General features: G+C 46.8%; 2 protein-coding genes and 2 long non-coding RNA genes across 4 annotated transcripts; 2 read left to right on the top strand and 2 right to left on the bottom strand.

Moving 5' to 3' along the window:
• Positions 1-19993: 19993 nt before the first annotated feature.
• Positions 19994-21656, top strand: LOC103655759 (E3 ubiquitin-protein ligase ATL4). Its single transcript, XM_008682459.2, has 5 exons — positions 19994-20058; positions 20226-20384; positions 20813-21042; positions 21139-21248; positions 21366-21656. Exons 1-5 carry the CDS (start codon positions 19994-19996, stop codon positions 21390-21392), a joined length of 591 nt encoding a protein of 196 aa, XP_008680681.1. The 3' UTR covers positions 21393-21656.
• Positions 21657-26477: 4821 nt separating this feature from the next.
• LOC100382462 (uncharacterized) lies at positions 26478-28310 on the top strand. Its single transcript, NM_001175203.2, has one exon. The coding sequence runs from the start codon at positions 26753-26755 to the stop codon at positions 27851-27853; it is 1101 nt and encodes a 366-aa protein (NP_001168674.1). The 5' UTR covers positions 26478-26752; the 3' UTR covers positions 27854-28310.
• A 6751-nt stretch (positions 28311-35061) lies between these two features.
• Positions 35062-35616, bottom strand: LOC118476988 (uncharacterized). Its single transcript, XR_004857889.1, has 2 exons — positions 35494-35616; positions 35062-35398 (listed from the first exon to the last, which is right to left on the bottom strand). It is a non-coding gene; the product is annotated as an uncharacterized lncRNA (long non-coding RNA).
• Positions 35617-43209: 7593 nt separating this feature from the next.
• LOC109945599 (uncharacterized) lies at positions 43210-44443 on the bottom strand. The gene is made up of 2 exons (XR_002268846.2): positions 44266-44443; positions 43210-43402 (listed from the first exon to the last, which is right to left on the bottom strand). It is a non-coding gene; the product is annotated as an uncharacterized lncRNA (long non-coding RNA).
• Between the last annotated feature and the right edge of the window lie 27646 nt (positions 44444-72089).

A 72089-nucleotide genomic window follows, 5' to 3' on the forward strand; every position in this document is an offset into this window, starting at 1 on the left:
ACTAATACATGTGCTAGTCATCGACTCTGACTAGGGACATCATTTAGAATAACCATATAAGTAAAGAATCTCACAAACAATTCACATAATTGCTAATCAATACAAGGTGCCTTCCATGGATATTCAATTAAGCAATATATATATCATGGATACAAAGAAATATGCTCATCTCTATGATTATCTCTAGGGCATATTTCTAACAGTCTCCCACTTGCACTAGAGTTAATCTAGAAGATATCTAATACCCATAGATCTCACGTGTGCCTCATGCTTAGGTTGTGGAAGAGGTTTTGTCAAAGGATCAGCAACATTCAAATCCGTATGTATTTTGCATATCTTTATCTCACCCCGCCTAATGAATTCCCGTATGAGGTGAAACTTCCGTAGTACGTGTTTGTTTTTCTGGTGGTTCCTTGGCTCCTTAGCTTGCGCAATAGCCCCATTGTTGTCACAGTAGAGGTTCAATGGGCTAGATGCATTAGGAAACACACCAAGCTCGATGAGGAACTTCCTTATCCAAACACCTTCCTTCGCAGATTCAGAAGCTGCAATGTACTCGGCTTCTGTTGTAGAATCAGTCACAGTCTCCTGTTTGGAACTCTTCCAACTAACAGCACCACCATTTATTGTGAACACAAAACCTGATTGCGATTTTAACTCGTCTGGGTCAGTTTGGAAGCTAGCATCGGTGTAACCAGTTACAACGAGCTCCTCCTTACCCCCATATACCAGGAACATATCTTTAGTCCTTCTTAAGTACTTAAGAATGCCTTTTACCGCTGTCCAGTGATCCTCACCTGGATCAGCCTGGTATCTACTCGTAGCACTTATAGCGTATGAAACATCTGGGCGTGTACTTATCATGGCATACATGATTGAACCAATTGCTGAGGCGTATGGTACCTTACTCATGCGCTCCCGCTCATTAGCCGTTGCAGGACATTGCATCTGGCTAAGGTGTTTACCATGTGACATAGGTATGAACCCTTTCTTGGACTGTTCCATGTTGAACCGTTTCAAAACCTTGTCAATGTACGTATCTTGACTTAATCCTATAAGCCTCTTCGACCTATCTCTATAGATCCTTATGCCCAAAATATATGCTGCTTCCCCTAAGTCCTTCATAGAAAAACTCTTTTTCAGTGAAGCCTTGACGGACTCCAGCATAGGAATGTCATTCCCAATCAATAATATGTCATCCACATACAAGATCAGAAATACAACAGCGCTCCCACTTTCCTTCTTGTAAACACAAGCTTCTTCATTCTGATGAAAACCAAGCCCTTTGATCACTTCATCAAAACGAATGTTCCAACTCTGAGATGCTTGCTTCAACCCATAAATGGATTTCTAAAGTTTGCATATCTTTCCAGCATTGATCGGATCGACAAAACCCTCAGGCTGTATCATATACACGTCCTCATCTAGGTTTCCATTAAGGAAAGCTGTTTTGACATCCATCTGCCAAATCTCATAATCGAAATATGCGGCAATAGCTAGAATGATCCGAATAGATTTAAGCATCGCTACTGGCGAGAATGTCTCGTCATAGTCAACTCCTTGAACTTGTCGAAAACCCTTTGCAACAAGTCGAGCCTTATAGATGTGAACATTTCCATCCATGTCTTTCTTCTTCTTATAGATCCATTTGCATTCTATAGGTCTAACACCATCAGGCGGGTCAACCAAGTTCCAAACTTGATTTTCTCCCATGGAATCTATCTCGGATCTCATGGCGACATGCCATTTCTCGGAATCTGGGTCCATCATCGCTTCTGAATATGTTGCAGGTTCGTCGTTGTCTAACAACAACACTTCCCCATTGCCCAACAATAGCACTTCTCCTCGTGCCTCGCGAAGCCTTGCTGACCTTCGTGGTTGTGGTGGTGATTCTCTTGCCATAGACGTCTCAACTTGTTCTGCTACATTAGCATCACTTGTTGAATCTTGTCCCACTGGCTCATCCTGAACTTCTTCAAGATACACCTTTTGTTTACTTTTCTCTCTTTTGAGAAACTCTTTCTCTAAGAACACACCGTTCCGGGCGACAAACACTTTGCCCTCTGACCGGTGGTAAAAGTAATATCCTAAAGTTTCCTTTGGATATCCCACGAACATGCACTTGTCCGATTTTGGAGTGAGTTTATCCGACTGTAGTCGCTTGACGTAAACCTCACAACCCCAAATCTTCAGAAAAGACAAGCTGGGAGTCTTCCCAGTCCACATCTCATATGGTGTCTTAACTACGGACTTAGACGGTACCCTATTTAGTGTGAAAGCTGCTGTTTCTAGAGCGTATCCCCAAAACGACAAAGGTAGGTCCGACTGGCTCATCATTGATCGAACCATATCCAATAAAGTCCGATTACGTCGCTCAGACACGCCATTCCTCTGAGGCGTTCCAGGCGGCGTAAGCTGTGGAACAATTCCACAACTCTTTAGATGATTGCTAAACTCATGACTCAAATATTCACCACCACGATCTGATCGCAGTGCTTTAATTTTCTTGCCACGCTGATTTTCTACTTCATTCTGAAACTCTTTGAACTTTTCTAAGGATTCAGACTTGTGTTTCATTAAGTAGACATACCCATATCTACTAAAATCATCAGTGAAGGTTATGAAGTATTGGAATCCTCCCCTAGCTGTCGTACTCATTGGTCCGCACACATCAGTATGTATGAGTTCCAATAAATCTAACGTCCTCTCCGGTAAACCCGTGAAGGGCGCCTTGGTCATCTTACCAAGTAAGCAAGCTTCACATGTCTCGTATGATTCAAAATCAAACGAAGTTAAAAGCCCATCAGAATGAAGCTTCTTCATGCGATTCTCACTTATATGACCCAAACGACAGTGCCACATGTAGGTAGGACTTAAATCATTAGGCCGAGGCCTTTTAGCACTAATATTACAGATAGGTGCATCATCAAGATTTAAAATGAATAACCCATTCATAATGGATGCAAAAGCCACAAACATGCCATTCTTAGAGATCACACAACCATTGTTTTCACTCGCAAATGAATAACCATCCTTCATCAAACATGAAGGAGACATAATGTTTCGACTCATACTAGGAACTAGATAACAATTATTTAACTCCAAAATAAATCCTGATGGGAGGTGGAGTTGCATCGTCCCGACGGTCAACGCAGCAACTCTTGCATTATTGCCTACCCGGAAATCAACTTCTCCTCTTTTCACGCTTCTACTTCTTATCATTCCCTGCATCGAATTGCAAATATGGGCAACCGATCCGGTATCAAATACCCAAGAATTAATATAAGAATCAGCAAGAAAAATTTCTGTAATGTGAATAGCAAGTGTACCTGCTGCGGCTGTACCCTTACCGCCGCGATCCTTAATAGAGGCCAAGTACTGCTTGCAATTCCTTTTCCAGTGACCAAGTTCTTTGCAATAAAAGCACTCTGCATCTGCAGCTGGTCCAGCCTTGGGCTTTTGATTGGGCTTGGATACTGTATCCTTTCCCTTGCCCTTCTTCTTTTGAGACTTACCCTTCTTCTTAAAGTTGGGTTTGTTTTGGACCGCCATCACATGGCCGCTGCTGCCAGCACTTTTCTTTATGTCCCCCTCTGCAGTTTTCAGCATGCCACATAGTTCATTGAGGCCCCTCTCCGCCCCATGCATATGGTAGTTCGTGATGAAGTTTCCATAGCTGGGCGGAAGAGATGCCAAAATGAAGTCAGTGGCCAACTCTTGGCTTATTGGGAAGCCTAGCTTCTCCAACCTCTGACTGTAACCAACCATTTTGATTACGTGTGGCCCAACTGCTGCGCCTTCTGCTAGCTTGCATTCCAGAAAGGCTTTGGACACATTGAACCTTTCAGTCCTAGCCTGAGTCTGGAACATATCCTTGAGCGCCACGATCATATCGTACACCTCATGGTTTGTCTCAAACTGCATCTGGAGCTCAGGCTCCATGCAAGCAAGCATTAGGCAACTTACTTCAAGATTAGCATCCATTGCTTTCTTGTAAGCGGTTTTAGCTGCGGCAGTTGCATTTTCACCAGGATCCTCTGGCAGTGGGGAGTCTAGAACGTCTTCCTTTTTTTCAGCCCTGAGAACAATTCTCAGGTTACGGATCCAATCCGTATAGTTTGTTCCATTTAACTTATCCTTTTCAAGAATCGATCGCAAAGTAAATGTTGGTGTGCTAGGTGCCATTTATCTACAACAAAATAATGCAAAATACTAAGACAAAAATATCCATGACAGAGTAAATCATATTAAACATTTAATAGTCTACTCCCACTAAAATCAATATCCCTCTATTGATACTTAGTGATTCAGAATCCACAACTAACAAGTCTACTAGTGAGCTTTAGCATCACCGCTAGAAGACAAGGTAGATCGGTAAGCAACTCCTTGCTAATCATATCATATATATGACTCCTGTTGTTGGGTGACATCTCTATGTCTCGGCTCCCAACCTTATGCCTCAAAGTCCTTAACCATTAAGCTGACTTTGTTTAAGTTAACCAACCCTTTCTGCAGTTCGTATCCGATACAAACCTATCTAGTCAAGGAAAACTGGTGGCACCCTAATTTCATAGACCCACCACCAATTGTACAAGACTTATGATAGTGCAAGGTTTGGAGAGGCATTAAAGCTTAAACATTTATGAGGGATCGTCCTACTTATAACATCGCACGCAAGGACATATATGCAATATAAACAAGTAGAACAATAAGAATGGCATTCACACAACAATTGTGATTCGGTATGGCTTGTTTTCACATGGTGATCTCCATCTCCAATAATCTGTCCATCACGATGATCTCCATCTCCATGATATAGGTATGCCATCCTCCAGGTGATGAGTCCTTCAAGACCTATCTAACGTATGCTGGTAAACAAATTACATATACGCTTTGGATCATCACATGTTGACACGCAGGTCATTACATTAAATTTGGACAATACATGTGGCTCCAGCCGTATTGCCCTGGTCACGACACGCAGGTCATGAATAATTTGTTAACATGCATCACATACACATAATAGCCATACCGATCACATGTCCTGCAAAAACAGGTTAGACAAACACGTTTCTATACGTTCGCCACTACAGCAGATAGCCACGGCGGTTGATCAAATCAACCCAAATCCGAGACTTTCGACCCGAAGAAGATTACACTCATGACGTCGATCTGTTGCGTCAATCTGCTGGTTGTGTACGCAGTTAGCCCCGATGGTGATTCCAGCCGGTAGGGGGAAGTCGCGCATACAACAGAGAAGGACGAACTGATCTCACTAGTCATATCCGATGTAATCTACTTCAACCCTTTATTACCAATTGATCTAATCAAACCGTGCATCAAGTAGATCCATCACATGAACCTAGATCCAGACCTAAAACTTACGCAGAACTTGCTTTGATACCACTGTAGGATTACGGGGAGGCTACGCTAGCGCAAAACAAAATTTTCATCCCCATAATACCAAGAACTACTGCGGTTATAGGTCATGGAATTACCACTAGACGCGCAGAGCAGCGGAAGACGTCTCGATGTAGACAAACGCGTCGAGCAGTGCCGTGCAGTCGCCGGCGTCCTTCACGTCCTCGCACGGTTCGTCCAAGTGCTCCAGATGTAGCACCTCCGAGGTATCCACACGTACAGGGAGGAAGCGCCGCGTACCGAACTGCTAGGTTCGCGACGGCGGCTTGGCGAGGGCGAGAGGTGGGCGACGGCTGTTAGTTCGCTGGTGGCGAATTAGGTTATTTCTTAACCGCGCCCCCGCCCCTCATTATATAGGCGTTATGGTGGGCTTCTGACGCCGAGGCCCATCATTAACCCTAAAGCCCAGTCTAATTTCGGATCTAATCCGAATTAGGCTTCCTTCCCCTTAAGTGTGTGACCCTATAGGTTCACGTACAAATAGACATAGGCCGAGTACTCTTACTTGGCCCAATAATTGACAGCGGCCTCTAGCAAGACATGTCAACTCCTATGTGTACGTAAAGATCATATCAGACGAACCATTGCGACATTACGTACATGCTGTTCCCTTTGTCTCACGATATTTGGTCTGGCTCTAAGCTGACCTCTCTTTCTCGATACTGTGAATTGGAATCCTTTCAATGGTTAACTCTTAACCCTAGCACGGCCATGCATTTCTTGATCCAATCACTCGAGGGGCCCAGAGATATCTCTCTCACAAAGAGAGGGACAAATTCCATCTTGACTGACCATGCCTCATAGCATGCTTCCTGACAAACCCAAAACTACCTTTATAACTACCCAGTTACGGGATAGCGTTTGATAGTCCCTAAGTAAGTCAATTCACATCTTGAGAACATGCGACAATCTCAGGTCTAAGGATACAGTATTCATGTTGCAAGAAGAGAACTATATTACAATATCTCACGTTGGGTCGGTCCAGCCTCATGTCATACATGCGCCCACATTATTAGTTTAACATCTCCATGTTCATGACTTGTGAAATGTAGTCATCAACTAATACATGTGCTAGTCATCGACTCTGACTAGGGACATCATTTAGAATAACCATATAAGTAAAGAATCTCACAAACAATTCACATAATTGCTAATCAATACAAGGTGCCTTCCATGGATACAAAGAAATATGCTCATCTCTATGATTATCTCTAGGGCATATTTCTAACACTATGGAGGGCATGCGGCGAATGCTTCGGCTCGGCATCGCAAGCAAGAGCGCCGGGAGGTCTGCTCGGTGAAGGTGGCGGCGCTAGTCTACCTAGACTGGTCCGACAAGCCCATCACCTTCGACCAGGCCGACCACCCCGACCATGTGCCGAGCCCGGGGAAATACCCGCTCGTCGTCGACCCCGTTGTCGGCAATGTCAGGCTCACCAAGGTCCTGATGGATGGGGGCAGCTGCCTCAACATCATCTACGCCGAGACCCTCAAGCTCCTGCGCATCGATCTGTCCTCCGTCCGAGCAGGCGCTGCGCCCTTCCACGGGATCATCCCTGGGAAGCGCGTCCAGCCCCTCGGGCGACTCGACCTCCCCGTCTGCTTCGGGACGCCCTCCAACTTCCGAAGGGAGACCCTGACGTTCGAGGTGGTCGGGTTCCGAGGAACTTACCACGCCGTACTAGGGAGGCCATGTTACGCGAAGTTCATGGTCGTCCCCAACTACACCTACCTGAAGCTCAAGATGTCGGGCCCCAACGGGGTCATCACCGTCGGCCCCACGTACAAACACGCGTTCGAATGCAACGTGGAGTGCGTGGAGTACGCCGAGGCCCTCGCCGAGTCCGAGGCCCTCATCGCCGACCTGGAGAACCTCTCCAAGGAGGTGCCAGACGTGAAGCGCCATGCCGGCAACTTCGAGCCAGCAGAGACGGTTAAGGCCGTCCCTCTTGACCCCAGTGGCGACACCACCAAGCAGATCCGGATCGGTTCCGGGCTCGACCCCAAATAGGCAGCAGTGCTCGTCGACTTTCTCCGCGCAAACGCCGACGTCCTTGCGCGGAGTCCCTCGGACATGCCCGCCATACCGAGGGATGTCGCCAAACACTCGCTGGATATCTGGGCCGGAGCCCGATCCGTCAGACAGCCTCTGCGCCTCGGTCATCAAGGAAGGGTCGGCCTCGCCTTGGCAGAGCCCGACCCTCCCTCGGGGGCTAAAAAGGGGGAACCCCTCTGCGTCAAGATCGGGCATACTTCTCCGTGTCAAAAATTTTCAATCAAAAAAGGGGCCTCTTGCGTCCTCCCGGCTACGTTCTCCTGGCTATGTCAGAAGCAGGGTCTCGAGGAGCGAACGCGGGTACATGTAAATGGCAAGGCCGACTGAGCCGAGGAGCTCCTGTGCCTCCGGGTTAGGGATACCTCACTCATCACCTGCCACGAAGAATGGCCCGACTCGAGAAGCCACCCTATTATTGACAAGCCAGGACGAACATGCAGATGGAAAGAAAGGAGAGTACGACTCCATGCAAGAAAGACAAAGTGTTCAGGCCTCAACAGCCGCGGTGAGACGCACATCCAACAAGAAACTGTTCAAACAAGAATTAGGCGCCGCCTTGGGAAGGAGCCGCGCCCTCAGCTCCATCCCCGTTGTCGGTGGGGTCCATCTCGGCCTCCGGTAACGTCGCAGGGGGAAGGATCTCCGCCTCAAAGGTGGTCGCCAGCACCGCGCTCGGACCCGCGGCGACCGCGTCGAGCTGTTGGACCTCCGCTAGGGCAACATCGTCTTCGTCAGGAAGACAGTACCCCTCACTAACCCGCTCCAGGTCCACAACGTAGTGGGAAGCAAGCACGGCGAAGGCCCGCCTGACGCCGTGGTGTAACGCTTCGCGGACTCTGCCGCGCGCGTGATCACCCAAGGCTCGAAGGCGGCTCTGAGGGGAGCTTCCTGAAGGGACGTCGCCGGAGCCGAGGACACGATAAAAGTCCGAGACGGCCTCGGACATAGCCGCAAGGTCCGCACCCCTCTGCTCGGCAGCTCCGGCAAGCGCCTCAGCAAGCGCCTTGGCGGACTCGTCAAGGGCGGACTCAAGCTCTGCAAGCAACCAGGAGAAATACCTCAAGCACAAGCAAAGGAAACGGACAAGAAAGAGAACCAGGGAGGACCAAGACGTACCTCCGGCTCGGGCACGATGCTCCGAGGCCGCGACCTGGGCCGCGGCTAAGTCAGCCGCAAGGGTCTCGGCACGGCTTTCGGCCTCGGCAGCTCGGCCCTGAGATCGGTCCCGTTCCTCGACGACCTGGGCGAGCTCCGATCGCTGCCGTTGCGCCTCCGCACGCGCTGCAGCCGCCTCGGCTCTCAGGTCGGCGCAGAGCAGCTGGAGGTCCGCCACCTTGGCATCCTGCTGGGAAAGGCGCGCGGTAGCCCCGGCGAGCGAGGACCTCAGGGATCGCAGCGAGCCCCAGACATCAACCTCGCGGCGGATGAACGACGACTTGGCGGCGCTCCGGTCCGACAGATCCTGGGGAAAGGAAACAGGGCGTCACGACGGGTGTCTCGCCCACAGAAGGAAAAAAGGTATGCCCGAAACCGCTACCTGGAGGATTTTGGGGACGTCTCTGCAGAAAACCTCCAGCGACGACCGGAGCGACCCCACCGAAGCCTCTGCGCACTCGCAGAGCTCACCCCAGGACTGGTCCTCCTGCTCATCATCGAGAACGAAGACGGGGTCCGAGGCCCCGCGGGTCTGGAATCGGAGCAACGGGCGCCGGGCCTCGGGGCTCCGCCGCACAGCGATGAGGCTGCCGCCCGGCTGGACGGACTGCGCGTCCACGCCCACCTCTTCTGAAGTCTTGGGCGCCGACGCATCAGCCATCCCGACGCTGGCGGCAACTGGACGCCCTTCGACAGGGACGGCGGCAACCTCGGCGGTGGCAGGCGCCGGCATGACCGGCACGACAGGCGAACTCAGGGCCGCGTGGGCGTCAGCCGCCTCCTCAACCACGATAGCCGCCTCGGCTGAAGAGCCGGCCTCGGGAGCCCGCTCCTCAGAGATTGGCGACGCCCGAGCCCCCAGTGGTGAAGTACCCCGCGAAAGGGTCGGTGGAATGGCGCTGGCCACACAGTTCGGCGCCGTCTTGAGGGCCTTCCGGGGTGCCAGGTCGGTCTGGCCATGACTTCGCTTGCTGGATATAAAAAAAAGGAGAGGAGGAAAGAAAGATCACGACCGAGACATATGAATGGGAAGCCAAGACGAAGACATTCTGAGATACTCACCCACTTCGGGCCATGATCCATCGCGCCTGGGGGAGCCTTCTTGGATCCCGGCTCCCGAAACAGCCGCCGAGGTCCGCTCCGCCGGCACCTTCGGCACCACCCTTGCTTGGGGCGCCCGGGAAGCGGATTCCCCGGGCACGGCCGCGACGACTTGAGGGTCACCCCCATGCGCCACCGCCACGAGCGGCGGCCCCTGGGGAACAGACGCCTTGGCCTGGACCACCGGAGCTGCCTCAGCTCCTCCGGTTGAGGGGTCAGGTGACCTCTCGGTTCGCCCCCGTGCCTCGGGTCGGGAGCCCGACGCGCCGACTTCGGGGGCTGACGGAGTCGGCCCGCTCGGGGGCTGGCTCGACGGCTCCTGGCCACACCCCAAGCTGGGGCTGAGGCCGAGACGGGCGGCCATGTCATCCTCTTCATCATCATCATCGTCATCATCGTCGTCGGGCGTCTCTGGCGACGGCTCCCTCGGGAGTCCGTCCCTCTCCTGCTGGCGACGGCGCTTCTCCAAGGCGTCCCGAGCCCGCCTCCGCTCGCGGGCCCGGGCCTTCTCCGCGTCCTTCTTTTTCTTCTTCTCCTCCGCGGCGACCCGCCGCGCTGCACGGTCCACCGCGTCCTCCGGGACCCGTGGCTGGGAGGGTTTGTGCCACCCCACATCCTAAAAGGAGGGAAGAAAGGAACCCGGTCATAAGGACCCGGGGCGACCCGATATACGAAGAAGGAAGGAGCGAACACTCACCAAAGTCACACACCCCTGGTCGGGGCGCATCCGAAGCTGGGAGTATGCGTGGGGGTCCGGCTTCCCCATCGCAGCCGACACCCGCCATTGGAGGGCGTTGAAGGGGAGAGGATCAGGGGACATTCGTGAGCCCTCCCAGTCAGCCTCCGGGGTCATCTCCCAGAGCGGCAGCCGCCGCTCCGCCAATGGAAGCACCCTCCGATGGTGGATAGCGGCGATCACTCCCGCAGCGGTAAGTCCCCCCTCCCGCAACTCCTTCAGGGCTTGGAGAAGGGGTTCGGGATTCTTCTGCCTCTCGTGCGGGGTCCCGTGACGCCAGGCGTCGGTGGCAGCCGTAACCACTCGCTGGGAAAACGGTGGGAGCAACTCACCGTCATTCCGGAGGTAGAACCACCGGCGCTGCCACCCCTTGTTCGAAGACGCAAGAGTGGCCGGAATGTACTGCAGCGCCCGCGACTGCCTCAACAAGAGAATGCAGCCGCCGGCCCGCACCGCGGCACGGATCCTCCTCTCCCCCGTCGACAAGGCGGAAGGCTCAGCGAGGAAGAGATGAGTCCACAAATCCCAATGAGGAGCGATCCCCAAGTATCCTTCGCATACCGCTACGAAGATAGCGGCCTGCGAGATGGAGTTGGGGGAGAGGTTGTGCAACTCCACCCCATAGTGGAATAGGATGGCCCGCATAAAGCGGCCCGTCGGCACACCAAATCCCCGCTCATGGAAGGAGACGAAGCTCACGACATACCCCGGCGGTGGGGACGGAGCGGCTCCGCCCACGGGAGGAATCCACTCTGGCCGCTGCTTGTCGGTGAGGGGGCGGAGCAAACCTTCGCCGACCAGCTCCTCCAGATCACTCGCCGTCACCATGGAGAAGGGCCACGGATCGCGCGGGGGGATTATGGTCACTCGATCCGCCATCACCAAAATGGAGAAGATGGCGGCGCGGGGGACAGGGAGAGCGGTTTCTCTCTTCTCCGACTAAAGTTTCCCGGGTTGCGAAAACCTAAAGGGAAAAGAAGGGAGCAGAGCGAAGAACCGTCACCGGACCCCCTCTCAAGTATATGAAGGCCAGGGCGAAGCCGTTTCCAGCACACCGCCTGGACCGGACGTGGGATTCGAAAAGCGCGAAGCGGTACAGCCGTTCCTCAAACGGCTCGCGCACGCGTAACGGCCGCCTCGCCAACCACTCGCCCCGTCGCATGAACTCCGCGGCGGGACACGCGGCGCCTCTGGCGGGAGAAGCGCGCGACGCTTCACCTTCGCCGTAATAACCGCGTCAAAAAGAGGTACGCCACGTCATTCGATTTCGTTTCCTTTTCCTTTTTCCTCTTTCTCTATCTCTTGCAACAGGGACCGGGAAAGGGAGATACCCCGAAAAGGATCCTTTTCCGCGAAGGAACCGGGCTCCGAGCCCCCCCTACTGATCAGGGGTTCGAAGACTGGCCCTCCGAAGGGTTCAACAGTCGCCTTAGATCGCGTGGGCCCGACACCCACTACTGGTCAGGGGTTCGAAGGCCAGCCCCCCGAAGGGCTCCATGGCCGCCTCAGGCTACTCGGGCTCCGCGCCCATTACTGATCAGGGGTTCGAAGGCTGGCCCCCGAAGGGTTCACAGTCGCCTCAGACACCGAGCGAGGGATGACCAGGGGTACGTTCGATACATAACCGAGGCTCGGGCTGCGCTCCCGAGGTACCCTAGGACATTTCCGAGACCAGCGGGAACGATCTTGTAACGGAATCCCATCGGAGGGAGGCATCGAGCCCTCGGACCCCGTCGCCAGGGGACCGGGTCCGGCAAATCACCCACAGGTACTTTTGGGCGTGCCTCTGGGCCCCTAGCCGACCCCCAACGAACGGGGCACGGACGCCCACTCGGATTACCCGCTTGCAGCTCACCGGAGACACCATGTTCGGTGCCCATCGAGGGTAACATGGCGCACTCCCCCCTCCTCCTTGCGGAAAGGCGACGTAGGGGCGTATGTAAAAAGTCGAGTCTGTCCCTGATCGTCCTCTCGCCCTGTGCAGAGGCTCGGGGGCTGCTCTCGCAAAAACCGGCTCCGGCCAAACCGTTGACAGCGTCAACATACCAGCCCGAGAGCTTGGGCCCCGACCGTGCACCCGGGCTACGGCCAGTTCGCATGAGGGAACGACCAGACCAGCCGAAGCATTACGCAAGGTATTAAGACCTCGAAGGAGTGTAACCACTCCTCCGAGGCCTCGGGGGCTACACCCGGCGGGTGCGCTCGCGCGCACCCACCGGAACAAAATGCAACCGAGAAAGGCTGGTCCCCTTGCAAAAAAGTGCGACGAAAGCCTCCAAGCGAGTGCTAACACTCCCTTCGAGGCTCGGGGGCTACTGTCGGGGACCATAATTAGGGGTACCCTCAAGACGCCTAATTCTCAGCTGGTAACCCCCATCAGCATAAAGCTGCAAAGGCCTGATGGGTACGATTAAGTCAGGGATCAGTCCACACGAGTGACTCGATCACGCTTCACCCGAGCCTAGCCTCGGCCAAGGGCAGCCGACCTCGAGAGACTTCCGTCTCGCCCGAGGCCCCCCTTTTTACGGCGGACACATCACCGGCTCGCCCGAGGCCTTGGCTTCGCTCAGAAGCGACCCTGACTAAATCGCCACACCGACTGACCGAGTTGCAGGAGCATTTAACGCAAAGGGTGAGTCAGACAGACAGTCAGGCCTTGCCAAAGGCGCCACGGCGAACTCCGCTCCGCCCGACCCCAGGGCTCGGACTCGGGCTAAGACCCGGAAGACGGCGAACTCCGCTCCGCCCGACCCCAGGGCTCGGACTCGGGCTAAGACCCGGAAGACGGCGAACTCCGCTCCGCCCGACCCCAGGGCTCGGACTCGGGCTAAGACCCGGAAGACGGCGGCTCCGCCCGACCCCAGGGCTCGGACTCGGGCTAAGACCCGGAAGACGGCGAACTCCGCTCCGCCCGACCCCAGGGCTCGGACTCGGGCTAAGACCCGGAAGACGACGAAACTCCGCCTCGCCCGACCCCAGGGCTCGGACTCCGCCCTGGCCTCGGCCAAACGACCTCCGCCTCGCCCGACCCCATGGCTCGGACTCGGCCTCGGCAACAGAAGACAGACTCAACCTCGGCTTCGGAGGAGCCCCCACATCACCCCGCCTAGGGCACAGACCCGCCACGTCAACAGGAAGCGTCATCATCGTCCTACCCCGAATCGACTCGGGTCACGGAGAACAAGACCGGCGTCCCATCCGACCAGCTCCGCCGGATGGGCAATGATGGCGCTCCACAAGCTCTGTGACGACGGCGGCCCCCAGCTCTCTTACGGAAGAAGGGCGACGTCAGCAAGGACTCGACCGCTCCAACAGCTGTCCCTCCGCCAGGCTCCGTCGCACCTCCGACAGCCACGACATCACGCCAGCAAGGTGCCAAGACCTCTCCGGCTGCCACATTGGCATGTACCTAGGGCGCTAGCTTTCTCTCCGCTAGACACGTAGCACTCTGCTACACCCCCCATTGTACACCTGGATCCTCTCCTTACGACTATAAAAGGGAGGACCAGGGCCTTCTTAGAGGAGGTTGGCCGCGCGGGACCGAGGACGGGACAGGCGCTCTCTTGGGGCCGCTCGCTTCCCTCACCCGCGTGGACGCTTGTAACCCCCCTACTGCAAGCGCACCCGACCTGGGCGCGGGACGAACACGAAGGCCGCGGGACTTCCACCTCTCTCACGCTCGACTCCGGCCACCTCGCCTCTCCCCCCTTCGCGCTCGCCCACGCGCTCGACCCATCTGGGCTGGGGCACGCAGCACACTCACTCGTCGGCTTTGGGACCCCCCTGTCTCGAAACGCCGACAGGTATGAATCTATTTTATTTGAGCAAAGAAATAATCATGATGTATTATCTGATGTTGCTCAACTTAAAACTGAGAATTCTATGCTTAAGAGTCAAGTAGAAATGATAAATTTAGAAAAACTTGCTCTAAGTGAAAAATATGATATGCTATCTTATTCTCATAATGAATTAGTTGATGACCATATCATGCTTAATGTTGCTCATGAGGTTGTAATTTCAAACTTAAATTCATGTGAACCTCATTCTTGCACATGTGCACATTTAGATAATATATCACCATGTGCTAACCCCTGCTGCTCAAAAGAAAGCAAATTTTTGAATGAGCATCAAGCTGCAGGATCAAAAGAAAGGAACAAGAAAGCAAAGCAACTAAGGAGAAGACGCATTGCTCAACCTCCTCAAGATATCCACGGACGCGTGGTGAAGAAGCTTGAGACGGGAGAAACCGCAGCAAGTGTTAAACTCCATAAGAAGGATGTTCCTAAAGCAATAAATGAAGAAATCAACATGAACAAGGAAAAAGGTAAAAATTCAATTAGTCATGTTGTTTGCACTGATCATCTCTCTATGTCATCCAAGAGCAAAAAGGGAAGAGGAAAAAGGAGGTGCTTCAAGTGCAAGGAATTAGGTCACTTCATTGCGTCTTGTCCACACAAAGACAAGGATGAAGGAATGAGGAGATGCTTTGGATGCAACGATAAGGACCATATGATCACTTCATGTCCGCTCATGAAGAATCAAAGACGTGCACCCTCCAAGATGACCCTCACTAAGCAAAAAGACAAACAACAAGTGTCAAGTCAGGTTGAGCGACGCTTCTGCTACATGTGTGGTGAGCATGGTCATCTACCTAAGGTATGTAAGAAGGGTAAGGTCCCTAAACAAGTAAATTTATCTCAATCGTATTCGCTTAGGAGACCCAAATCATACACTTGTGCTAGATCAGTAATGAGATCACCTAGAACTAGCACAACTGCTATTTGGGTACCAAAGGCCCTTTTAGATGAACGTTATGGACCCATCTCGAGATGGGTACCAAACTGTGCCAACTAGACCATGCAGGTGCCTCGAGATGGACTGGAGACCCTGGGAGAGCTTAAGATGGTTAATTCAAACTCTATGCTTAAGCTATCAATTTTAATGTCTATTTATTGACCCAAGGTTGAATTATTGTGCAATACTAATCCCATGTTCATCTCGAGTTAAATAAGTTGTAGATGTCCTTGATCATTATTGGTGAATCAAGCGAAGGACTTTGATGAGAATCTGCAACTTGCTCTCCAAAGGACGGTACCCGTGTATCTTAAGTGCATTATTTCTAATCAGCATTGCTTTTAAGTTGGATTGTCGTGCTATACCTATCCTTGGAGTAGTTATGCTTTTGAGATTGCTTGTGTTGAATATCTTTCAATTAATGATCCATGATTTTCAAGATCATAATCATGCTTGCTTAATCGTAACTGTGTGCTTTCTAGGGAATATCTCTTGAATCATTCAATGGGTAGCTTTTCATTTGATATATCCACCATGATTAACTCTCTTAGTGTATGTGGATAAACATGTATCTTTTTGTAAGTCATGCTATGTGTTTTTTTTAATGATTAACCTATGTGCAAGCATGATAGTTTTGTTTAGTCCATGATTACTTTGTCTTGGTACTCTGTGTATACCAAAACAAGAAATCCATGTTGTGTCTCTAATGCACCCTCTCGAGCTATGAGGTGCATGAGCAAAAGGAGCCCTAAATTGGTGACAACAGGTGCTCTCACTACACACTACCTAAAAGAATGAATCTCATGGCATTCAGGTAAAAGGCAAAGGTATGGAGAATGGAACTATGCAATTTCATTGAATATCTTGAAGTTCCGTTGATTGTGATCATAGCTATGTTCTTGCCTTTCAATTGGTAGTATCTTGGCTTAGGTGCTTTATGCTTTAAAATGTTGTTTCCTTTGGTGTACCTAAGAAAATACTTCTTAATCATGGTGTGCTTAGACATTGTGCTTTATATGTATGATCTTGTCGTTTTTCAATTGGTATATGTGTTGCAATGATCATCATGTGTGAAGCGTGTCTTGGTGTTTTTAAATGTTATATATCATGAGGCATGCATTGTTTCCACTAGTCATAAGTTGTATTATCTCATCTATTCAATTGGTATCTTTTTGTGATGTAATTGATATATTATGCCTAGACCAAGGTATGTTTTCCCTTTACTTCTGAGGATGCTAGAATGTGCAAGGTGCAAGTCATTCAAATACTTGATGCACAACTTTAGGGGGAGCACACATAACTTGTGTCTTTTGAGACTAACTGTTTTTTGAGTGATCCTATATAGTCTCAAGGTGGAAAAGGGAAGATGAACAAGAAATGGAGCGATCAGGACTTGGGTACCTCCACAAGTCGAGTAATTGGTATCTAAAGTTGTGAGTAATTACGTATTTAAAGGTTGCTCGTGCTCTATAATAGTTGGTGATCCTAGATGCTTATCTTTAAATATCATGGAGCTATGACAGTGATGATTTTTCAATTGGTAGCCTTGGTAGTGTGCTTCAATTGGTATCTTTTGGTAATCACTAGAATAGAAGCTTCATCTTGTGCCACAATACTATAACTTGCTCTAAGTTTTGTATCTTAGCAACAAGAAAAGGTCAGGATAAAGGATCAGACATAAGTGTAAAGGAGCTCCCTAGAGATAAAACTTTCAAGATGGAAATCTTGAATTGATGACAAAAGGAACTCCGCCTACTTAGATGGAAAGTACACCATAACATGGTAAAGGTACAAAAGGAGGTATTGACCTTTTTGCGTATTTGTACCTTAATTTTTCTCCAATGCTTGTGTTGCATATGTTTAATGTGTAAGGGGGAGTAATGTTAGAGTGTTGCATTTTCCCTGCTTAATACCCTGCTGTCCCTTGACATCATCCTATGTTCTTGCTTGAATATGGTTTTGGTGTTTGATGTCAAAGGGGGAGAATTTGTGCATTAAAGCTTACCTCGACCTGAGAGGAAAGCTTATCTTAAGGGTGAAGATTAATTTTTTGTGTGCTAAAGGACTCAAAGGGGTTTCCTTGAGTTCCTTTGATCTTAAAGAAAAATGTGTTAGTTTGTTGATAATACTTATCATATGCTTCTTGTTGTATTATATGGTGATAATGCAAAATTAGTGCTTCCATTGATATGAATCAATTGGTATCTACTGTGTTTATCCTGTGATAGATATTCATGTGGTTCTGGCGCTTTAAATCGGTATCTTAATGGTGAATAGTGGTAGGTTGATATTCCTATGGTATATTTATTTAATTGGTGTTTAACTCTGATTCTGTGCATTTGTGTGTTATATGCATCACGGTTTGATTCTTCACACAATGCATCCCACAGGTGCTAAGGTGTAGCAATGCTTCGAATTAGCCTAAGTATGTGCATTTTGGCATTTAAGGCCAAAGTTAAGATTTTAATGTAAGCACATATTTAGGGGGAGCATTCTATAAACTTAGAATTCAAAATTTGTGCTTTAAATCTTATTGTTGTGTAAGCTTTAATTGTGTTGCCATCAATCACCAAAAAGGGGGAGATTGAAAGCTCTCTTGTGGGTTTTGGTGGTTTGGATGACAACCCAATTAAAGGACTAACAAATGTGCTAAGTGTTGAACAGGTGCTTAATGCAAAGCTAACAGGGTTCAACACAAGTGAACAAGTGTGATGGTCCAAAGACTGGATTATCTATAGATAATGGACATCACAAGTAAGATGGACATTGCTTAAGTGAGACTTGGTGTGCGTAACTCAGAGACAACCGATCAAGCCAAGGATGGAGGCAAGAAGAGCTTCGAGGTATCGAGTGCACGGGAGAAGGTCAAGGAGACCAGGAACCCAAAGCCAGGGGTGAAGAAGAAGACTTGCAAAGTCAAGGTTGATCGAGTTAAGAAGACTTATGGTGCATCAAGGATCACTACATAAGGCTCAAGATCAAGCTCGAGAAGTGAACGGGGGTTGGGGCTCAGATATGTCAATCTAGATCAAGTCAAGTTGACTTGATGGTTTAGAGTCCAACATCGACCTCAAACAAGCCAAATTGGGTAAAACGATGAAAAAGGTTAAGTATGTAAGGTTTGAGTGTTCAACCATTTTGCATACACCTCTTACTACAAGTTTGGTGCTTTGGTTTGCTCTCTAACTCTTTCTGTAGAGAAAGTACCATTCTGAGCTCTGCTGGAGGAGAAACAGAAAAGCTAGGAGAAGAACAAGAAAGATGTAAGTTTCTAGGAATAAATCAATTGGATTATACTCTAAATGTGTTTGTTTAAGTCTCAGGAAAATCCTCCCAAAAGTTGAAGTCAAACGGAGAAAGAACGGAGGAAAAAGCACTTAGTGTGCTGTTGGCTGGTGCACATGACAGTGAATAGTAGCTGTCCGGTGCACAGGACAGTGAATAGTAACTCTGTCCGGTGCACAGGACAGTGAATAGTAACTGTGTCCGGTGCACAGGACAGTGAATAGTCGCAGCGTCCGGTGCACAGGACAGTGAATAGTCGCAGCGTCCGGTGCACAGTATAGTGAATAGTAGCCGTGTTCGGTGCACAGGACAGTGAATAGTGACCTGTTCGGTGCACAGGACAGTGAATAGTAACCTGTCCGGTGCACCAACGGCTAGCTGTTCCAGAGAAGGAAACTGTCAATCAGATCCGTTACTGTTCACTGTCCGGTGCGCCACCGGACAGTCCGGTGCACCCGCAACCAGGGAAGGCTGGGTGCTTCCAAATGAAGCTCTAACGGCTCCTAGGCCATTTGGGGCTATAAAAGGGACCCCTAGGCGCCTCAAACAACAACACAAGTGCAGCCAACAATTGTATACATCACTCGGATCGATTCTCTCTCTCCCTCTTGTGTAAATCTCTCTATTTTGTGTGAAGGCAAAGTTATAAGCCTTTAGAGAGTGGAGAGGTGCTGCAAAGAGCTAGAGCAAAGTCTTGAGCGCATTGTTACTCTACCGGAGTGCTGTCAAAAAGATTGTAAGCAGCCGCGGCTTTGTTGTAACCCAACTCAACATAGTGGAAGGCTCTATCTGTCATACTGACAGATCTGAGCAAACGGAGGAAGGAGTTGAAATAGACTCCAAGCCCAGGTGTGGCTAACTCCAACGAGGACTAGGCAAGCATTTCAGGCTTGGCCGAACCTCGGGATAAATCCCTGTGTCTGTGTGCTCTGCTCTCTGCTGTGTGTTGTTTCTCTGTCTTATTTGTTGTTTATACTTGCACTTCAATATTTATATGTGGTATAAGTTGTCTTTGAAGTGCAGGGTATTTTAAGACAGGAACTTCAATTCTGTTGCAACCTACTCGAAGGGTCTTTCATTCCACTGCGATCCAGTCTTCGAGTAGAGTAAGAATTTCCAGTTATAAAGTGATTAATTATTATTCGCCTATTCACCCCCCCTCTAGGCGACATCCAGATCCTGTTCCCGGGCATAGGGAACTTTCAGCTGCCATCAGCTTACTCCTCTATGTCACCTGTAGATAGCGTGTGGGTTTGATTCCTGACATTTTCTTGCAAATTCGGGGGCGATTTGGGGCCCCTGGATGGCGAGGATTTGAGTGGATTTGAGAGTAACAAGTGGAGGTGGAATTCTAATCTAGGGGCCCCGTAGTGCTATGTGCAATAAGGAAGCTTTTCTTCTGAGTCATCCTGCAAGGAGACCACGCTCCACTCCACGCCCCCGTCATGGCTACCCCTCGTGGGAGGGAAGCTCTCAAGTTCTCCGGACATGCTGTTGGCGGCTCCTCCATGTAAGGTCTCAGCCCTTCGCTTGTTTCCGGCATGATATGTCAACATATGCTCGTTCGTTTGCACTTGAATTGTGTCGCGCAAGACTCAGTCTTTTAGGCACTGGTGTTGATTTGGCTATGCAAAGTTGTCTGATCCAGATGTTCATCCTATTTTGTTTGTGTTGCAGAGACTCCCAACGGGCTGGACGGCGGTGCGGCCATCACGAGCCTCCTGGTCCTGGACCCCTACTTCCGAGGAAAGAAGTCGATGGCCGGAGAGACTATAGGACGACGAGCACAGAAGACGGGCTAGACGGCAGCGCTGCCATCACGGGCCTCCTGCTCCTGTACCCCTACTTCTAGGGGAAGAGGCCAGTGGCTGGGAGACAACAAACCAGCGCGAGGCGGCACCAGTATGAGGCACGAGGCAATGGGCCAATGGACATGAGGTTGGCTTCCTCTGTGTTAGTTTATTTTTTTTTGCTATACCACGGTCAGGGAACTCCTGAGATTAAGATGCATTTTCCAGTGATTACTCCACAATATTCTTTGTTTAGCTAGCAAATGATTTTTCCTATCCGATAGTAATATACATCTCTGTAAATAATGCCAAGTCTATAATTACAATGCACTTGCCTCTTCACGGTACCAGAAAATCATATATATTTGTTTCCATTAGCAATTCTTTTTCTGAAAACTTAATTGCTCACAATAATGGAGGTCATTCATCTTAGAAATGGAATAATGGTATAATAATTTATTCATGGTTGTGAAGATGCCAGAGCCTACCATGCCTCGGCACTTCACTGACCCTTAGACGAAATGCCAACAGCTCTGGTATTGAACATTTAGCTGCTCAGAAGAAACGCAACAACACTGAAAATGAGGGTGAATATAAGGTCCATCGATCTGAATCAACTAAGAGTTTGTCTGCAAAAGCTTATAGTAGCAGCTATGCTGTTGTCGCTTCAGAAGATGAGGATGTCTGCCCTACTTGCCTGGAAGGTTTGTGTCCGTATAGATCTGCATCAACACATGGCAGTTTTATCTTGGTGCCTTAACATTTCTTCACTGATTCATTATTATAAATTCCTTATGCAGAATACACGCCAGACAATCCAAAAATAATAACCAAGTGCTGTCACCATTTTCATCTTGGTTGTATTTATGAATGGATGGAGAGAAGTGATACATGCCCAATTTGTGGTAAGGTACGATATTGATGGTTATGCACTCTTCAAGTTTTTGCTTCTCGTAATCACTAATACCTTATCATCGGTTCCTAAGACATAGCTGACAATTTCTACTCCAACCTGATTACATTGCAGGAAATGGAGTTTTGCGAGAGCCCATGATAGCCTTTCGGTTTACATGATCTCACATGAAGTCTGAGCTGTAGGAAATGGAGTTCTGTGAGAACTAATGATAGCCTTTCGATTTACATGATCTCAGATGGGAGCAAGGGAAACATTCTACAGAGTACAATAGAATGCTGGAGAATTGTAAATAATAGTTCCTTATGCATGCGATGTCCAAATAGATCCCTTTCTCGAGATCAGTTTCTTACATGTACTGAGATGGTTATCTGTCTTACTAAATTCATGCTAGAATTTGCTTGGTCAGTCTTTGTTATATTTGCAAATGGTAGCTCATAGATGGAAGCACAACTCATGGATGAAAGAATATATTAACCTGATCATAGCGATTGTCTGGTGGTGGATGTACCCTATCTCATGATGAATCTTTGACCTATGTGCCTAGAGGTGCTATGAACATCCTGTTGCAAGCCATCAAGAACAGAGACATACATTATGTTGCGAGTAAAATGAAAATAATTTAATCGGGTATCCGCATCATAGGGCTGTAAAACAGACGAAATCGGTTTGGATCAAGGATTACCAAATAGTTTTAGAAAGAAAAAAACCGTCCCTTGGCCATAACAATACAAGCAAGATATGCAGAGCTGAAAAAATGTTTTCTACACGGATTTTGCATATTATAGTGATGTTTGTCATTCCGTATTAATATTACATACAAATCTTTTACTTCCGTCGCAACGCACGGGCACATATCTATAACATACAACAGAGACATGTAATTTATCGTGTTATAATTCGGTTCCGTTGCAACGCACGGGCATCATACTAGTACATGTGATTAAATGGTCAAGCGGGTGTCGCTTCGGCCGAACAGACGCAATGTGTCTGTTCAGTATATATAAATACTTTTCACAGTTGATGCGTACGATTCACTTTTCAACTACACAGTCATTCATATTCAAACACGTTATCAACATTCAACACATCTCCAACCGCCGAGGAAGGCCACCGTCGACATCAAGAAAACAAAGAAGGATTCGCCGGCCAACCTCCACCGTCGACATCATCGAAGCAGAAAAGACAGTCAGAAATCCGGCGAGGAAGAAAGAACAAGGTAACAAAAATGCCGATGCTTACTCTTCGCCGACTTGTGAAGAAACTCCGGCGAGCCGTCATCCGTGCATGCCACGAGGGAGTCCTCGACGACGACCGTGTTGGCTTTGCCATCCACAACGACATCATGCAGATGAGGGCCGACGGTTCCACCGGTGTGTGGCTTCCCTGTCACACCCGGATTTAAGAGATAAAGCCGGGTGTGTCTCATATGTGCACCAAATAAGAATATCACATATAATGACAAAGTGTATAGAGATAAATGTCATTAGTATCATTATTACATAGCGGAAGTCTTACAAAAATAAATGTGTTGGTCCTTGTTCTCAAATGTTATAGATCAAGAACAAGGCAACACAATTGTTAATGATTAAAGACCTTCGTTCTTCGAAGCATTATTTTCTTCCGGATATAATGATCTTCAGACGAAGGCCATGAAGGACGTACCTTCATCATTTCAATATTTAAATATGATTATGAACACAAGTATGAATGGGAGTATGAAAGAATACTTCAGAATGAAAGTCAATGATCAGATCTTCATAATTTATTTATATTCATATCCACATATAATTGTACCTTGGGTTCGCCAAAAGGTGAGTGTGTAAGAGAGACGCGAGAGCAATTACAATCCAGCGTGAACAGTACGGTGTTACTGTTCATCTATTTATAGGCGCGAGACGCAGCCCGGACAAAATTACATTCATGTCCCTGATATTTACTGTTAACCATAAGGCAAGCTATCAAGGACTAAGTAGTCTTTTCTCCTTTAAGTCAGTTCCATCTTTCACCATCGTCATTATATTAATCCGAAGCTCTTTCAGCCACAGCTTCGACGTCCTTTCATCCTGCTTTCAAGTCGTATCTTCATATCACACATACCTTCATCTCAAAGCCGAAACCTCCTGTAACAGTCTATGTTATACTGAAAAACATATTAGTCACATTTTTTAGGACCTTCGGAAGAGGAAGGCCCCCAAAAAATGATAATAATAAAACGAACTAAATATTATTCCTTGACGCCATCAAGCTGACTGGGAGACACCACCTAGATGAGCTTGTACTCTTCGTTGTAGGGCTCCCCCTGGACCACCTGTTCTTCTCCTGGGGGGGTAGATATAGCAAGAGTGAGCTCACAAAAGATCATAACTCAACAAGTTGTGGGGAATAATGTGCATGAACTCACCAAATGTGGGAGTTCATGTGAAGTGCAAGACTGATCAACAATAGAGGTTAAAGTAAGCATTGCTTTTAATAAGTTGGTCAAATTTTATTAGCAGTTACTAAATATAAGTAAATACCAAACCAGAGTAATAATAGTTCAAAGAATCGAATGCGCGAGAATGTAGTCTTAGTGCTTAGGAATGATCAAGGAATGCTTGGGTAACTCCTCCATGCGCTTAGGGGTCCCTTTTATAGCCCCAAGGCAGCTAGGAGCCGTTGGAGGCATTCTTGGAGACAAATCTTGCCTTCTGTCGGGTGGCGCACCAGACAGTCCGGTGCACCACCGGACAGGCGCTGTAGCATGTCCGGGGCGGATCTCCTTCCTAATCTGGCGCAGGCGACCGTTGCAACTCTGGCGTCGGTTGGCGCCGGACACTTTCCGGTGCACACCGGACAGTCCGGTGCCCCTTTCGACCGTTGGAGCGGGGCAACACGTCGCCCGCGGATTTGGCGACCGACCGTTGTGCTGGCGGCCGTTGGCTCACCGGACAGTCCGGTGCACTACCGGACAGTCCGATGAATTATAGCCGTACGCCGCCGAAGTTTTCCTGAGAGTGGCCAGTTCGTCGGAGCTGGCCTGGCGCACCGGACACTGTCCGTTGCACCACCGGACACTGTCCGGTGTGCCAAGCCGAGCTGAGTCTTGGCGGCACACAGACCCTCTTTTCCAATCCTTTCTTTTCCTGTTTCCAGCACTTAGATAACTTCATTAGTACACAAAAACAAATGTACTAAGTCTAGAAACATACCTTCTTGTTGATTTGCACTTCATTCTCTATTTGGCATGTACTCACTCAATATGTGTTGGACACTTAATCACCAAAATATACTAGAAATGGCCCAATGGCACATTTCCCTTTCAAATAGAACGTACAATTCACTTTTCAACTACACAGTCATTCATATTCAAACAACTATTTGATCTTTTGGGGACTTCCTTTCGTGATGTCTGGTCGAGCCCTTAGGCATCTCGGTCAAGCTTACGGACCCACTTTGCATGACCTTGTTCATTTGTCTATTTTAACAGTAGTCTTTGAATCTTATTTAGCTGAAGCTTTGACGCACAGAAGACCCATCACAGTCTTTGTATGAATAGCTTGAGTTTTCCATGGTAATACGAATCAACAAGATGGTGGGCTAGACTGTGTGGGTCAGTGGGTGGTAAATCGTGGTGGACATGCATGGTGTTTGTCTATTTTGGTTATATTTACCTTGTAAAATTTTTGTATTCTACACTTTATATAAGAAGGTAGGTATAAGTTCTAAAAATTAAAGGTGAGGGCATAGCCCACTTTGTCCATATTGTGAAACCGGTAATGATTACATGTGAAACCACCATAATAATAAGTGAAACCACATATCATAATAACACGTGAAACCATATATCATAGTTATCAATATTTTATAGATTTAATTACATTTTAATGTTTTTCTACATAAAAAAATTAATAATACTCAAATTAGACTTAGAAATTCATGGATTTTTATAGAGGTGTAGCATGTGTGCACATATAATCCTCAAGAATGTTTGGACTAAAAGAGGGGCTAAATGATTACAACTATGATATGTGTGGAATGATGTCTTACACGATATTCGACAAAAATATTCGTTATCGACGCTATCCGTGTCCGATTAGCTCCGCATTCGATCCACGACTATCCGTATTTGTATTCGAAAACATTCGTATCTGTATTCGTATTCGAAGCTATCCGTATTCGAATCCGAATCCGACTAAAAATATGAAAATAAATATGATTTCATTGATATCCGTCCGTATCCGATCCGATTACACCCCTACAGACTATATAGATGAAGGGCCCTCTTTTGTCCTTAAAAAATGCGAAACGAATTGCCAGCTGAGAGTAGTTGCCCGATGCTTTTTTCCCCCACCATCTCGCACAGGCCTGTCGGCGTCGCAACTCGCAAACTTGCAACGCGTGTGCAGCAGCGAGAAGCTAGCTAGGCCCTCGCTTCTGCTCGCCATCTCGGGGTCGCTGGCAGCAGGCGGCGTTGGCAAATAATATATAAAAAGACAAATAATATATAAAAACTGTAGGGCAAAACCCTACACTAATTTACTTCAAAAAAGAAGAAGCAAATTGGCCGTTCTTACACGGGAAACAACCCCTTTTCTTCCAGACTAAGATCCTACGTTCACGGAAGCTGTATTTGGAACGATCATATCTGCACGAGACAGCCTTAAACGCCATCCACTTGGCGATTTGCCACAGAAAGGGATAGTTTAGGAACCCCAATTTTCTAAGGAATTATTATTTTCTTAAGTGAAATTAATTTATTTTTCCAAGGGATTTCTTAGGGCTAGTTTAAGAACCACAATTTTCCAAAGGATTTCTATTTTTTATAAAAAAAAATTAACTAATTTTTCTTAGAAAAATAAAAACCATTTAAAAAATGAGGTTTCCAAACTAGCCCTAATAGTAATCCCCGCTTTCCAGCTCGCTTGCTCATGTGTGCGTGGCCGTTACCGGCAGATATACTATAACATATTGTACTAACACAGCACATAATAAAGCATCAGACGTCGACGACAACAACAGAACACGGGAAGGACGTCGAACAGGAGCTGGCGTCCTGCTGCTAATTCCGCCCGAATTAGCCCTAATTAAACACCCCAGCTCGTTAACCACGCCGTAATTAACCCCTGTCCCGCGGCCTTGCATTGCAATTGCAATTGCAATTGCAGTCCTGCAGACGATGAAATGCTGAAGCCCGGTAAGCAAAGAAATGACAGAAGCCAACGAAGCGCGCGTTGGAACCTTTCACGCGTGCTTTATTGGTAACGCTTCTTCTCCACATCTAAATGTCCCCGACAAAACGACCTGGCCGGCCGATCGAGCTGCCATCGAGGTCGAGGAGGCGTCCAGCGAACGGAGCGGACGCCACCGGGCGCGCACACCTACGCGTAGGCGCATAGACCAACGCGCCGACCACTTCCAGGGAGGGAACCACACAACCGGACCCGACGCCCCCGAGGCGAGCGCGAGCGGTGGGCCGGCCGGGGCGGGGACCAAGGGGGGTCCCCTCGGCGGCGGTGGCCATGGGCGCGGCCTCCCCGGCGATGTGGGCCGGGCTGGTGCTGGTGGCGTTATTGGCCGTATCGGGGCCGGCGGTGGCGGCGGGGCTGCCGAGGTTCGCCGAGGCGCCCGAGTACAGGAACGGGGAGGGGTGCCCTGCCCCTGTGGCGGGCGCGGGGGTCTGCGACCCGGGCCTGGTGCACATCGCCATGACGCTCGACGCCCACTACCTCAGGGGCTCCATGGCAGCCATCTACTCGTTGCTCAAGCACGCCTCCTGCCCGGAGTCGCTCTTCTTCCACTTCCTCGCTGCGGCGGAGGGCGGCGGCGCGCCGGCGGCCTCCGGGCTCCGGGCCGTCGTGGCGGCCTCCTTCCCGTCCCTGAGCTTCGAGATCTACCCGTTCCGCGCCGACGCGGTCGCCGGGCTCATCTCCGCGTCCGTGCGCGCCGCGCTCGAGGCGCCGCTCAACTACGCGCGGAACCACCTCGCCGGCCTGCTCCCGCGCTGCGTGCCGCGCGCGATATACCTCGACTCCGACGTGCTCGCCGTCGACGACGTGCGGTGGCTCTGGGAGACGCGGCTGCCCGCCGCCGCGGTCGTCGCCGCGCCCGAGTACTGCCACGCCAACTTCTCGCGCTACTTCACCGACGCCTTCTGGGACGACCCCGTCCTCGGCGCCAGGGTCTTCGCCGGCCGCCGCCGCGCGCCCTGCTACTTCAACACGGGTGTCATGGTCATCGACCTCCGGAGGTGGCGCGTCGGCAACTACCGCCAGCGCATCGAGCGCTGGATGGAGATGCAGAAGGAGAAGAGGATCTACGAGCTTGGCTCCTTGCCCCCCTTCCTGCTCGTCTTCGCCGGCGAGATAGAGGCCGTCGACCACCGGTGGAACCAGCACGGCTTGGGCGGCGACAACGTGTTCGGTAGCTGCCGCCCTCTCCATAACGGGCCTGTCAGCCTCATGCACTGGTCCGGGAAGGGCAAGCCATGGGACCGTCTCGACGCCGGCAAGCCTTGCCCACTGGACCACACCTGGAAGGCGTACGACCTCTACATTGGCGAGAATGATTCATCATCTTCAGGGCCGTCACGGTCAGCATTGTCATCTTTGGCGGCATGGTAGAAGTTCAGATACGCAACACGATAGTTCTTTGATTTGGGGATGCCGTGGTTCTTGGCCGGTAATGGAATTGCCTTGCGATGCACCAGTGCCGCCACAGCGGCTGCTGCAAGCCAGCTGCCGCCCTCGGCTGTACAGGACAGTGAGGTGAGGGGCGGTATACAGATTGCAGCGGCAGCGAGGGGACGAAGACAGTAAAATAGGGGTATGGGGAGCCAAATTCTTGTTCATTTTGCACTATGATACATATTGATTCATTAGGCCCTGGGTTGTTGGAGGTTGTGACTATCATGAGTTGGGAAGAAATTACTTGATTGGTGGTGTACAATTCTTGGACAGGATACAGGTTCCAGTTTTTGGTCCATTAGTTCAGGAATTGTTTCATTTACATGTCTATTCAGTACACTCGTATAATATGGATTAAGTTGATTTGAAACGAATCGATGAGTGCATCCTGACCGATGACCGTGTTCCTGTGCTGAAACCCTGCTCTGTTTGTGAGTTTAGTCATCCAGAATGGCCTGATATGTTGTGCTTCTGCCATTGTTAGTACTGTCTGTCTGCCGCTATTAGTTCTACACCCTTCGGTTCGTCGACCCCTCACAAACTTTAGCTAATGTTCGGTTCCTTTGTTCACCTGCTGTTGAGCTTGAAATGCAGATAAACCTCTCCTTTACATTACCATTCACGGGTGATGGAAGCTCTGGAAGCAGACCACAGGAATGCAGTAGGAAAGGAACCTATCATTTGAAACTGAAACCTGAGAAAAACATAAAAGCTGTTTTCTGAAACTGCGTCTTCTCAGTTATATTCGTTGGTGATTCGTGACGCTGAAATGCAGCCACCGAACCTGAGCACCTCCACGCGCAGTGACATCTCTGGCGATGACCCGCATTTGCAGCTGGCCACTACAGAGTACAGACCACAGAGCAATAGCTGTGATTGACACATCTAAGATTCTGAAAATAAAAAACATATCACTCTCCTAAATATCACTGGTCCCATGCACCGACGATATCTGCTCCCCTCATCGCTTGGCAGGGGTGTAAAGGCTACACTCACATACACAGGCTCAGGGTCAGGCTGGAGGCTGGCAGTGACCCGCTGGAGAGCTGGAAACGCAAGGCAAGCGCAAGCGCAACTGATGGCTGCCTTCATTCCTCCTTCTTGCGACATCCGCCCACACCCACTGATGATGGAGTGATGGTAGTGGATCATCGGTGGTCGTCTCATCAACCACCCTAGCTACGGCACCGTATTCAATTCCTCTCACATGTTTCATACCCGTATTCGTAGTCCTGGCCGGGCCGGGCGGACAAGAGCACGCACGAGTTCTTTTTTTTAGGCCGGCTGGACAGTGCCACTGCCCAACTACATCGTCCTGTGATCTTGAGAAGATCGCTGTCAGCTGCTCGACCGCCTTGTGGTTGTTGCGCGTCAGGCAGGGCGACCGGGCCACACCTCTCCCCAGTCCTGGAAGCGCTACCGGCCAGCCACTATTGATGTGACTTTTGATGTGGTGGTGCCGCCGCAGGGTTTCGTTACGAGATGACACGGCTCGCGTGCACTGCAGAGAAACGGATGGCAAATGGCGCCAAAGTGTGGTACATCACTTGAGACTTGATACTTATTGAGAGCAAGTGATCGTCATAATAATCGCGCTAGCATAGCACACTCGCGGGGTCGGTCGGGGCACCTAAAACCCAACCACCGCGAGCCATTGAGCTGCCGTGGCATAGCCAATCATTGTGTAAATTAGAGGATACAACGCTGTATACATTTATAAAGTAAAGTTTAAAATATAAGATAAGATAGGAGATGGAATATAAGATCTGCTGGAGGTAGCATAATTCTGGAATTCAGCACGGACCGGCCGGGCAAATTCCTAGCTAAACAAATTCCAGACGCACCTGAGTTCCATTCTCGTGGCGTACGTGGCATACAGATTGTTATAAATCTTCACTATTTGCAATGCATGCACCGGGTTCGTGTCGTTTCGAAAGAAAGAAGAAGAAGAAGAAACAAACGGTGGTCAATTATTCTTTAAATTTCTCGACGTCTCAACGACTTCTTCTCGACGTCAATTATTCTTTTTTAAAAATAAACCTTGCCGCCATCATAACTAAAGATAGCATGTGAACAAAACGGCGGAGCTATATATTATGCCCAAGCCCAACCATCCAAGTGTAAAACCTTCGCAATGATTCCTACGCGTCACAGGGCCCGCCCGTGCTCGAGCGGATATTGGTTAAGCAACGAACGGGAATGCGACAGCACAAAAATCATTAAGGATTGTATTGAAATCAATAGTGTCGAAGATATCTTTCTCTATAGAGCACATAACCAAGCCATTAAACCTTTCTTGCGACATAGTTGATCTTAGACAGTTCTTCAACAACTTCAATTTTGAGAAACTTCTTTTAGCTGAAGCTACAGTCACAGGCACATTTAAGAGAATTCTATAGGCAACTGTAACATTTGGATCGCAATCTGCATCCATAACAAACTTCAGAATCTCAGGCGCTGACATAGAAGAATCTGGCAAACTCACTTGCAACACCTTTAATTCTGAATAAAAATCATTGATCTCAACATCAGATGAGTTCTCATGAGTAAATTTTTCTGCAAAGATCTTGCAATGTGACCAAAGATCTACTTCATCCAAGGATTTTAAATTTCCAGAGTTGAACAAGAACCCAAAAACATTATCAAATGCTTTCATCTGCTCAAATCTACTAGTCAATGAAGCAAATGCAGCATCAATCATAATAAGGAAGTACTCTCTTTTAAACAAGTCTATAGCAGACTGTTGCATTTCCTCATCTTCATCATCTTGTTCATCAAAATGTTTATTTCTCTTTCCTTTCCTTTTTGTAGGAAATATTGGCTCGACATCCAGTTCAGATGAAATGATTTTTGCTGTATCCATACTATAAGTGAAACCTTCATCTCTATATTTCTTAAAATATGTTATGACACCTTCAATGTGTTTGAGAGTAGCATCTATACTCACAATTTTAGTTTGCAACTTCTTGCTCACCTTATTTATAAAGAATAAAATATCGTGCCAAATAACCAATCCAACTAAAAATTCAAAATTCTCAAGTGCACTCACCAAAGATTGACAATCACTAACTGTCGATGGGTCATTGTCAAGTGCACTCATCTCCTCTAATGCTTTTAGAGCGGACCTTATTTGAGGAGTTTGGTATTTGATAGCCTGAACACTTTTTATTATGCTTTCCCACCGTGTATTAGACCACGACTTAACTGTCAATCCTGGGACATTGTCAACAAAAAATTTCCACCTTTTCGTAGATTTTGCAAACAATGTGTATATACGTTGGATAATACCAAAAAAAGTAATAGCTTGCCTACAAGATTCAAAATATGTCAAATAGTAAGATGTATCTTTTCCAAAATAATGGTATAATGTAAAATAAATTAATAATAGCTTACTTGCAAGATTTTCCCATATCACAAAGAGTAAGATTCAGACTATGACATGCACATGGCATGTATAATGCTCTTGGATTAATTTGAAGCATGCGAGTCTGAACGCCTTGGTGTTTCTCCTTCATATTTGAACCATTATCATATCTGTGTCCCCTCACATCAACAATATTCAAATCGAGAGAGGCCAATACACTCTTTAATTCATCAAAAAGACCCAATCCTAATGTGTCATCTACCTTCAAGAACTCTAGGAAGAACTCCTCAACCCTTACAACATTCCCTGACATATTCACACACCGAATAATCATTATCATTTTTCTTCATGGATCACATCTGGAGTACAATCACAAATCACAGAAAATATTTGGCAGCATTGATGACCTTTAATATAGTTTGTTTCACACAATCTGCAAGAAGGGAAATAATCTCATTCTGAATTCTATGCCCAAGATAGTGATGATGAATCTCACTGTTTTCAATCCGCCTAATATGGTCTTGAATCACAGGATCTAATTCACCCTTTATTTCAATTGTGCCCAAAAAGTTACCATTGTTAGCTTGGTATAGTTTCTCATTTCTCACTCGAAAAGCCAAATTATGTTTAGCAAGAAACTTGATAGCATAAACAATTCTTAATAAAACTTGTCTCCAACGCTCTCTCTCCTTTGAAATTTCCCGCTGCAAATCATCGTCAATTGTTTTTATTTTTTCTCAACCTCAACCTAAGTTCATTCCAATTATTCATGTTTGTCAGATGCTCAACACAACTATCCTATTCTTTGAGTCTCCTACAGAGACGCTGCCAGTCCCTCACTCCATCAAATGCTAACAAAGACTTGCTTTTGTTTGACTTGAACAACTTGCAACAAAAACAATAAACTTTGTTCACATGTTTAGAGTAAACCAACCACTTTCTATCAACGGACTCACCATTACTTAAATTTCTAGAGTAGTAAGCATATGAAAAATGTCTACCGATGGATTCCTTAGGAAAAACCAGATTCAACTCTCTTATCGGGCCCTTTTCAATTAAGATATCTCTTTTGTTGTTGTTAAGATTATCCCATGTTCTAGGATAAAAGATAGATAAACCAGAAGCATCTTGTTCATCATCATTTGAATTTTCATGATCAGATGAGGGTTGTAAATTTTCTCGCACCATACTATCCTCAATCGCATCAATTGCTGCAATTAAATTTTCTTCCATTGAACCATCTTCATTGACCTCATCTTCTGTATTTAAATTATGATCATGTTCCTCATCATGGTCCTGTTGCCCATCATCATGAGTCGGATCAGATTCCCGCCCTTCAACTTTGTTGACATCTACATTATTTGAAACGACAAAGAACTTATCTAAAGCACCCTTTTGAGATTCAACCAATTGATCTTCATGTTTTCTCTTTTTTTCTTTTCTGATAACCTGACAATGATTTCTTGGGCAACATCTAAGACCTAATCAGAAAAACATGTAGTTAAAATTTTTAAGAATATATATCATACTATCATGTATGATCATGTGTACTGAAATTAATTTTTTTAAATATCTAAGACACTAAATAACATGAAGCGGTATAGGTTAACACTTAGTAAGTAATGCACCAAATCAACTATTCAGTATTCACCTGGGCGATGCCGCGGTGGAAGACTCGAACTCAATGGCTGCAGCCTGCAAGACGCCTGACGGCCTGAGAGTCAAACTCGATGGCTGCAGCCGGCACCGGAAGTCGAACTTGAACGCCCAGGCCTGGCGGTCGGCGGCTGCATTCTGACTTCTGCGTTCGCCGTTCCTGTTCGCCAATCGGCGATCGCCCCTGAATCTAAATGCCCTGCAAGCTGCAGCCCTGGTCGCCGCGTGTCAGCGACTCGACGTGTGCGGCGCAACGACGTCTTCGCGTCTGGCCATCTGCAACTCTGCGTCTGGGTCTGGCGGCTGGCGCTTGGGCTTTCATGGTGGAAGTGGAACGTGGGCAACCGGCAAGCCGCAAGCAGAGACTATCCATTATCCATGAAATATTGGGCCTTTATTTTTTTGGCCTCCAGGTGAGCGCCTCTCGTGCATGGGCATAGGGTCGGCTCTGCATATATACTATGTCTGCCCGGTAAGCCCGTAACTCGGTATGACATTAGCTCAGTCCAAACACATAATCTAACACGGTGGTTACTCGATCCGTGCCGGCCCAGCCTAATCATTGAGCCATGCTTGGGCCCAAGGCGCGTCACGGCTGGTTCGACCCGATTTTATGTTTTGCCATTTCAAAATTGAAATATCGATATTACACATGGGTTCAAAACACAAAAAAACATGTGTCTTGTTGGTTAAATGGGTGTAGATAGGCTTTTGTACATTTTAGACTTTTTAGCTATTTAAACGTGATGGGCCCATTAGACCTGTCGGGTCATGGGTTGGCCCAACACGATATATAGCCCATGGGGTCGTGTTTGATCCTCGTCCGTAGCCCACGGGCTGACACGACACGACCCGAGGCTTACCCGAAATCGTGCCGTGCCTCAGCGGGCTCGGGCCAGACCGAACAGGACGGCTCGGTTGGACATCTGTACCAGCAGGCCTATCTATCTATCTATCTCCAAAGGAATCTGACAACTGAAGCGGACTGCAAGAAACTAGACGTCAGTGGGCTGTAGATGAGTGCCTCAAATAGGGTTGGATATCGAGCCAGCTCAGTTCGGCTCGTCCGAGTTTGAGCTGGTTCGGTTCGTCTCGTTAAGCTAACGAGCCACAACTCGACTCAGCTTGTTTAGCTCGCGACGCAGAGCACAAAAAATTATATAATAATCAATTTCTAGCTAATTCCAAACTAATTTAACAATAGAAAATATTAATTATACTCATAGTCTCACATACCGCATCAATGTAACACCAAATTGACACAACTCATCACTCTTGAATTCATAATTCACACACATGTTCATCAGTTTAACCCACAATTATATTTGCATATAACAATCTAACATATAGACATAGTTCATCAATCATTATTTTAACTAATAGATCACATGCACTACACATACATATAACATGTTCATCAATTCTTACGTAAATGATATGCATATAGTCTCGTCTTGCTGAAATGTGATAGCTCGTTTAGCTCGCGAGCTGGCTCGTTAATAAACCAAATTAGAACGTTAGCTTAGCTGGTGAAAAATCAAACGAGACAATCCGAGTCGAGTCGAGCTGACCATAAATCGAGCGAGCCAACAAGCCATGAATATTTTGTCCAGCCCTAGCCTCGACCTTGAAGCTCCGGCAGCAGCTGTCAGGCGTTCAACAACTGTTCACTACAGTAAACGAAGAAATTTCCGACGGCTAAAACCGTCGGACATAAGATAAAGACCGTCGGAGATAGGTTATGTCCGACGGCATTAACTTATCTCCGACGGTTTTAAGCCATCGAGGATAACGCGTCGGAAATAGCATTATGTCCGACGGCCACCGTCGGACATAGCTTATGTCCGACGGCCCCATCGGACCGTCGGAGATAAGATGTCGTAACCGTTTTACCCGCCGCCTGGGCCCACTTCTGTTATGTCCGACGGTTTAAAGCCGTCGGACATAACATATAACTTATGTCCGACGGTTTTAAGCCGTCGGACATAACATACACCTTATGTCCGACGGCCTACACTAAGCCGTCGGACATAACATTTTTCAGAAATTGCAGAAAATTCTGAAATTTAAAAAATCTGACATTTGCAAATACAAAACAGATTTCATACACATATACACATTCACATTCACAAATATACTCACATAAGTATACACATTCACAAATATAATCACATAAGCATTCACATTCACAAATTTAACATAACGACATAGTTCCAAATGGTTGCAACAAGTGTTTACATAAACATAGTTGTCCAAAATCCAAAATGAACATTATTCGACGGATAGGCTTTCACATGAAAGGTTGCAACAAGTGTTTTACATCATTATCACTCATATCCATCGCCACCTCCTCCGGCTGGACTATGCGTGCTGAAAAGATTGTTCACCCACGAATGTGTTGTGTCGTCTTGACCAGACCCATCTCCAGGTGCGGCAACTGAAGCGGGTGGTGTCTGAAATCCCTATAACACAAGCACATGAAATAGTAACCACTCAGTTGTTCATTTAAACACATAAGACATCTATGAACATGTCACACACGCATATGTGTACATACCATAGGGAATTGTGACAGAGGCGGAGGCGGAGGTGGAGGCGCCAACATTGGCATTGGCAGTGCAAAGTCCGGAGGCGGCATCCCATATGTCGGCATCGGGACGCCCGCTTGTTGGGCTAGTTGCTACAAATTATATACAAGTCATTGTTGAGCAAACAAGATACACATCAAGTGTTTTGCAAAATAAGCTACAAAATGTTACTTCAACTTACCGAGAGAAGAGCTTGATTTTGGGCCTGGAGGCTTGCATAATACTCGTCCCTCTTCTTCTGGTACTCGGCTTGTTGTCTCTGGTATTCAGATTGTTGCCTCTGGTACTCCAATTGTTCCCTCAAGACTGATTGATGGTACTCTGCCTGTTGACGCAACACCACAAGCTCTATCTCATGGGCTGCTGATCGTGAACGGGACGACTGTGAAGACGACGATGTGGATTGTCGTCCACGGCGTCTCAGCTCTCTGGAATCAATCGTAGAATCAAAAATACCCAACCTACAAGAGTGAACCATGCACTTAGTATAGTAACTCATGGCTCAGTTGAATCGCAAGCATATGATGACAATTTTGAAAACCAAATCAAATAATCTCACCGTCCATGGGCTTGTCCTCCTGCGCTAGCATATGCTGCCTGAGGGTCGATTGGCTGACTCCTCCAATCGTACTCCTCCCCATGGCGTTGAACCATCTCCTGCCCATACGAAGCCTGGAGGCAAACAATATCAAATATAAGTGCATAACCCCTATGCCATTGCAAACAATATCAAACACATAATAGAGTATCAAAAACTCACTAGACGGTCGGTGGCCGTCTGAGTGCATAACACATCAAGATTCTGAGGATCAGAACCCCTATGCCCTTGCATATACACCTCCACATCCGTGGGCGTACGACCGGATTTGACTTCCTGTACATAAAAGTTATATTGACACATTTCTATGTGATTCAAAGTTACGACAAACTGTGACTTACCATTCGCTTAGCCAAGCGCACATGACCATCACCGCCGTAGTTGTGGAACGACTCAGTTCCACGGTTTCCCCTGTTCCTTTCGAAAATGGCACGAAACTCAGGGGAAGCCCACCATCTGCACAATGCCCGATAACCGTCTGATCGGGTGGCAATCCACGGCACCGACACCTACATGAAATTTTTTAAATAAAGCAAGCAAATACATGGCTTCGTGTGATATGAGAGGCAACAACCTGTTTACCTCTAGGTATTGCTCCTCCGTCAAGTAAATTGATGACCACTCGGCCTTGGTATTTGGCATCGGTCGATCATCAGCATTTGCTCTGTACCATGCCTTTATAGCCTGAAATCGTGCATAGTACATTGCATCTGCAACGACATCGTTCGCGTTATACTCAAACACGTAACGAGCGTTCATATCATATGATCCATCGTCCGACAACTTGTACCGTTTCTGCAAAAAACATAGTGTTATCATAAAAGCAAACATATATGGAATAACTAAAATAGTATAAACAAGTCATACCCAGAATGCATCCCAAACTAGTGCCTGTGTGTTGCCAAACGTTCTACAGACACCATAGCGATAATGCTTCCAAGTGGTGGCGGGGACAGACTCGCCAGTAGGCAAAGTCACAAGACCAGGCCAGTGCAGACGAACAAGATTACCAAGAACCATGTTCACCTGCCTGTAGTGTCCTGTGCCTGTGAACGAGTCGTCGATCCAAGTCCTGCAAACAGAAAACAATGTAGAAATTAAAACATAACTTTCAATAACATTTAAGCAAAGATATGTCACTCACTTTCCACTAGGCTTTATCAAAACCCGAGATTCGGGTGGAAGCTCTGGAGGTGGTCCAACAAAATGCAGCTTCCTCGTTCTCTTAACTCGAGAAGTTCCAGACCCAGCTGCAGAATCTCCACCAGCCCCAGAATCCCCACCAGCGTCGTCTCCAGCATCATCTCCCACATTATCTCCACCATCATCTTCAACATCATCTCTTGCATGATCCTCTACCACTGGTTCCTCAATTTCAGCATCCTATGAAACAAATAACTTACATCATACAATATTAAGTAACTCAAATAATGTAATTTAACAACTAACTTACATCTTGTGGAGGCAAATGTTCTGCCAGCGCTCTCCGTCTGCTCATGGTAGAACCTGTGCCCTGAAAAACTGAATCCTCACCCCTCGAGCTGCTCCTCGAGCTACTCCTCGACCCAAGCAAACTACGAGCTAAAGACTTCATTTTCTTTGACATCCTATTTTAACAAAAACAAGTTAGTACATAAATCGACAATAAAATAATAAAATATGCAATAAAATCATAAAATATGCAATAAAATCATGATCCATACTCGTCAATCGTAATCGTAATCAAAATCAGGATCTAGTTGCTTTCGTCGATTTAATGGACGCCAAGTAGCTTTCTTCTTTCTCGTCACTCGTTTTCTTTTTGGAGGAACCTCTACATCATTTTGATCGCCTAATAAAGATTCTTCCAACATTTCAGTTTGTACATTAAACGTGCTTGTAAGTTCTTTGTCTTGGAAAATCTCAGCAGCCCCCACTTCCTGCTCGATTTGACTTTCAACATAACCAGCATCACCAGGAGCATATAGTCGTTCACGAGGATTAACTTTGTACACTACCCTCCAATCAACCAAACCGTTTTTCTTAGATGGATATGTCATATAATACACCTGCTCGCATTGGTGGGCAAGGATTATAGTGTCGTGGCCTTTTAGTCTATCGTTGTGTTTGACTTCCACCATGCCATATTGATTTTCTCGCGTTGTATTTGGAGAAAACCAATCACAATCGAAGAACACCACTTTGAGTTGTTTATCTCCAAAAAACTTGTACTCGATTATATCATTAATGACTCCATAATAATTAGTCACCTTCCCTTCATCATCGACAGCTCTAGTTACAACTCCGGAGTTTGTCGTGGCTGCTAGAGGATGATCATCTTCGAACCTTGTGGAACGGAATCTAAAACCATTGACATCATACCGACCATAACGTCTGCCAGTTACTGCTCCTAGGGATAATTGTCAAAGGTCCGGGTGTATATTGTCATTTTTATCTACATAATCTCGAAACCAACACAAGAAATTAAGTCCCCCATCTTTTCCCTCTCGACGAATCTGGTCACGTTCACAGCCAGAGATGCAATTTTGAGAATCAAATTCCCTGTTAGTACAAGGAAACAAACCTTTTAGTATCACAACAAAAATTCTAGCGGCAATGACTAAAATAAAGTTTACACTTACAGGAGAAACTGACTCATCTCTTCCATGTTGTTATACATGTAGAGTAAAACAGTCTTCCATTCGTCGTTGGTGAAACAGTATGTTGTGCTGGGTCCTACAGTTTTGCCCCTCCATTGAAAAATTTCAATATCACTAATAGGGGGCTCGTCGACATGATACCGCAACGTATGGGCATTGACATTGTGTTCCTCTGCAAAGTACAGGCCCGTGAACGATGCTATCTCTTTGTATTTGAATTCTTCAGCGATGCACCCTTCAACTCGTCTCTTATTACCAACCATTGCACGTAGCTTCTTTAGTGTCCTTTCGATGTGATACATCCATCTATATTGCACAGGACCTCCTACCTTAGCTTCGTATGGTAGGTGAACAAGTAGATGTTGCATCGGATTGAAGAAACCTGGTGGAAATATTTTTTCAAGTTTGCATACCAAAATCGGTATTTCTTGCTCAAGTTTCTCCATCATCTCTTTCTTTATTTCTTTGGCACAAAGATGTCTATAAAAGTAGCTTAGCTTCGCTAATGCTTTCCAGACATCATTTTTTACAAAACCACGAAACATAACAGGAAGGAGTCTTTCCATTATTATGTGGTAGTCATGACTCTTCAACCCAGAAAACTTGCCCGTCTTCAAATTCACAGACCTTCTAAAGTCCGCGGCGTAACCATCTGGGAACTTTAAGTTTTTCAACCATTTCATCAATTGTTTCTTCCTTTTAGGTTTAATACTGAAAGGAGCACGTGGCTTCTTCTGATTCTCTCCTATCTCCATAGTTGGTCTTCTACAGATTAAGGCCAAGTCTTTCCTTGCCTTAGGGTTGTCTTTTGTTTTGTCAGTGATATTCATGCAAGTGCTGATAATGCTTTCACCCATATTTCGTTCCTGGTGCATGACATCAATGTTATGCATTAGAATCAAGGCTTTCATATAAGGGAGTTCCCATAGACCACATTTGTGAGTCCAATTATGCTCGGTTCCATAACCTTCAAAACGATTTCCATGTTCGTTTAGTTTCAAATCATTAAGTCTCGCGAGAATCTCTGGACCACTTAGACGCTTGGGTGGTCCTCTCGTCACAATCGTGTCCTTTTTAAAAGCGTTCCTATCGAACCTAAACGGGTGATCCTCTGGCAAAAAACATCTATGGCAATCGAAGTAACATATCTTTCCACCAAACTTTAGTCAAAAGCATAAAATGTCTTCAACGCATATAGGACATGTCAAAATCCCATGACAACTCCATCCAGCAAAGATACCATAAGCCATAAAATCATGAATAGACCATAAAAACGCGGCTCTCAAGTTGAACTTCTGTTTCTTGTAACAATCGTACGCCTCGACTCCTTCCCACAAAATTTTCAATTCTTCAATCAGGGGTCTCATCATCACATCGATCTTTGTTCCAGGATGATCCGGACCAGGTATTATAAGACACAAGAAAATAAATTCATATTTCATGCAAAGAGCTGGTGGAAGGTTGTATGGAACAGCAAAGACGGGCCAACATGAGTACGACGTTGCAGTTAGATTGAATGGCGAGAAACCATCTGTTGCCAAACCGAAGCGGACATTCCGCACTTCATCAGCAAAGCTGGAATCAAAAGCATCTAGTGCCTTCCATGCATCTGTATCAGCTGGGTGCACCATGACATTTGGATTCTCACGTACCCCTTCTTTGTGCCACCTCATGTGTCTGGCTGTATTCTTGGAGATGAACAAACGTTTCAACCGAGGTATGAGAGGCATGTAACGAAGCTACTTACGTGCAATCTTCGTAGTCACGGTCAAACCATCGTCGTTTTCAACCTCAACGAATCTACGCTCACCACATACAGTACACTTCTTCTCACCTGCGGTCTCCTTCCAGAAAAGCATACAATTATTTTCACAGACATCGATTTTTTCGTAGTCCATACCGAGGCCAGATAACAGCTTTTTAGACTGATACATGTCCTTTGGCATCTTGTGATTCTCCGGAAGTACATCACTGATCAAGTTCAAAAGTTCCTTGTAACAGTTGTTTGAGAATGCAAACTTAGACTTAATAGCCATAAGTCGAGTCACAAATACAAGGACGGTCACTTTTGTGTGCTCATGCAACGGCTCTTCGGCAGCTTTAAGGAGCTCGAAGAACTTCTGAACCTCAGGTGTAGCTGAATCCTCAAACTCGGTGGGTTGACCGGGGTTCTCCGAATCGACGGTTAGAAACTCATGGCGTACATCGTCAAGCATCTCTTCCATCCTATCGTAGTCCTCCTCTTCATGTGACTGAACTTCCAATACAATACGAGGAGGTGGGTCCTCACCGTGGTGCACCCACACCTCATAGCCTGGCATATAACCGTTCTTGCAAATATGTATCGACATAGTCCTCCTGTCAAGGAAATTAATGTTCCGACACTTGCTACAAGGGCACCTAACATCGGTTCCAGTCTCTGACCGAGCAAAAGCACGGTCGAGAAACGCGTCAGTCTTGGCAACCCACTCACTTGATAGAGCACCTCTTTTCTTCCAACCTTCATACATCCATCGACGATCCTCCTCCATACTAGATACGAGAGGTTAACTTGATTAGTTAAGTTTATCACGCCTCTAATCTAATAAACCACACTAATACAAGGAAAATAATTTAACGAGACCCTAAATCATATAAAATAACCTTATTTCTGAGGGCATAATAATTACCCTCGGAAATTAATAATTTAAATTATATAGACACCTCTACATAACATTATCACGGGTGACAAATCATATAAAATGACTTTATTTCCGAGGGTATAATAATTACCCTCGGAAATTAAAAATTAAAATTATCTAAGCACCACTAATTAAATTTAGGCCCTCGGATATAATAAGATAAACATTATTTAACATACTAACTATTAAATAACAACATTGGAAACTACAAAACAATATTAATATATACAAAATATTAATAATATATTAAATACATTAATATTAAAAACCTTACACCGGCGGCCGACGACGGGCGGGCGGGGCGGGCGTCGACGGCGGGCTGGGCGGGCGTCGACGGCGGGCGTGGCGGCCGACGGCGGGCGGGCGGGCGGGGCGGCGGGCGTCGACGGTGGGCGGGCGTCGACGGCGGCGGCGGCGAGCGGGCAGAGACAGAGAGAAGAGAGAAGCGAGCGCGCGCGCGCGCGCGAAAATAAACCGCGCACCGGGCCGGGACCGTGTTAAAAAAGCTTATCTCCGACGGCTAGTTACGAGGCCGTCGGAGATAACCTTATGTCCGACGGCCTCGTAACTAGCCGTCGGAGATAAGTCTATATTTCTGAGAGCCATGTTGGCCGTCGGACATAAGATAATATCCGACAGCCTCGTAGGAAGCCGTCGGAGATAGAGTGACTGTTGGATATTCATCAGTTTACTGTAGTGGTTGTCTGCCCGACAACAGCGTTTGAATCTGAAGCAGGTGTTACTAGTGGCTAATGGACTATTGCAAGTTGTGGGCTTCTGATGCTGGGCTCAAACAGCCTGTGTGCCATGGGTTGGCTTTGGCCTGTAAAACGCCGTTAATTTATAACACGCTACAACCGCCTCGAGTGGAGATTTTTGCAATGAAACGCGACATGCTTGGCTTCGACGAAACGGAGGTGTAGACGAGGGCTTCAACGATTTGGAGATCCACACAACGCGCACACACCGGTATGTACTCGAGTTATCTCTTAGAGCATCTCCAACAATGCCTCAAACTAATGCCTCAAATCGAAATATAGGGCTCTACACAGGAAAAATCACTCCAACAGTGCCTCAATTCAACAAATTTTGTCAAAAAACTATAGGGCACCCTCTCAAGTGCCTCAAATATACTACACCGTAGTGGGCTGCCCTATAATCTAGATTTGGGGCTTTACTGTTGGAGCGGGGTGTTTTGTTGGTGCCCTAAATTCTATAAAATTTACTTATTTTCAAATTATAAGGCATTTTTATAGGTCACGTTGTTGGAGATGCTCTTAGGCGTGTTCGACAAAGATTAGGGGGTGTTTAGTTAGATGGACTAAAGATTAGTCTCTAGCTTTTAGTTCCATTTAATCCCTTTTTTGCCAAACACTAGGACTAAAATATGGACTAAAATAATTTAGTCTTTAGTTCTTCACATATGTGCTAAAAGGAACTAAACCATATTGATTCCACATTTACTCCTCATTTAGTTCAATTGTACTAATAGCAGGAGAATGTTAAAGACCATTTTAGTCTTCTTATGAGTTATTTAGTATATTCTTACTATTTTTAGCCCCTAAAACTAAACATATTAGAGACTAAATTTTAGTTCTCTAACTAAACTTTAATTCCTAAACTAAAGAAACCAAACATATCTTAATATTGTGAGGATCAGTCTGGCGGACACAGCTCCCGTCTTCAGCGCCGTCACTGTTTAGGTCGTCGTTGCCCGGCCCGTGAGTGACTCCTGTTGCCTTCTCTCTGCAGACACTGACAAGTGACAACGTTTTCTTTCGTTTTCTTTTGTTCCGTGCGCAGCAAAGGAACATGAAGTCCAACTGGAGCCCATTCGTGAGTCGTGACCAAGCGCCGACCACCATCGGCGCTGCCGCAGGAGCCCTTCTTCCACAGCAACTCGGACGCCGCTGTGCTGGCTGAGGCCCTGCGGCCTGGGCAGCGCCATCGACACAAAGCCCTGGCGAGCACCCAACATCAAGCATTACTAGAGGGGATTATTAGGAGACTCTTATATCGACTTTAAGAATGATTGTTTGTACATAGAATAAATGAACGAACCAATCAAAGAGGAAAAAAGGATTAGTACATAGTAAAATCCAGCAATATATTCACCATTGTGAAGAACAGACGGATTTGTATCAAGTATGGTTCAAGTAAATCTGATATGATGGAACTGGTTAGTTTTTCTTGCATCAATTTGTTGTGATCTTATTCGTTTGCGATCATATTCATTGGACCAATCTTTAGTTCATAACGACTAAAAGATCGTCACAGAATCAAAAACTACCAACTACTCATAATATATTGTTATTGCAATCAATCATTTATCTTCCTTCTAGTATGGTCTCAGCTTTCATTTCTGCCTAATCCTAGTAAATTATTTACACAAATTTCACCCCAACCATAGTCCAAAAATTCTAATAAAATCATCGCGAAGTAAAGAGAAAATCCTAAGAAAATATCTAACCACGAGAACCGGCAAGAGCAGGGACAAGAAGGAACAAAGAAACAGCAAGCACGAAGCGCACATATGGCCATATGGGTGTGTCCGGACGAGTCATCAAGGCCAGAAGAGGCGTTGGCCAGTGCCGCGGCTCGAAGTCGTCGGCCGCCGAGCCATTGGCGAGCGGCGAGCGCGGCCAGCGGCACTGTTGCAGCGTCTGCGGCAAACAGAAGCGATGGGGGATCGAGTGATGCAGCGAGGGTGCCTCGAGCTGCTGCCGTAGAAGTCGACGAGGACTCGCTGGAACGGCGGTGTGGTGCAGAGGAGGGAGACAATGGGAAGGAAGAAGGGGAGAGAAGGCCACAGGAGTCACTCACGAGTGGTGCGACGACGACCTGAGCAGTGACGACACTGAACACCGGAGCGGTGGACGTCCTGACTGGCGGAGGATTAATCACTATCGAACATGCCTAAGAGAGATATCGGCGTGCGCGTTGTGTGGATCTCTAAATCATCGAAGCCTTCGTCTACACATCTATTTTATCGAAGCCAAGCGTGTCGCGTATCATAATGGCAAAAATCTCGCTGAGCGCGAGATACTAAATAGAAACGAAACTCAACTCTATTCTTCTGTTCTTCTTCTCCCTCGGCTATTGAACTGCCTCGAGCACTTGTCCGCCGCGAAGAGTTCACGCATCAGTCACTAACTCACCAGTACCTAGTGCCGGTCCTGGTATTTTAGAAGCCTAGGACAAGACTTATAAAGGATGTCCTTTATAATATAAATTATTACACATAAATATAATGTGTGTATATATATAAATATATATATTGTCAATAAAGTATTTATATATATTTGAAAAGCCATTCATATTAAATAAAAGTAATTAAAATATAGCCTAACATCTCACAGAAAAATGTGACATATATGTGTCCAAGTGACTCAAAAGAAGGTTACTTCGAACAACGATTAAATGGATGCAATGCGTTGTCAGATCATCTGATCGCTTGTCTGTCTACAACTATGCGAGGGATGGAGATGAAATGTCAAATGTCGTTGTCTCGCTGCATGTTGAGAGCCTAGGTGGCTAGGCCTGAGACTACGAAGCACTACTACTAGAATATAGAAATTAAGATTGATAGGCTTTCTTATGGAGACCATTTTTAGGTAAAATATCCGTAGGTGTTTGCCTTCCGTATTATTGAAAATGGTCATTCATGTTATTTTCGACAAAAATAGGAGTTGTGTGGCTATTGATCATCGACCAGAGGCTCGTACACCTCAACCCACATATATTTCCTTGTCATATATCACGTTCTTAGATTTCTGGTGAAGACCATTTCTTGGTCAAAAATCCGTAGGTGTTAGACTTCGGTATTATTGAAAATGGTCATTCATACTATTTTCGACTAAATGGGGGTTGTGCGGCCATTGATCATCGATAAAAAGATCGTACACCTCTCCCCATATATGTTTCCTTTCCATAGATCACATTCTTGGATTTCTAATGGAGACCATTTTTTGGTAAAAAAATCTGCAGGTTTAAGCCTTCGGTATTATTGAAAATGATCGTTCATGGCTATTTTTGACAAAAATGGGGGTTGTGTGGCCATTGATCATAAACCAGAGCCTCGTACACCTCACCCCACATTAGTTTCCTTGCCATAGATCACATTATTGGATTTCTGGTGGAGACATTTCATGGTAAAAAATTTGTAGGTGTTAGACTTCGGTATTATGGAAAATAGTCGTTAATGCTATTTTCGACAAAAATGGGGGTTGTGTGGCCATTGATCATCGACCAGAGGCTCGTACACCTCACCCTGCATACACTTCCTTGCCATAGATCACATTATTAGATTTTTGGTGGAGACCATTTATTGGTCAAAAATCCGTAGGTGTTAGCCTTCCGTATTATTGAAAATGGTCGTTCATGGCTATTTTTGAAAAAATGGAGATTGTATGGCCATTGATCATCAACCAGAGACTCGTACACCACACCCCACATAAGTTTCCTTGCCATAGATTCTTGGATTTCTGGTGGAGACCATTTCTTGTCAAAAATCCATAGGTGTTAGACTTCGGTATTATTGAAAATGGTCGTTCATGCTATTTTTGACAAAATGGGGGTTGTGTGGCCATTGATCATCAACCAGAGGGTCGTACACCTCACCCCACATATGTTTCCTTGCCATAGATCACATTTTTGGATTTCTGGTGGACACCATTTCTTGGTCAAAATTCTGTAGGTGTTAGCCTTCGGTATTATTGTAAATGATCGTAAATGGCTATTTTCGACAAAAATGGGGATTGTGTGGTCATTGATCGACGACTAGAGGCTCGTACACCTCACCCACATATGTTTCCTTGCCATAGATCACATTCTTGGATTTCTGGTGGAGACCATTTCTTGGTCAAAAATCAGTAGGTGTTAGCCTTGGTATTATTGAAAATGGTCGTTCATGCTATCTTCGACAAAAAAGTGGTTGTGTGGTCATTGATCATCGACCAGAGGCTCGTACACCTATCCCCACATATGTTTCCTTGCCACAGATCGCATCCTTGGATTTCTAGGGAGACCATTTCTTGGTCAAAATTCGTAGGTGTTAAACTTCGGTATTATTGAAAATGGTTGTTCATGCCATTTTCGATAAAAATGGGGTTGTGTGGCCATTGATCACCGACCAGAGGCTCGTACACCTCACGCCACATATGTTTCCTTGCCATAGATGAATTCTTGGATTTCTAGTGGAGACCATTTCTTGGTCAAAAATCCATAGGTGTTAGCCTTCGGTATTATTGAAAAGGAACAATTGGATCTATACCATTAAAAGATCCAAACTTTAGATATATACCATGGAACCCACATGTCATTGACTCATGTGGACCCACATGTAAGTGAGATAGTAGTGGTATGGATCCAAAGTGGTGATCTTTTAATGGTATGGATCCAAATTTCCCTATTGAAAATGGTCATTCATGGTTGTTTGCGACGAAAATGGGGGTTGTGTGGACATTAATCATCGACCAGAGGCCTGTTCATCGCACCCCACATATGTTTCCTTGCCATAGATCATATTCTTGGATTTCTGGTGGAGACCATTTCTTGGTCAAAAATATGTAGGTGTTAGCCTTCAATATTATTGAAAATAGTCATTCATGCTATTTTCGACAAAAATAGGGGTTGTGTGGCCATTGATCATCGACCAGAGGCTCGTTCACCTCACCCCACATATGTTTCCTTGCCATAGATCACAATCTTGTATTTCTTGTTGAGTCCATTTGTCGGCGTTTCAACCCCGGGGGGTCCCTGGACCGACGAGTAAATTGTCACCGCGTGTCCCAGCCCAGATGGGTCAGCGCGAGGCGGAGCACGAAGGGGGGAAAGGAACAGGCAAAGGGGAAACCCGCGGCCTTCGTGTTGCCCTGCGCCCAGGTCGGGTGCGCTTGCAGTAGGGGGTTACAAGCGTTCGCGTGGGAGAGCCTTACGCGTCGGCCCGTTCTCCCGCGCGGCCAACCTTCTCGTACGAGAGCCCTGGACCTTCCTTTTATAGGCGTAAGGAGAAGGTCCAGGTGTACAATGGGGGGTGTAGCAGTGTGCTAACGTGTCTAGCAAAGAGGAGCTAGAGCCCTAAGTACATGTCGTCGTGGCAGTCGGAGAAGTTTTGGCACCCTGTTCATGTGATGTCGTGGCCGTCGGAGGAGCGCTGGAGCCCTGTGGAAGGACAGCTGTCGGGGCTGTCGAATCCTTGCTGACGTCTCCTTGCTTCCGTAAGGGGCTGAGAGCCGCCGTCGTCATGGAGCACGTGGGGCGCCATCATTATTTGTTTACCGGGGCGAGCCAGATAGGACGCCGATCTTGTTCCCCGTAGCCTGAGCTAGCTAGGGGTAGGGTAATGATGCCCCCCCTGTGACGTGGTCGGTCCGAGCCCTAGGTCGGGCGAGGTGGAGGCTCCTCCGAGGTCGAGGTCGAGTCCGTCTTCCATCTTCCGAGGTCGAGGCTGAGTCCAACCCCTGGGTCGGGCGAGGCGGAGACCGTCTTTTGAGGCCGAGGCTGTGTCCGAGCCCTGGGGTCGGGCGAGGCGGAGTTCGTCGTCTTCCGGAGCCGAGGCTGAGATGGGGGCCGAACCCTGGGGTCGGGCGAGGCGGAGCTTCCTATGTCGCCTGCTGTCGACCTCACTCTGGCGAGTGGCACGACAGTCGGAGCCGGGCAGGCGACGCTGTTTTCTTGTCAGGTCGGTCAGTGGAGCGGCGAAGTGACTACGGTCACTTCGGCTCTATCGACTGAAGAGCGCGCGTCAGGGTAAGGTGTCAGGCGATCCTTGCATTAAATGCTCCTGCGATACGGTCGGTTGGCGTGGCGATCTGGCCAAGGTTGCTTCTCTGCGAAGACTAGGCCTCGGGCGAGCCGATGGTGTGTCCGTTGCTTGAGGGGGCCCTCGGGCGAGACGTGAACCCTCCGGGGTCGGCTGCCTTTGCCCGAGGCTGGGCTCGGGCGAGGCGAGATCGTGTCCCTTGAGTGGACTGAGCCTTGACCTTAATCGCGCCCATCAGGCCTTTGCAGCTTTGTGCTGATGGGGGTTACCAGCTGAGATTAGGAGTCTTGGGGGTACCCCTAATTATGGTCCCCGACAGTAGCCCCCAAGCCTCGAAGGGAGTGTTGATACTCGCTTGGAGGCTTTTGTCGCACTTTTTTGCTAGGGGACCAGCCTTTCTCGGTTGCGTTTCGTTCCGGTGGGTGCGCGCGAGCGCACCCGCCGGGTGTAGCCCCCGAGGCCTCGGAGGAGTGGTTTGACTCCTTCGAGGTCTTAGCGCGTTTCGTGATGCTTCAGCCGGTCTGGTTGTTCCCTCATGCGAACTGGTCGTAGCCCGGGTGCATAGTCGAGTCCCAAGTTCTCGGGCTGGTATGTTGATGCTGTCAACGGTTTGGCCGGAGCCGGGTTTGCAAGAGCAGCCCCCGAGCCTCCGCACAGAGCGAGAGGACGGTCAAGGACAGACTCGGCTTTTTTCATACGCCCCTGCGTCGCCTTTCCGCAAGGAGGAGGGGGGGAAAGCGCCATGTTGCCCTCGGAGGGCGCCGAACATGGTGTTTCCAGTGAGTTGCTAACGGGTAATCCGAGTGGACGCCCGTGGCCCGTTCGTTAGGGGTCGGCTAGTGGCCCGGAGGCGCGCTCCAAAAGTACCTGCGGGTGATTCGCCGGACCCGGTCCCCTTTTGACGGGGTCCGAGGGCTCGATGCCTTCCTCTGGTGGGATTCCGTTACAAAATCGTTCTCGTCGGTCTCGGAAATGTCCTAGGGTACCTCGGGAGCGTAGCCCGAGCCTTGGTTATGTATCGAACGTACCTAGGGTCATCCTTCGCACTGCGTGCTCTGAGGCGGCTGTCAGAACCCTTCGGGGGCCAGCCTATGAACCCCTGATTAGTAGTGGGCGCGGAGCCCGAGTGGCCTGAAGCGGCCGTTGAACCCTTCCGAGGGGCCAGCCTTGAGAGCACCTAGAGGGGGGGGGGGGGTGAATAGGTGATCCTGTAAAACTTCAAAACTTATGCCACAAAAACTTGTTAAGTGTTAGCACAAGTATGGCCAAGTGGCTAGAGAGGAGTCAAAACACAATAACCACAAGAATCCAATCACAGAGATGACACAGTGGTTATCCCGTGGTTCGGCCAAGTACAAAACTTGCCTACTCCACGTTGTGGCGTCCCAACGGACGAGAGTTGCACTCAACTCCTCTCAAGTGATCCAATGATCAACTTGAATACCACGGTGTTCTTGCTTTTCTTTTCTCAATCCCGTTTGCGAGGAATCTCCACAACTTGGAGCCTCTCGCCCTTACAAAAGATGTTCACAGAGAATCACAGAGCAAGGGAGGGATTAGCAACTCACACACGACACAAAGATCACAACGAATACGCACACACAAGACCCAGACTTGAGCTCAAAAGACTAGCACACTAGAACGGAGCTCAAATCACTAGAATGTCGAACAAGTGTGCGAGATTGATGTGTGAGTGATCAAGAGTGCTCAAGGAATGCTTGGTTATCTCCTCCATGCGCCTAGGGGTCCCTTTTATAGCCCTAAGGCAGCTAGGAGCCGTTGAGAGCAATTCCAGAAGGCCAAACTTGCCTTCTGTCGTCGGGCGCACCGGACAGTCCGGTGCACACCGGACACTGTCCGGTGCCCGATTTATTTCCATAAACAGCGCAGCCGACCGTTGCCGACCGTTGCAGATCTGGCGCACCGGACAGTCCGGTGCACACCGGACAGTCCGGTGCCTCCTTCCGACCGTTGGCTCGGCCACGTGTCGCGCGCCGATCGCGCGGCCGACCGTTGGCCCGGCCGACCGTTGGCTCACCGGACAGTCCGGTGCACACCGGACAGTCCGGTGAATTTTAGCCGTACGCCGTCAGCAAATTCCCGAGAGCGGGCTCTTCGGCCGAAGGAGCCTGGCGCACCGGACACTGTCCGGTGCACCACCGGACAGTCCGGTGCCCCAGACCGAAACAGTCCCTTGGCTGTACACAGCCAAGTCTTCTCTTATCTTCTTCTATCTGTTTCTAACACTTAGACAAATATATTAGTACACAAAACCAATGTACTAAGACTTAGAAACATACCTTTGCTCTAGATTTGCACTTTGTTCATCCATGGGTATTGATTCACATTTAAGCACTTGTGTTGACACTCAATCACCAAAATACTTAGAAATGGCCCAAGGGCACATTTCCCTTTCAATCTCCCCCTTTTTGGTGATTTATGCCAACACAACATAAAGTAGATAGAACAAGTGCAAAATCACTTCAAATAAAAACTCAAATTGGTTTTGATTCAATTTTGGCATATATGGATCATCCTTTGCCACCACTTGGTTTGTTTTTGCAAATCAAATTCAAATCTCTATCTCTAAGTCAAACACACATGTTGAAGTATAAAGAGAGTCATTCCAAAAGAGATTGATCAAGGATTTCAAAAACTCCCCCTATTTCCCATAATCAACACTTCTCCCCACAAGAAGCCAACTTTTGACAAGAAACACAATAAAAGAGTTTTGCTAAAACAAAAAGCTCTATTCTACTGTTTTCAAAATCTCTCAAGTGGTAGCTGATCCATTTATCGCTTTGGCCTTTATTTTCTCCCCCTTTGGCATCAAGCACCAAAACGGGATCAATCTTGGCCCTTTAACCCCATTGCCTCACCAAAATCGTCAATTAAGAGTACAAAGGCAATAAGATCATAGAGATGAACTTGGAATAAGTTACCCTCTCATCGGAGTGCAGTGGAAGTCTTGCATGGTCCAAGTTCACCTTTCCCTTTCAATGCACCTTCGAGACTAAATCAAGCAAACTCAAGCAAATGGTTAGTCTCAAAGGGTCAAGTTGTAACACATCTCCCCCTAAGCATGTGCATCACTTTGCAACGGACTTGTGAGGTCCAGGGAGTGTTTGTACAACTTGAGCACCACAATAAGCAACAAAATACAGAATGAACATGATCAAAGGCATAAACACATGTATGCTACATTTCAATCCAAGTTCCGCGAATCTAAGACATTTAGCTCACTACGCAGCCTGCAAAAGGTCTTCTCATCTAGAGGCTTGGTAAAGATATCGGCTAGCTGGTTCTCGGTGCTAACATGAAACACTTCGATATCTCCCTTTTGCTGGTGGTCTCTCAAAAAGTGATGCCGGATGTCTATGTGCTTTGTGCGGCTGTGTTCAACAGGATTTTCCGCCATGCGGATAGCACTCTCATTATCACATAGGAGTGGGACTTTGCTCAGATTGTAGCCAAAGTCCCGGAGGGTTTGCCTCATCCAAAGTAGTTGCGCGCAACACTGACCTGCCGCAACGTACTCGGCCTCAGCGGTGGATAGGGCAACGGATGTTTGTTTCTTAGAGTTCCATGACACCAGGGACCTTCCTAAGAATTGGCACGTCCCCGATGTACTCTTCCTATCGACCTTACATCCAGCATAGTCGGAGTCTGAGTATCCAACTAAGTCAAAGGTAGACCCCTTTGGATACCAGAGCCCGAAGCAAGGCGTAGCAACCAAATATCTAAGAATTCGCTTCACCGCCACTAAGTGACACTCCTTAGGATCAGATTGAAATCTAGCACACATGCATACGCTAAGCATAATATCCGGTCGACTAGCACATAAGTAAAGCAAAGAACCTATCATTGACCGGTATGCTTTTTGATCAACGGACTTACCTCCTTTGTTGAGGTCGGTGTGTCCGTCGGTCCCCATCGGAGTCTTTGCGGGCTTGGCGTCCTTCATCCCAAACCGCTTTAGCAGATCTTGCGTGTACTTCGTTTGGGAGATGAAGGTGCCGTCCTTGAGTTGCTTCACTTGGAACCCAAGGAAGTAGTTCAACTCGCCCATCATCGACATCTCGAATTTCTGCGTCATCACCCTGCTAAACTCTTCACAAGACTTTTGGTTAGTAGAACCAAATATTATGTCATCGACATAAATTTGGCATACAAACAAATCACCATAACATGTCTTTGTAAAAAGAGTTGGATCGGCTTTCCCAACCTTGAAAGCATTAGCAATTAAAAAGTCTCTAAGGCATTCATACCATGCTCTTGGGGCTTGCTTAAGTCCATAGAGCGCCTTAGAGAGCTTACACACATGGTCGGGGTACCGTTCATCCTCGAAGCCAGGGGGTTGCTCCACGTACACCTCCTCTTTGATTGGCCCGTTGAGGAAAGCGCTCTTCACATCCATTTGGTACAACCTGAAAGAATGGTGAGCGGCATATGCTAGCAAGATACGAATTGACTCTAGCCTAGCCACAGGAGCAAAAGTCTCCTCAAAGTCCAAACCTGCGACTTGGGCATAACCTTTTGCCACAAGTCGAGCCTTGTTCCTCGTCACCACCCCGTGCTCGTCCTGTTTGTTGGGGAACACCCACTTGGTTCCCACAACATTTTGCTTCGGACGAGGCACCAGTGTCCAAACTTCATTGCGCTTGAAATTGTTGAGCTCCTCCTGCATGGCCAACACCCAGTCCGGATCTAGCAAGGCCTCCTCTACCCTGAAAGGCTCAATAGAAGAGACAAAAGAGTAATGCTCACAAAAATTGACTAAACGAGATCGAGTAGTTACTCCCTTGCTGATGTCACCCAGAATTTGGTCGACGGGATGATCCCTTTGAATCATCGCTCAAACTTGGGTTGGAGGTGCCGGTTGCACTTCTTCCTCCATCACATGGTCATCTTGTGCTCCCCCTTGATCACATGCCTCCTATTGATGAACCTGTTCATCGTCTTGAGTTGGGAGTAGCATCATGGTCGAGGAAGAAGGTTGATCTCGTTCATCTTGTTCCTGTGGCCGTACTTCTCCAATCGCCATGGTTCGTATAGCGGCCGTCGGAACATCTTCTTCATCTACATCATCACAATCAACAACTTGCTCTCTTGGAGAGCCATTAGTCTCATCAAATACAACGTCGCTAGAGACTTCAACCAAACCCGATGATTTGTTGAAGACTCTATACGCCTTTGTATTTGAGTCATAACCTAATAAAAACCCTTCTACAGCTTTGGGAGCAAACTTAGAATTTCTACCCTTCTTCACTAGAATGTAGCATTTACTCCCAAATACACGAAAGTACGATACATTGGGTTTGTTACCGGTTAGTAGCTCATACGACGTCTTCTTGAGGAGGCGATGAAGGTAGACCCTGTTGATGGCGTGGCAAGCAGTGTTAACGGCTTCCGTCCAAAAGCACTCGAGGGTCTTGAACTCTCCTAGCATCGTCCTCGCCATATCGATGAGCGTCCTGTTCTTCCTCTCTACCACACCATTTTGCTGTGGTGTGTAGGGAGCGGAGAACTCGTGCTTGATTCCTTCCTCCTCAAGAAATTCCTCCACTTGAAGGTTCTTGAATTCGGACCCGTTGTCGCTCCTTATCTTCTTCACCTTGAGCTCAAACTCATTTTGAGCTCTCCTGAGGAAGCGCTTGAGGGTCCCTTGGGTTTCAGACTTATCCTGCAAAAAGAACACCCAAGTGAAGCGGGAAAAATCATCAACAATAACTAAACCATACTTACTCCCTCCTATGCTCAGATAGGCGACAGGTCCGAAGAGGTCCATATGTAGCAGCTCCAGGGGTCTTGAAGTGGTCATCACATTCTTGCTGTGATGTGCTCCTCCCACTTGTTTACCTGCTTGACAAGCTGCACAAGGTCTAACCCTTTTACCTTGCCTTGATTCCCATCACCGAATACAATTGAATCTTGGGAATCCTTATTTTTGACGTAGGAGGTGAACATCTTCTTTTCCCCCGTCATATGGTTTGTGCATCCGCTGTCGATAATCCAGCTTGAACCCCCGGATGCATAAACCTGCAAGGCAAATTTAGACTTGGGTTTTAGGTACCCAACTCATGTTGGGTCCTACAAGGTTAGCACAAATATCTTTAGGGACCCAAATGCAAGTTTTGTCTCCCTTGCATTTTGCCCCTAACTTCCTAGCAACTATTTTCCTATCCTTTCTACAAATAGCAAAGGAAGCATTTAAAGCACAATAAATTGTAGAAGGTTCATTCACTACTTTCCTAGGAGCATGAATAATATTCTTTCTAGGCACATGATGAATAGCATTTCTCCTAGACACATTTCCATCATGCATAAAGGAAGAACTAGAAGCAAACATGGCATGAGAGTTAAAATCATCATATGCATTATAGCTCCTATAAGCATTTCTAGTTTGTCTCCTATCATGATATATAAAAGCATGATTCCTTTTAGTGCTACTTGCCATAGGGGCCTTCCCTTTCTCCTTGGCAGAGATGGGAGCCTTATGGCTTTTTAAGTTCTTGGCTTCCCTCTTGAAGCCAAGCCCATCCTTAATTGAGGGGTGTCTACCAACCGTGTAGGCATCCCTAGCAAATTTTAGTTTCTCAAAATCACTTTTGCTAGTCTTAAGTTGGGCATTAAGACTAGCTAATTCATCATTCAATTTTGAAATGGAAACTACGTGTTCACTACAAGCATTAACATCAACATCCTTACACCTAGTGCAAATTTCAACATGTTCAACACAAGAGTTGGATTTATGTGCTTCTACTAGTTTAGCATTTAAGTCATCATTAATGCTCTTTAATTTAGAAATTGAATCATGGCATGTTGACACTTCACAAGCAAGCATTTCATTCCTCTTAATTTGTAATGCAAGGGATTTTTGAGCCTCTACAAACTTATCATGTTCTTCATACAACAAATCCTCTTGCTTTTCTAAAAGTATATTCTTTTCATTCAAGGCATCAATTAATTCATTAATTTTGTCTATCTTAGATCTATCTAAGCCCTTGAACAAACATGAATAATCTACTTCATCCTCATCACTAGATTCGTTCTCACTTGAAGAAGCATAGGTAGAGTTGCGAGTACATACCTTCTTCTCTCTTGCCATAAGGCATGTGTGACGCTCGTTGGGGAAGAGGGCTGATTTGTTGAAGGCGGTGGCGGCAAGTCCTTCATTGTCGGAGTCGGAAGAGGAGCAATCCGAGTCCCACTCCTTGCCTAGATGCGCCTCGCCTTTTGCCTTCTTGTAATGCTTCTTCTTTTCCCTCTTGTTTCCCTTTTCCTGGTCACTATCATTATCGGGGCAGTTAGCGATAAAATGACCAATCTTACCGCACTTGAAGCATGAGCGCTTCCCCTTTGTCTTGGTCTTGCTTGGCTGCCCCTTGTGACCCTTTAGCACCGTCTTGAAGCGTTTGATGATGAGAGCCATCTCCTCATCATTAAGTCCGACCGCCTCAATTTGTGCCACCTTGCTAGGTAGCGCCTCCTTGCTTCTTGTTGCTTTGAGAGCAAAAGGTTGTGGTTCGTTGATCGGTCCATTCAAGGCGTCGTCCACGTACCTTGCCTCCTTGATCATCATTCGCCCGCTGACGAATTTTCCTAAGACTTCTTCGGGCGACATTTTGGTGTACCTGGGATTCTCACGAATATTATTCACCAAATGAGGATCAAGAACGGTAAAGGACCTTAGCATTAGTCGGACGACGTCGTGGTCCGTCCATCGTGTGCTTCCGTAGCTCCTTATTTTGTTGATAAGGGTCTTGAGCCGGTTGTATGTTTGAGTTGGCTCCTCGCCCCTTATCATCGCGAACCGTCCAAGCTCGCCCTCCACCAACTCCATTTTGGTGAGCAAGGTAGCGTCATTTCCCTCATGAGAGATCTTGAGGGTATCCCAGATTTGCTTGGCGTTATCCAAGCCACTCACTTTATTATATTCATCCCTGCACAATGAGGCTAGAAGAACAGTAGTAGCTTGTGCATTCTTATGGATTTGCTCATTAATGAATATAGGACTATCCGAACTATTAAAGTGCATTCCACTATCTACAATCTCCCATATGCTAGGATGGAGAGAGAATAGGTGACTACGCATTTTGTGGCTCCAAAATCCGTAGTCCTCCCCATCAAAGTGTGGGGGCTTGCCGAGTGGAATGGAAAGCAAATGTGAATTTGAACTTTGCGGAATACGAGAGTAGTCAAAAGAAAAGTTAGAATTAACCGGTTTCCTTTGCTCGTAGTCGTTGTGGTCGTTGTCCTTTTGGGAAGACGTAGACTCATCACTGTCGTCGTAGTAGACGATCTCCTTGATGCGCCTCGTCTTCTTCTTCTTCCCTTCCTTTCGTCTATGACCCGAGCCGGAGTCGGTAGGCTTGTCATCTTTGGGCTCATTGACGAAGGACTCCTTCTCCTTATCGTTGATCACGATTCCCTTCCCCTTAGGATCCATCTCTTCGGGCGGTTAGTCCCTTTCTCGAAGAGAACGGCTCCGATACCAATTGAGAGCACCTAGAGGGGGGGGGGTGAATAGGTGATCCTGTAAAACTTCAAAACTTATGCCACAAAAACTTGTTAAGTGTTAGCACAAGTATGGCCAAGTGGCTAGAGAGGAGTCAAAACACAATAACCACAAGAATCCAATCACAGAGATGACACAGTGGTTATCCCGTGGTTCGGCCAAGTACAAAACTTGCCTACTCCACGTTGTGGCGTCCCAACGGACGAGAGTTGCACTCAACTCCTCTCAAGTGATCCAATGATCAACTTGAATACCACGGTGTTCTTGCTTTTCTTTTCTCAATCCCGTTTGCGAGGAATCTCCACAACTTGGAGCCTCTCGCCCTTACAAAAGATGTTCACAGAGAATCACAGAGCAAGGGAGGGATTAGCAACTCACACACGACACAAAGATCACAGCGAATACGCACACACAAGACCCAGACTTGAGCTCAAAAGACTAGCACACTAGAACGGAGCTCAAATCACTAGAATGTCGAACAAGTGTGCGAGATTGATGTGTGAGTGATCAAGAGTGCTCAAGGAATGCTTGGTTATCTCCTCCATGCGCCTAGGGGTCCCTTTTATAGCCCCAAGGCAGCTAGGAGCCGTTGAGAGCAATTCCAGAAGGCCAAACTTGCCTTCTGTCGTCGGGCGCATCGGACAGTCCGGTGCACACCGGACACTGTCCGGTGCCCGATTTATTTCCATAAACAGCGCAGCCGACCGTTGCCGACCGTTGCAGATCTGGCGCACCGGACAGTCCGGTGCACACCGGACAGTCCGGTGCCTCCTTCCGACCGTTGGCTCGGCCACGTGTCGCGCGCCGATCGCGCGGCCGACCGTTGGCCCGGCCGACCGTTGGCTCACCGGACAGTCCGGTGCACACCGGACAGTCCGGTGAATTTTAGCCGTACGCCGTCAGCAAATTCCCGAGAGCGGGCTCTTCGGCCGAAGGAGCCTGGCGCACCGGACACTGTCCGGTGCACCACCGGACAGTCCGGTGCCCCAGACCGAAACAGTCCCTTGGCTGTACACAGCCAAGTCTTCTCTTATCTTCTTCTATCTGTTTCTAACACTTAGACAAATATATTAGTACACAAAACCAATGTACTAAGACTTAGAAACATACCTTTGCTCTAGATTTGTACTTTGTTCATCCATGGGTATTGATTCACATTTAAGCACTTGTGTTGACACTCAATCACCAAAATACTTAGAAATGGCCCAAGGGCACATTTCCCTTTCAAGCCTTCGAACCTCTAACCAGTAGTGGGCGCGGAGCTCGAGTGCTCTAAGGCGGCTATTGAACCCTTCCGAGGGGCCAGCCTTCGAACCTCTGATTAGTAGGGGGCGCGGGGCCCGCTTCCTTCGCGGAGAAGGATCCCTTTCGGAGTATCCCCTTTCCCGGTCCCTGTAGCAAGAGAGAGAAAGAGGAAGTGGAAAAGGATACGAAATTGAACGACGTGGCGCACCTTTTTTGACGCGGTCATTATGGCGGAGGTGAAGCGTCGTCTGCTTCGCTTGCCAAAGGTGCCGCCTGTCCTGCCGCAGAGTTAATGCGACGGGACGGGTGGTTCGCGGGGCAGCTGTTGTGCGTGCGCGAGCCGTTCGAGGAACGGTACACGGGCGCGTCGTCTTCACGTCGTGGGAGAGGGTTCTCTCGCTGTCCCAGGAGGGGGCGTGAGCTTGCTGACGATTTGACGGCTGCTTCCGCTTGCCTGCCACCGCCATTACTGCCGGCCCATTTCTAGTCGTATCGACCGTCGCGCCTTCTCCCGCGGCTGACTGACCCGTGACTGGTGTGCTCGGTTGGCACCGTCGGGTCATGCGCAGGGTCGCCTCGAGTCGCGGCACCGGTTCCGCAGTCGAGAAGGCGCGGTGAAAGGGAATTAGGCTTACACCTATTTTCTAAATGATTTTGGTGGTTGAATTGCCCAACACAAATAAATTGGACTAACTAGTTTGCTCTAGTCTATAAGTTATACAGGTGCCAAAGGTTCACACTTAGCCAATAAAAAGACCAAGAAATGGGTTCAACCAAAAGAGCAAGGGACAACCGAAGGCTGCCCTGGTCTGGCGCACCGGACTGTCCGGTGTGCCACCGGACAGTGTCCGGTGCACCAGGGGACTCCAAGCCAAACTTCGCACCTTCGGGAATTTTCAGAGGCGCCTCGCTATAATTCACCGGACTGTCCGGTGCTCCACCAGACAGTGTCCGGTGCTCCAGAGGAGAGCGACTCTGAACTCGCCTGCTTCGGATTTCCGCTCCGCTATAATTCACCGGACATGTCCGGTGCACACCGGACTGTCCGGTGAGCCAGCAGAGCAACGGCTACTTCACGCCAACGGTCGACTGCAACACATTAAATGCGCGCCAGCGCGCGTAGAGGAGCAGTGCACGCGCGGGTGGCACACCGGACAGTCTACAGGACTTGTCCGGTGCACCACCGGACAGCCAGGCGGGCCCACAAGTCAGAACTCCAACGGTCGGAACCCAACGGCCTGGTGACGTGGCTGGCGCACCGGACAGTGTCCGGTAGCACACCGGACTGCCCGGTGCGCCATGCGACAATAGCCTCCACCAAACGGCTAGTTTGGTGGTTGGGGTTATAAATACCCCCAACCACCCCACATTCAAGTCATCCAAGTTTTTCACCTTCCAACTACTTACAAGAGCTAGGCATTCAATACAAGACACACCCAAGTGATCGAATCCTCTCCCAATTCCACAAAAGCTTTAGTGTTAAGTGAGAGTGATTTGTTGTGTTCTTTTGAGCTCTTGCGCTTGGATTGCTTCTTTTCTTTCTCAATCTTTCTTGAGATCAAACTCACTTGTAATTGAGGCAAGAGACACCAATTGTGTGGTGGTCCTTGCGGGAACTTTGTGTTCCAATTGTTTGAGAAGAAGAAGCTCACTCGGTCCGTGGGACCGTTTGAGAGAGGGAAAGGGTTGAAAGAGACCCGGTCTTTGTAACCACCTCAACGGGGAGTAGGTTTGCAAGAACCGAACCTCGGTAAAACAAATCCGCGTGTCATACTCTTTTATTCACTTGCGATTTGTTTTGCACCCTCTCTATCAGACTCGATTATATTTCTAACGCTAACCCGACATGTAGTTGTGATTAATTTTGTAAATTTCAGTTTCGCCCTATTCACCACCTCTAGGCGACTTTCAATTGGTATCAGAGCCCGGTGCTTCATTAGAGCTTAACCGCTCAAAGTGATGTCGGGAGATCATGCCAAGAAGGAGATGGAGACCGGCGACAAGCCCGCTACAAGTCACGGGAAAGCTTCATCGGGAGAGTCCCGCAACAAAGGGAAGGGGAAGGAAAAGAAACCCTCTTCCCACAAGTCGCATCGGAGTGGGGACAAGAAAAAGAAGATGAGGAAGGTGGTCTACTACGAGACCGACACCTCATCGCCATCCACCTCCGGCTCCGACGCGCCGTCCGTCACTTCTAAGCGCCATGAGCGCAAGAAGTTTAGTAAGATCCCCCTACGCTACCCTCGCATTCCTAAACATACTCCATTACTTTCTGTTCCATTAGGCAAACCGCCAACCTTTGACGGTGAAGATTATGCTAGGTGGAGTGATTTGATGAAATTTCACCTAACCTCACTCCACAAAAGTATATGGAATGTTGTTGAGTTTGGAGCACAGGTACCATCCGTAGGGGATGAGGAATATGATGAGGACGAGGTTGCCCAAATTGAGCACTTCAACTCCCAAGCCACAACTATACTTCTCGTCTCTCTAAGTCGAGAGGAGTATAACAAGGTGCAAGGATTAAAGAGCGCCAAGGAAGTTTGGGACGTGCTCAAGACCGCGCACGAGGGAGATGAGCTAACCAAGATCACCAAGCGGGAGACGATCGAGGGGGAGCTCGGTCGCTTCCGGCTTTGCAAAGGGGAAGAGCCACAAGACATGTACAACCGGCTCAAAACCTTGGTAAATCAAGTGCGCAACCTCGGGAGCAAAAAGTGGGATGACCACGAGATGGTTAAGGTTATTCTTAGATCACTTATTTTCCTTAACCCTACTGAAATTCAATTAATTCGTGGTAATCCTAGATATACACTAATGACTCCCGAGGAAGTAATCGGGAATTTTGTGAGCTTTGAGTATATGATCAAGGGCTCAAAGAAAATCAACGAGCTAGATGATCCCTCCACGTCCGAAGCACAACCGGTCGCATTCAAGGCGACGAAGGAAAAGAAGGAGGAGTCTACACCAAGTAGACAACCAATCGATACCTCAAAGCTCGACAATGAGGAAATGGCGCTCGTCATCAAGAGCTTCCGCCAAATCCTCAAACAAAGGAGGGGGAAGGACTACAAACCCCGCTCCAAGAAAGTTTGCTACAAATGTGGTAAGCCCGGTCATTTTATTGCAAAATGTCCTCTATCTAGTGACAGTGACAGGGGCGATGACAAGAAGGGGAGAAGAAAGGAGAAGAAAAGGTACTACAAGAAGAAGGGCGGCGATGCCCATGTTTGTCGCGAGTGGGACTCCGACGAAAGCTCTAGCGACTCCTCCGACGACGAGGACGCCGCCAACATCGCCGTCACCAAGGGACTTCTCTTCCCCAACGTCGGCCACAAGTGTCTCATGGCAAAGGACGGCAAAAAGAAGAAGGTTAAATCTAAATCCTCCACTAAATATGAGTCCTCTAGTGATGATAATGCTAGTGATGAGGAAAATAATTTGCGTACACTTTTTGCCAACCTAAACATGCAACAAAAGGAAAAATTAAATGAATTGATTAGTGCTATACATGAGAAGGATGATTTCTTGGACTCCCAAGAGGACTTCCTTATTAAAGAAAACAAAAAGCATGTTAAGGTAAAAAATGCTTACGCTCTAGAAGTAAAAAAATGTGAAAAACTATCTAGTGAGCTAAGCACTTGCCATGAGACTATAGACAACCTTAGAAATGAGAATGCTAATTTATTAGCTAAGGTTGATTCAAATGTTTGTAATGTTTCAATTCCCAATCCTAGAAATGATAATGATGATTTGCTTGCTAAGATTGAAGAATTGAACATTTCTCTTGCTAGCCTTAGAGATGAAAATGAAAAATTGCTTGCTAAGGCTAAAGATTTTGATGTTTGCAAAGCTAACATTTCCGACCTTAGAAGTAAAAATGATATATTGCATGCTAAGGTTGTAGAATTAAAATCTTGGAAACCATCTACATCTACCATTGAGCACACTTCTATTTGTACTAGATGTAGAGATGTTGATATTAATGCTATTTATGATCACATGGCTTTAATTAAACAACAAAATGATTATATAGCAAAATTAGATGCTAAAATTGCCGAGCATGAACTTGAAAATGAAAAATTTAAATTTGCTCGTAGTATGCTTTATAGTGGGAGACGCCCTGGCATTAAGGATGGCATTGGCTTCCAAAAGGGGGACAATGTCAAACTTAATGCCCCTCCTAAGAAATTATCTAACTTTGTTAAGGGCAAGGCTCCCATGCCTCAGGATAACGAGGGTTACATTTTGTACCCTGCTGGCTATCCTGAGAGCAAAATTAGGAGAATTCATTCTAGTAAGTCTCACTCTGGCCCTAACCATGCTTTTATGTATAAGGGTGAGACATCTAGCTCTAGGCAACCAACCCGTGCTAAGTTGCCTAAGAAGAAAACTCCTAGTGCATCAAATGAATATAGCATCTCATTTAAAACTTTTGATGCATCTTATGTGTTAACTAACAAATCCGGCAAGGTAGTTGCCAAATATGTTGGGGGCAAACACAAGGGATCAAAGACTTGTGTTTGGGTACCCAAAGTTCTTGTGTCTAATGCCAAAGGACTGTAATACCCAAAAATGTATACAGTGATAATATAGCCGATCTCCTTATTTGTGTTTCATACATTCATTTCAACACGAGAATAACTGTAATTAAGAATGAGTAAATAAAAAAAAAGATGAGACATGAACAACTTGTGCACCATGCTGGAGTTTATTGGATTGTGTATTTATAAACAATGGTAATATCGATAAAAATATAATTATGTTAATATTGTGATTTGAGACCTAATTTGCAATTTTAGAAATTGGAGAAGTAAAGGAAAACTACTATACAAAATAAAACAAAATATGGGATAAATAAAACCTTGCTATGATGGTTTGACCAAACTGCACAATTAAAATAGGTTCAAATTCCCAAATAAGTTTGAATCCAAATTTGGATTTAAAAGAGTTAAGGATAAAAGAAAACAGGAAATAAAATAAAAAAAGGAATACATGGCAACTGGGCCGCAGACCACCTATTCAGCCCACTTGCGTTTTCCTCCTGTGCGGCCTACTCCACCTCCTTCCCTTTTTCATTTTCTCTTTGCTTCAAGAGACTGACATATGGGGCACGGTCGTCATCCCCAACCTTTCCACCGAACCATGGCAGTGTTGGCGTCTGGTGGACGGTGGATACAGCGAAGCCGAGCGATTCCCTGGCGAGTGCTGCTGCGGCTAGGGCACGAGCTCTCTTTCTCTCGCTGGGCGCTGGTGCGTGGGCCCCATGGCGGGTCGCCCCCTTCCCGACGCCGCGATTCGTATCAACTCCGCTTCTGGCGGCGGCCTGGGCGTATGTGACTCCACTGGACCTCCGTGTTTCGCGTGGAGCTCTGGATCAGATCGGCTATGCTCGTCCTTGCCCAGCCAACAAAAAAATATCGGATCTTCCTCTTCTCCCTGCGAAACCATCGCCGCTGATCTCGGATACCGTTGAGGGTCGTCCGCACATGGGGGATGGCCTATAAGATTGGGCGTCGTGCGTTCCTCCTCCTATCCCACCTCTCCAGAAGTTCCGTGGCCGGGTAGGGTGAGATACTCGTGGTCAGGAGCTCGACGGAACCACCGTCGCGAGGTCAGCTGTGCTGCTCCATGGCCGGCGCGCTGTGGGTCGGATTCACCGTGGCCTGGTTGCTGGTAAGTGGCCCTGGTCCATCGCCAATCACCCGTGTAGTGTAATATGTTAAGGGCAGGATTAGGGACTAGAACCTTTCAACAGAATTGATGTTTCCGTCGCGGTGGCGTTGTGCGCCATGAGCAGGGAGGTTAGGAATGATTTCTAGGGCGGAATGCGGTGTGCTTGGGTTTGAGGTCTTCGCCACACCCTGTTGCGCGTATAGGATTCAAGGATTGCGCACCGGGGCGTTGTGTTTCAGTCATCGGCCATGGCGCCGCCGTGCTGGGGGAAGCTACCGCCGGCGTCAGATCGGTCAGGGAAGGGGTGAGCGGGGTGTTACTACCGACCGTTGGATGTTCCCTCAATGGATGGATGGTATTCAGACCCTGCTATTTGATCCAGAGCGTCGGTCAAAGGATGGAGGGCCTAGATTAGAAGTAGAGTAACCGATTGGCCTGGGGCTGTGCTAGCGGTTGGATTGTGATCGGACAGGTGATATTAGATTGGCGCTCATAGAATCTCTACCGTAGATCTCGGATTGGTCGGTCGGTAGCGCTTACCTGTTGGGGCAACCGTGGATCTAATCCTAACCCTCAATCTCAGATCCGACGGCTCATATCAATAGATACCCCTTCGGCCACCATTTTGCAATAGAGCCCTTCGGTTTTTACAGAACCAACCCGCCGTCCTCGGCTATGGTGCCCTGTGTCATAACAGTTTTACACCGTGGCCCCTGTGTTTCTATCTAATACACGCGCAGTCCAGTGACCATTTAAATTGGATAAATGATTTAGAAAAATGAATTTTTAATATAAAAAACAATTCATAGAACTTGTTTAAGTTATAGAAAAGGCATACTTTGTCTAAATTGGTCCATTACAATTCCTATAAATCTATAATATTATTCTTTATCACATAGTACATCTGGTTTGACATGAAAACTGTATTAAAATTAATCTCTTGATTAATCTTGTATCGAGTACGTAGAACCTTTGGAAATTCATAACGTTATCGTTTTAACTCCGATTTGATCCGTTCAAGTTTCGTTAGTCTCGTAGCAACGTATAGATAATTATTATGCAGTATATTCTTATGTTTGGTGTGATGTTAATTTTATCTATACCATGTTTGTTTGTATTGCTACGACTAGCGCAAGGACACGTGTCATCTGAAAAGCAAGTTGGTACCTGGAATCTCAAGTGCCAGGCAGGTTGTGCCCTTGATCACTTAATTTTTCCCAGCCATGTTCTTGTTAATTATAATGATCTGCATAGGTTAATTTTGATGGGACCCAATAGGTTACCCTAGTTTTGGCTATCTTTATACCTTGTTTACCACTGAAATATTTCTTTGGGTAGTACCTGCTATTGCTTTATGTGGATTTGGGTATGAAGATACTTTATTCATAATTACTCTTTTATTCTCTTTTATTATTACTGTTCATGTTAAGATCATTATGTTAATGGGAACATGGAGCGACCACCCGGGAAAACAGTGCTACCACAAGGGTTTAATGGGACGCCCTTGGCTGATTAACTAGGAAAGCTAGTGGAGGTCTTCCTTACCCGAAAGGGGCAAGGGCAGTAGGGGAGTGGTCAGTGTAGGGAGGTCCTTGGGTTGATTTTGCTGCGATGGCGGTCAGACAAGAACCCTGCACTGGAGCTTCCTATAAACTGTAGCGGGATTTCTGAAGCTAGTGGAACTTTGTAAAGGCCTCGTAGTGTTACCCTGCCTCGCCTCCTCGGTAGAGGTGTATGGGATTGGCCGTCTCTTGGCAGATGGGTAACATGACTTGTGGGTAAAGATGCGCAACCTCTGCAGAGTGTAAAACTGGTATACTAGCCGTGCTCACGGTCATGAGCGGCTCGGACCCTCACATGATTAATTTATGGAACTTAAATTTAATTTGACATTTGCATCGCATTTGGGATTATTTTACTATTACTTTTCTTTATTATTATTAAGGTTTGGTATTTACTTACACCTAGTAATTGCTAATAAAATTTTGACCAACTTATAAAAGCAATGCTCAGCCTCAGCCTTTGCTTCATTGAATAGCCTTACACTTCATGGACTCCCACCTTGTTGAGTTCATGCCACATTATTCCCCACAACTTGTTGAGCGATGAACGTATGTGAGCTCACTCTTGCTGTCTCACACCCCCCACAGGAGAAGAACAGGTGGTTCAGGAGGAGCCACAAGGCGAGGAGTATGATCTGATCTAGGTGGCGTTTCTCAGTCGACATTGGTGCCAACGATCCTTAGTTCGTTTTATATTTATTCTTTTATTTTGTAATAAGTCTTCCGCTATGTAATAAGTACTCTGATGTTATTATGACACTTATCTCTATACACTCTGTTATTATATATGTTGTCTTCTTTGGCGCATGTATGAGATGCACCCGGCTTGTTCCTTAAAACCGGGTGTTACAGAAGTGGTATCAGAGGAAATGTTGACTGTAGGACGAAACCTAGATAGAAATGGACAACCCTTACCTACTTATCTTATTCTAATTCATTCTATACTTACCTTACTCTGATTCTTTCTATACTTATCTTGATTCTGTCTCACCTTCTACTGTTCTACTCTGATCATTCTTACCTTTTCTACTCTTAGACAAGATGGATTTCACACCTTGGAATCCCTACCCTTATGACATTTTTAAGAGATAGGAAGCCTAAGACAAAATTAAAATTATATTCTCTATTAAAAATGTTGGTTGATTGTTCTGATGATCAATGCCTGATTTGCTTCTTTGATTGATTGAAATATTACATGGACATCTTAGCATGTGCCAGCATAAGGTAATAAATTAGCTATGATAGGTAAAACATTAAACTTCTTAGCTAATAAATCCCCCAAAGTAACATGATTTGTAATTACTCGCCTTGTCTACAATTCTTCCTTTCTTACCCTGTATTTCTAACCCGGATTTACTACCCTATACTGTTAGAAGAAAGATCAGTATAGACGTGATTCTTGGTATGTCATGGTTAAGAAAGGCAAAGGCAGTTCATACACTATGCTAAGGGAATCGTAGAACTCACCAGGTCCAAAGGAGAAAGATTTGAAGTTGAAATTGCAGTAACTACCACCATCAGACTAGCAGCATTCTTAGTAGATGAGAAGTTTGTTGGTGATAACATCCGGGTGGTTAGAGATTTTCCGGATGTCTTTCTAGAGGAGTTACCAGGGATGCCACCTGATAGAGAAGTTGAGTTTGATTGATCTTTTACCTGGAACTGCCCCTATTTCTAAGCGGCCATATAGGATGTCCGTAGAGGAGTTGAAGGAACTAAAGAAGCAGTTAACTGAGTTACAGGAGGCGGGGTATATTCGTCCGAGTTCCTCACCTTGGGGAGCACCGGTCTTGTTTGTACAGAAGAAGGATGGATCACAGCGGATGTGTGTGGATTATAGATCTCTTAATGATGTTACGGTGAAGAACAAGTATCCGTTGCCCCGTATTGAGGATTTATTTGATCAGATGAGAGGTGCTAGAGTATTCTTGAAGATTGATCTCCGATCCGGTTACCATCAGATGAGGATTAGACCATCGGATATTCCCAAGACGGCTTTCTCGACTCGATATGGATTATATGAGTTTACTGTTATGTCGTTTGGATTAACTAATGCACCAGCATATTTCATGAATTTGATGAACAAAGTGTTTATGGAGTATTTGGACAGATTCGTCGTGGTGTTTATCGACGATATTCTTATCTATTCTAAGAATGAAAGTGATCATGAGGAACATCTGAGGTTGGTTCTACAGAAGTGACGAGATTTTTGGATTGACAAGGTGCCATTTCTTGGACATATCATTTCTAATGGAGGAATATTAGTGGATCCTGCTAAAGTCAAGGAGATAGTGGTGTGGAGCATACCCACTACAGTTACTGAGGTCCAAAGTTTCTTGGGACTTGCAGGGTACTATCGGAGATTTATTGAAGGATTTTCTAAGATCGCTAAGCCTATGACCTCACTTCTGGAGAAGGGCTAAGAATTTAAGTGGGACAAGAAGTGCCAAGACAACTTTGATCAATTGAAGAAGAGATTGATGTCGCCACTAGTGTTGGTTATGCCAGATCTGCAGAAGGGATTTGACATTTATTATGATGCATGTGGCCAAGGCTTGGGATGTGTGCTCATGCAGGAAGGACATGTGATTGCCTACACGTCTCGTCAGTTGCAGAAGCATGAACTGAACTACCCCACTCATGACTTGGAACTGGCTGCCGTTGTGCATGCACTTAAGATTTGGAGACACTATGTTATGGGAACTAAGTGCCAAGTATATACGGATCATAAGAGTCTGAAGTACATATTCACTCAGAAGGATCTCAACCTTAGGCAACGCCGTTGGTTGGAGCTCATTAAGGATTATGATTTGGAGATTCACTATCACCCAGGCAAGGCGAATTTGGTTGCAGATGCCTTGAGTCGGAAGGAGCATGTTCACTCCGTTTTCGTTGTCCAGCTACCTGATGAATAAGCACAAGATTTTGAGAGACTCAACCTGGGAATTGTTACACATACGGAAGGAGTGACTATTGAATTGGAACCTACCTTAGAGCAAGAAATTCGTAAAGGCCAGGTTGGTGATGCCAGAATCCAGGAGATCAAGGATCTGATAACAGAGGGTAGAGGCCCGGAGTTCACAGAGGATGAGCAAGGCACGATATGGTTCAAGAATCGGATCTGTGTTCCCGAAATTGATAGTCTTCGGGAAACTATATTGAAGGAAGCACATGACTCAGTTTATTCTATTCACCCTGGGAGTACTAAGATGTATCAGGATTTGAAGCAAAAGTATTGGTGGTATGGTTTGAAAAGAGATGTGGCTGCACATGTGGCTATGTGCAATGCGTGTCAAAGAGTTAAGGCTGAACACCAGAGGCCAGCTGGACTACTACACCCATTAAAGCTACCCGAGTGGAAGTGGGAAGAGATTGGCAAGGACTTCATTACTGGATTGCCTCACACCTCGAAAGGACAGGATTCTATATGGGTTATTGTGGATAGATTGACCAAAGTGGCTCATTTCATCCCAGTCAAGACTACTTTTGAGGTATCTCAATTGGTAGAGTGATAAATGACTCGGATTGTGTCTCTACATGGAGTATCAAAGAAGATCATTTTGGATAGAGGATCACAGTTTACCTCTAGAATTTGGAAAAGCTTTCATGAGAATATGGATACGAATTTGAAGTTTAGTTTGGCCTACCATCCTCAGACTGATGGACAGACTGAAAGGACTAATCAAGTATTGGAAGACGTGTTGAGAGCTTGTGCCCTTCAGCATGGTAGTAGTTAGGACAAGAGTCTATCTTATGCTGAGTTCTCATATAATAATAGTTACTAGGCCAGTCTGAAGACGTCACTGTTTGAGACTCTATGTGGCAGGAAATGCAGAACTCCTCTATTTTGGACCAGACTGGAGGAAGATAGTTCTTTGGACCTGAACTTATTCAAGAGGCAGAAGCACAAGTCCGTATAATTCGGGAGAAATTGAGGGTAGCTCAGACCAGGCAAAAGAGCTATGCTGATAATAGAAGAAGACCACTAGAATTTGAGGAAGGGGATTATGTTTACCTCAAGGTGTCACCACTTCGTGGAATGAGGAGATTCAAAGTTAAGGGCAAATTGTCCCCACGCTTTATTGGACCATTCAGAGTTTTTAGGCGAGTTGGAGAGATGGCCTATCAACTCGAGCTACCAGATAATCTATCTGATGTGCATAATGTGTCTCAACTTTAGAAGTGTCTCCGTGTTCCTGAGGAACAGTTACCAATGGAAGAGCTCAGTGTTCAGGGTGGTTTGATTTACACGGAGTACCCTATCAAGATTCTTGACACTTTGGCTCGAGTTACAAGAAATAAGGTTATAAAGATGTGCAAAGTACAATGGAGCCATTATGGAGAAGATGAAACTAATTGAGAAAGATAAGAAGAACTTCGTATAGATTTTCCCCCTTCTTTTCCCTATATCTTCTTAAAATCTCGAGGACGAGATTCTTTTTAGGGGGGTAGGATTTGTAATACCCAAAAATGTATACAGTGATAATATAGCCGATCTCCTTATTTGTGTTTCATACATTCATTTCTGAAAGTCGCCTAGAGGGGGGTGAATAGGGCGAAACTGAAATTCTCAAAAACAATCACAACTACAAGCCGGGTTAGCGTTAGAAATATAATCGAGTACGCGAGAGAGGGCGCAAAACAAGTCGCAAGCGAATAATGAGACACGCGGATTTGTTTTACCGAGGTTCGGTTCTCTCAAACCTACTCCCCGTTGAGTAGGCCACAAAGGCCGGGTCTCTTTCAACCCTTCCCTCTCTCAAACGGTCCCTCAGACCGAGTGAGCTTCTCTTCTCAAATCACTTGGGAATCAAACTTCCCGCAAGGACCACCACACAATTGGTGTCTCTTGCCTTAATCACAAGTGAGTGTTTGATCACAAGAAAGAATGCGAAAGAAAAGAAGCGATCCAAGCGCAAGAGCTCAAATGAACACTACAAATCACTCTCTCTAGTCACTAGGGCTTTGAATGAAGTTGGGAGAGGATTTGATCTCTTTTGGTGTGCCTTGCAATGAAAGCTAGCTCTTGTAAGGTGGTTGGAAGGTGAAAACTTGGATGCAATGAATGGTGGGGTGGTTGGGGTATTTATAGCCCCAACCACCAACTTGACCGTTGGTGGAGGCCGTCTGTTCGATGGCGCACCGGACAGTCCGGTGCACACCGGACATGTCCGGTGCCCCCGCCACGTCATCAGTGCCGTTGGAAATTGACCGTTGGAGTTCTGACCTCTGGGCCCGCCTTGATGTCCGGTGGCGCACCGGACATACACTGTTCACTGTCCGGTGCGCCGGCATGGGCGACTCTGACTTCTGCGCGCGCATTAAATGCCGTTGCAGGTAGCCGTTGGCGCGAAGTAGCCGTTGCTCCGAGGATGCACCGGACAGTCCGGTGTACACCGGACATGTCCGATGAATTATAGCGGAGTGGTCTCTGGAAATTCCCGAAGGCGAGCAGTTCGGAGTTGGAGTCCCCTGGTGCACCGGACATGTCCGGTGGCACACCGGACAGTCCGGTGCGCCAGACCAGAGGAGCCTTCTGTTGCTCCTTTGCTCTTGTGTTGAACCCAACTCTTGGTCTTTTTATTGGCTAAGTGTGAACATTTTGCACCTGTATAACTTATACACTAGAGCAAACTAGTTAGTCTAATATTTGTGTTGGGCAATTCAACCACCAAAATTATTTAGGAACTAGGTGTAAGCCTAATTCCCTTTCAATCTCCCCCTTTTTGGTGATTGATGCCAACACAAACCAAAGCAAATGTAAAAGTGCATAATTTGAACTAGTTTGCATAATGTAAGTGCAAAGGTTGCTTGGAATTGAGCCAATGTAAATACTTACATGATGCACATGGATTGTTTCTTTGTTTTTGACATATTGGACCACATTTGCACCACATGTTTTGTTTTTGCAAATCTTTTGTAAATTCCCTTTTTTAAAAATCCTTTTGCAAGATAGTCAAAGGTAAATGAATAAGATTTTTGCAAAGCATTTTGAAATTTTCTCCCCTTGATCCAACTGCTTTTCCTTTGACTAAACAAAAAAACTCCCCCTAAATGAGATTCTCCTCTTTGTGTTCAAGAGGGTTTTGATTTATCATTTTTGAAATACTAATTCCTCCCCCTTTAGAACATAATAAGATACCAATTTGAGATTGACCAATTGAAAATCTCCAAATTTTAAAAATTAGGTGGTGATGCGGTCCTTTTGCTTTGGGCTCATACTCTCTCCCCCTTTGGCATGAATCGCCAAAAACGGAATCATTAGAGCCCTCTAAGTAATTTCTTCCCCTTTGGTCATAAACAAATGAGTTAAGATTATACCAAAGATGAAGTCCTTTTTGCTCTCTCCCCCAAAGATGGAGAGTGGCTTGGAGCGACGGCGAAGGATGAGTTACGGAGTGGAAGCCTTTGTCTTCGCCGAAGACTCCAATTCCCTTTCAATACACCTACGACTTGGTTTGAAATAGACTTGAAAACACATTAGTCATAGCATATGAAAGAGATATGATCAAAAGTATATAAATGAGCTATGTGTGCAATCTAGCAAAAGAAGTTGCGAGAATCAAGAATATTGAGCTCATGCCTAAGTTTGGTAAAAGTTTGTTCATCAAGAGGCTTGGTAAAGATATCGGCTAATTGATCTTTAGTGTTAATGTAAGAAATCTCGATATCCCCCTTTTGTTGGTGATCCCTAAGAAAATGATACCGGATGGCTATGTGTTTAGTGCGGCTATGCTCGACAGGATTGTCGGCCATTTTGATTGCACTCTCATTATCACATAACAAAGGGACTTTGGTTAATTTGTAACCGTAGTCCCGCAGGGTTTGCCTCATCCAAAGTAGTTGCGCGCAACAATGACCTGCGGCAATGTACTCGGCTTCG

The sequence above is a fragment of the Zea mays genome, chromosome 4, assembly GCF_902167145.1.
Source record: "Zea mays cultivar B73 chromosome 4, Zm-B73-REFERENCE-NAM-5.0, whole genome shotgun sequence".
In the NCBI taxonomy this organism is placed as follows: domain Eukaryota; kingdom Viridiplantae; phylum Streptophyta; class Magnoliopsida; order Poales; family Poaceae; genus Zea; species Zea mays.

Excerpts from the sequence above, each read along its gene's own strand:
- LOC100382462 (NM_001175203.2), top strand. The coding sequence starts at position 26,753 with ATGGGCGCGGCCTCCCCGGCGATGTGGGCCGGGCTGGTGCTGGTGGCG.
- LOC103655759 (XM_008682459.2), top strand. The coding sequence starts at position 19,994 with ATGGCTACCCCTCGTGGGAGGGAAGCTCTCAAGTTCTCCGGACATGCT. Across the intron at positions 20,385-20,812 it reads ATCACGGGCCTCCTGCTCCT|ATGCCAGAGCCTACCATGCC; the intron begins GTACCCCTACTT and ends ATGGTTGTGAAG. Across the intron at positions 21,249-21,365 it reads CATGCCCAATTTGTGGTAAG|GAAATGGAGTTTTGCGAGAG; the intron begins GTACGATATTGA and ends ATTACATTGCAG.